Raw genomic sequence first — 72,089 nt, 5'->3', positions numbered from 1 at the left:
AGACTTGCATAGCTGATCACCCAGCCAAAGGAGGATTTGACATTAGAACTATGGTTATATTCTTCTTTGTTATTTATCAATAATAGATGACTATCATTATGGTTCCACTCTCATTGTCCTTTGTAATGATTGATGTTGAGTTATATCTTTTCTGACTGATATATAATTGCATCTATTGGATTTTATGCTTGTATTTGCGTTGTTCTTTGCATGTGCAGGTGTCCAATCACGGAGATCATGGGGATCGTGACCAACCGAAGCAAAGCAATGAGAGAGAAGTCTCTTCTACGAATATTAGCGTTGGAATCCAAGTAGGTTCTCATCATCCACCTTTAATTTGCAATTAGGAACTTGTGTGATAGCATTGCTTGATTGTTGCTAGACTCAGTCTAGGCTAGTAGGGATCGCCTCTGTCCGCAGAGGGGATTTACCTCCACAACAATTTGGCGACTCCGCTGGGGAGTTAGCTTGTTGTTCGATTTGTAAACTTTAGACGGAGCCTGAAGTATGGCCAGATAGCCTTCGAAACGCTATTGCTTTGCATTAGCGAAGTAGATCAACGCCGCTTCAGTCAATCTCCGGTTTTGTTTACGAACTAAACAACTTAGAGTTTGTCTTGTCTCTTTGTTTTCTCTTGTTTTGATTGCTTAGATAGCTTTCTGGGTTGGATGCTCTGTTGTCTCTTGCTGCCTGGTCTGTCTAGATACTGTCGACCAAGCCTTGGACTGCTTTTTTTTATTTTTAAGCTAGCAAACTTGATTGGCGCTCTTTTTTGCATGACAGTCGCGCCAATTGGCGCCACTTTCCAGTGTACAGCCCGCGCCAATCCTCAATTAGCGCTAGTTTTCCGCCTGACAGTCGCGCCAGGCCTGTGAACTTTTCCAGTTTGCTTGTTTGTAGCCTTCCAAGCTTGGGTTTTGTGTCTAGCTACACCTTTTTCAATCACTTGAGTGTGTCAGAGTCTTGTTTGACAGGTTTTGAGTTTTTTTTGGCAAATTATTAATTTGATTTCCTTTGATCATTACTTGGAGGTTTGTCTCAGTCTTTTCACAATTTTGAATCTTTTTTCTTTTGTTTTTGCAAAATTGTGTATGAGTGTTAATCACCTTTGAGTGTTTTTAGTTTATGATCTTTGGAACTCACACCCGTTTTTCTTGATTTGCACTTGATTGGTTCTTAGATTACATTAGAATCATTGTGTGTTTGAGAATTCTCTTGCATAGATCACACTTGCATAATTAGAATTCTCATTTTCAGGATATGAATGAAAAGTGTGCATAGATTACATTTGCATACTTTGGGTGTTTGCCATTTTCCACCAATTTCACATTTTAGCCCTAGGGCATCTAGTGGCTTTGTGCATCGAGCCTTCCTTAGGAGTTTTGGTCTTCTATTGGTCCAGTCAACTTTTTGGTTACTCTCTTGCACTTGTTCAGTGATTGTTAAACTTTTTATTGCGTTATTCGAGTGATTCTCTTCTTTTCGCTTGGATTTCGGTTGGCTTCATTTTGGGCTTAGATTGCATGGCCCATTGAGGTCTTCGACATCTTCTCTTGGTTCTGAAGGACTGCCTTGGTATTTACGGACTTGATTGTATTTTCATTGAGTGAAATTTGTCTTTTTACTCTTTGTTATTGTTTCTCAAAATTTGTTTAGTGCATTTTGCCATCAAAAAGGAAACAAACAATCTCTTTTGCTTTGCATTAGTTAATGGAAAATAAAGCTTTTCATTGTTATTAGCGATTAGTAACTTTAGAGAAAAGTTTTGTTAATTTCCATTAGCTGCATTAGAGTTATTATTGATTTTTTTATGGTCATTTTTGTTTGTGTGAAAGCTCTCAACCCTCTCGTAGTTAGCATTCATTGAACAAAAATGATATATTTTGGCATATACCTTGCATTTAGGGAATTGTGAGAGATTACATACGGTAGGACCTGGAAATCGAAACCTAATCAAAGATCAACCGTAAAATGAACTGAATGAACTTAAAAATGCATTGAAACATAACGCTCACTGTTTAGAGGTCTAGGCTAGAGACATGCTCCGGCGTCGTTAAACCTAGTCACTTTTGTTTCACTTAAGGTTGGGTGATTCCTCCTTCCGTGATGCAACAAGTGGTCTAGCACGGACTTGAGCTCCCACGTACCGTCGAGTATATGGGGAGACCCCACTAGGTTATCATCATTTATCCACAGGAAGCCGTGTCTGCCGCCTTACAAGCTGTAACGCACCGAACACAACATTCGGGAAGATTGACTGCCGTACGAGAAGTCCTTGGTTTTCATATGACTGCCAAGGTGTATATGCAGTTTTACGGATTTGTTTGGTAAACCCTTTGCCTAGTTTCTCCAGAGCAGTCACTTTTGATCCTTTTCAGACTCCTTAAAAGAAAAGGCTCACTCGAGCACTTGTCACTTCGGGCTCACAAAACATTCGAAGGCGACTAGATTCACCTTTTTGTCCTTTTCTCGACTCTTAAAACATGAAAAGGTCAAGTTCAGTTCCTTTGTCTTAAAATTTATTCGGCCGCGTTCACATTTACTCGGTTAAATCTTGTTTGCGTTAGCTTGAGTAGGCTTCTTTTCATTTTCGATGGCAACTTTTCTGGGGTTCACCAACCCAGGGATCCCCTCTGATGGGAACCCTGGTCATTTCGCTCCTTTTGGAAATGTTGGTGCTCCTTATATGGCGACGTTGTCCCTCCCAGGGTTAACTGTTGGGTTGCCGGTTTGGTTGTTCTCAACCTCTTTGGTCCCTGTCGTCTCACCGTCTAGTCAATCCGTCCCTCCACCTGAACAACATCATGTTGATTCTAAGGTGGATCTCTCCCCTTCTACGCCCACTTCTACGTCCTCATCTTCTACTTCACCTAGTGAAAGTCTAGATTCGAGTAACCAGGTGGCTAAGAAGAAGAAGAAGAAGATGAAGAAGAAGAAGGCTCCTAAGGGAGAGGTTACAAGTGCAGCTACCCCCTCGAGTACACCTGAAGTCGGGCCCCCTTCCGCTCCTCCACGGAAGGTCAAGTTTCCTTGTCGATTATGCAAGGAGGACCATCTTCTTCGCGATTGTCCTGGCATTCCCAGGGTACTAGAAGTATGGTCTCACGATCCGGCCCGCCCCTCATCATCCTCTGAAGCTCACGGCGATGCTACCTTATCAGTTGGGAATGGTAAGGGAAAAGGGAAGATTCGAATCCCCTGTAGACTTTGTGAAGGCAATCATCCCCTTCACCTTTGTCCACTCATGGATAAAGCCTCCGTTGTCTTGGAAAGTCTTACAGCTCCTTCACCCCAACTTCCCGTTGGTTATCAACGTCTCTCTGTAGCCGCAGATCGTTCCCCTGCTGACAAAGAGATTGATTCATATTCTTCTCTTGTCCAGCCTCCTCTTCCCGAACCTGGCTGTGCCCAACCTGTTCCAGACCAACCATTGGTCAGAAAGAGTGTCGACTCGAGTTCACCACCCGTCAATCACTCTGTTTCGGAAGAGCATCACTCCCATGTTCTTCTCGTCTCCTCAGATTCTCCTGAGTCTGGAAATGACTCTCCTATCCCAGCTACTCCGGAGAGTCCTGCTTCAGTTCCTTTAGAGTAGGGGGGCAATCATATGATTCCCCCACCAAGTAGTTCAGTCGTTTCCTTCGACAGGAGTCATTTGACTACCTCCCGCCTTCCATCCCATGTGCCTTTCTGGGTCACGGTACGTGCCTATAATAAGGCGCTACCTAGAACTGTGTTGGATGAGGGAGCATCGGTTAGTCTTATGCCTGCCACTACTTGGTAAGCCTTGGGTTCCCCGCAGCTTGGGCCAGTCACTCAGAATCTGTTGGCCTTCGACGGAGGAGCCTGTCCATCTCTAGGAGTTCTCCTGAAGTTCCCTATTACTTTGGGAGGCAAAACCGTCTATATAGATGTCTTGGTTACCCAAGGTGTTTTATACTTTAGTCTTCTCCTTGGTCGTGACTATGTTTACGCCATGGGGGCCCTCGTTTCTTCGCTTTTCCGTGTGGTTTGCTTTCCGCACGATGGAAGAATAGTGATGATAGATCAATTATCATTCGTCTGTCCCCAGGTGCCCCCTGCGCAGTTGTCATCCCCTCCTAGTTTTCATCCACCAGTTGCATCTGCCCCACCATAGATCAACTACGTGGCCACCTATCCCGTGCCTGGATCCAGTGATGCCGCCGTCGTGCCTAGTGTCCTGGAGGCATTGGGCCCTGACTTCCAAGATGTTGGCCTTCCATCAGGAGTGGCATTCTTGGGAGCCTCAACTTCCTATTCATTATGGTGAAGTTCCAGTGGAGCATAGTTCCTTTCCGGTGTCAAGCTCCTTAAAAAATGAAACTAGGTTTGGTTGGAGCATAGTTCCTTTCCGTTGTCAAGCTCCTTAAAAAATGAAACTAGGCTTGGTCGGAGCATAGTTCCTAATCTTGTGTCAAGCTCGTTAAAAAATGAAACGAGGGTTATGAGGATAGTTCTTTTACTGTGTCAACCTCATTAAAAAATGAAACAACTCCCTTTCCAAATCGAGTCTTTTGATTAAGATCTCGTAAAATACAAGTCGAGTCTTTCATCAATCTCGAAAGTGAACCTTCATTCCATCCACCTTGTTGAATGCAATGAAGCTTGGGGGGCATGTACCTCGATTTGCGTTATTATGTTGGGGGCATGCGAACTATAACAAGCATATTTTTTCGTTTCAAGCTTGTGTAAACATGAAACTAAATCCAAGCAAAGTTCTCCATGGTTCAAGCTTGTGTAAAAATGAACCCATACTCGATTTACATCTCGTGATTGCCATTTTTATCCGCTGAATTCTGCTAGATGAGCCTTGGTTGTTTTCATTCCATCGCCACCATCTCTTTGGCCGATCATATGCTTTCACTTGGTTGTTTTTCCTTTCCTGAGGAACCGCAGCGATGAGTGGTTTTATTAGCCAGCCTCTTGACCATTACATGTTTTGAGCAGTTCCACCATTGCCAGAACCAGTTGCTACCCTTTATACCACTCGTTCCTCTAGGATGAGTCACCTTTAAGCTCTTTTCTGACTCGTAAAATATGAAAAGATTGCCAAGTATTTTCCCTTTTTGACTTGTTAAAGAGAATAAAAATGGAGGTCTACTTTTAGCTCTTTTCTGACCGTCTAAATATGAAAAGATTACCGAGTTATTCCTCTTGACTCGTTAAACGTAAATAAGAGGCGGTCGTCTTTAAACCCTTTTCTGACCGTGTAAAGACGAAAAGATCGTCGGACCCTTGTCGTTTCAGGTTCGTTAACGGTTACGAAGCGACGTGGTTTCGATCGCTTTTTTACTTATTCAGGTCGGAATCACTACTCATGAAAAGTACTCCTCGATCGTAATGATCGGGCGATTCTTTCGAGCATTGTTTTATACTTTTTCGGGCTCGAGAGACACAACTTTAGGAAAAAATGACCCCCCTAGAGTTTACTTTTCTGCTGTCTTTTCAAACTCTCTAAACATGAAAAGGTGTCGAGTTCTTCCTTTGTCAGACTCGTTAAAACCTAATGACATCGGATTCCGTCGAAATGACGCTCACAAGCATATGCTATCCCCGTCAAGCTTGTTGATAAAAATAACTGGGGTACTCGCCAGCAATGGTGGGGAAAATGGAACCACAATTATTGTCGTGTCGGCAGTATGTCGCTCTTGAACATGGCACTTGTCTGCATTCGTGTCTGGGTGGGGACATCTCATCTTGTTTTTACACTTGCCTCCATGGGTTTGGGTGATCCTATTTGACCTCTCATCTGCTCATTGCCTCGTCACCATGACCTTTGATCCGTTGATTTCAAATACTGCCAAGTCCACTGCCGTGCCACCGATATGTTCAAGAGAAGTTGACCTCTGCAGAATTACAACCCCCCTCTGATACCTCACATAATTCTGATTCACCACAACATTCTTCCTCTGTCTCGTGTCAATGATGTGGGAAACACTATGGCCCACCTTTGATCAAGGTCACTTCCTGTCGACTTCAGCTCATTATCCAGGAAGCTGATCTAGAGACTCCCTTCCGGTGCCTTGGAGCCTGCATGCCTCAATGGCAGGTTCTTCGTGTTCGATGCGAGGTTTTCATCATTGGCCTCCGATCGAATGATTCTACAGGTGTTCGACACCAGCTCACTCATTCGTACACCGTAGATTGTACCTATAGTACCTTGAGGACCATTGTCATTATTGGTGGTACCTCTCGCGTCTGTTAACAGTTTTCACTATTGGCTAGTAATCAGACGATGTTCATGCATGTTCGACTCCAAATCATGTATTCACATGCTTGGACTTGTACTTTGTTCGGGTCGAGATGGAGCGCAAGACCCTACTTTTGTTTGTTGGAATCCAGGCTGCGATTTGTGGCTTATTATGATCATTACATGACTCATTCACTAGATGGCTGCGACCATGCCTGAGTCTATTTATCGATCCTCACTGGATGGCTGCGCCCATACCTGGGATCTAGATTATTATGTGCTCTGTTATGGATGGTTGCGCCCATACCACATATATCATGTACTTGAGCTATCAGTTGTACTTCTTTACGCAGGTTCTCCGGCAGCTGTGTTTTCAGTTACGCATGTTCTTGTAAATCATTTCACCCCTCTCTCTCCCTCGGGCCTCATGCTTTAGGGGGCATCTGTTACACAGCAATTTGTCAGCGTTTGTCACCATCCCTATTACCCCTCACCCATACACTGGAGGACTCATTCTGGGACCTGTGAGAAGTGACATGACCTGAAATCACTTGCATCATATTCCTCTAAGTATGAGCTTCATATGCCCTGAAGACATCTCCTACAGAATACCCATGAAAACAGCTCTTTTTGCATTAGCGCGGGTCCACAGTGTACTGCCCGCGCTAATGAGGGAAATCCTCTAAAAAGGGAGCGCCATTGGCGCTCTGTCTCAGAGTCGCACTCGCGCCAACCGAATTCAGTAAAGTTTTTAACAAACAAGCTTCCAAAGGTTCTCCTTAACCCATTCACCAACTGAACCTATGTTGAGCCAGGATGGTTTGGCTTCGAATCTCCATAGAAGGGAAGTGGTTTGCCACCTTTCATGGAAGTTTCTAAGTGATAAAGCCAATCCCATGAATAATGTGGTTGATCCTATCTCTTTCCTCTCTATCTATAAAAGCTTATCTCTATGCCTTGAGCAAGCTAGTTCCAGCATAGTGATAGAGAATTCCAAGAGTTCAAGAGTTTGAAGCTGCAAGAGCCTTCCTTGCACCCATAAGGCCAAATCTAAGTGAGGAGACTCTTGTCACCAAGGAGAGAGAGGCTTGTTCCCCATCCCAACAAGCTTTGCAAGACTTGTGTAGCTAATCACCCAGCCAAAGGAGGATTTGACGTCAGAACTATGGTTGTATTCTTCTTTGTTATTTATCAATAATAGATGACTATCATTATGTTTCCACTCTCATTGTCCTTTGTAATGATTGATGTTGAGTTATATCTTTTCTGACTGATATATAATTGCATCTATTGGATTTTATGCTTGTATTTGCGTTGTTCTTTGCATGTGCAGGTGTCCAATCACAGAGATCGTGGGGATCGTGACCGGCCGAAGCAAAGGAACGAGAGCGACGTCTCTTCTACGAATATTAGCGTTGGAATCCAAGTAGGTTCTCATCATCCACCTTGAATTTGCAATTAGGAACTTGCGTGATAGCATTGTTTGATTGTTGCTAGACCCGGTCTGGGCTAGTAGGGATCGCCTCTGTCCGCAGAGGGGATTTACCTCCACAACACCACACATCCATAAAGCATCTACAAGGATTTCTTGAGTTGACAGGGTATTATCGCAAGTTTGTTAATAATTATGGGAGAATAGCAACACCTCTAACAACATTATTGAATAAAGATGCATTTTCATGGACTCCAGAAGCAACAAAGGCCTTTGAACATCTTAAAGAGGCAATGTGCCAAGCAATAGTCTTAGATACACCAGACTTCACAAAAACCTTTATTGTGGAATGTGATGCTTCAGGAAATGGAATTGGTGCTATTTTAATGCAAGAAGAAAGACCCATTTCTTTCGAAAGTCATCCAATCAAAGGAAAGTATTTACACAAAGATATTTATGAAAGGAAATGTTGGCAATACTACATGCACTTAAGAAATGGTGACCCTACCTAATGGGAAGACACTTCAAGGTAAAAACAGACCATGATAGTCTTAAATACTTTTTAAAACAAATATTATCTTTAGAAGAGCAGCAAAAATGGGTCACAAAGATGTTGGGTTATGACTTTGAAATCATATACAAAAAATGGAAGAAAAATTTTGTGGCAGATGCACTCTCAAGAAAGGATGAGGATGTGGAAGCATTTCTTTGCACCATTTATATTATCCAACCATATTGGATAAACGAAGCAAGGGATGAATGGAAGAATGACAAAGAAGTGTGGGCACTCATTCAAATGTTACAACAAGATCTCAGTACATCTGATACATTTAGCTGGAAAAATGATTTGTTATGGTATAAAGATCGGTTATACCTATCTAAGAATTCCCAACTAAAACAAAAGATTCTTAGGGAATTGCACACCTCTCCCTTAGGAAGGCACTCAGGATTTCTAAAAACTTACCATAGGGTTAAGAAGGAATAGTTTTGGGATGGCCTTAAATTAGATATTCAAAAGTTTGTGGCAAAATTTTTGGTTTGCCAACAAAATAAAGTTGAAACAATGAATATCCCGAGTCTATTACAACCTTTACCCATTCCAAGCCAACATCGGGAGGAGGTTTCAATGGATTTTATCACAGGTTTGGAAAGATTGTTATCATGGTGGTAGTTGATAGACTTACCAAGTATGCAGACTTTTTTGCATTATCTCATCCATTTAAAGCGAGTACAGTTTCTACTACATTTATGGAAACAATTCAAATGCTACATGGAAACCCAAAGATTATTGTAAGCGACAGAGATCCCATTTTCACTGGAAATTTTTGGACATAACTATTTTCTTGTCTTGGTACTCAATCAACTCATAGCTCATCGTATCATCCTCAATTTGATAGGAAAACTGAGATAGTAAACAAATGTTTGGAAGGATATCTTCATTGCTTTGTATCTGATAAATAGACACAATGGGTCAAATGGTTGCCTATGGTTGAATGGTGGTATAACACTTCCTTCCATACTGCAAAAAAAATGACCTCATTTATGGAACTTTATGGATATCATCCACCATCCATCACATCATATTTAACAGAAAATTCTAAGGTTCAAGTAATGGACGATCACATCGAGCATCAACACCAAGTTCTCCAACTCTTAAAGGATAACCTCACCTTGGCACAAAATAGAATGAAACAGTAGGTAGATCAACATCGCAATGAAAGAATTTTTTATCTAGGTGATTGGGTATTCCTATGGCTACAACCATATAAATAAATGTCCCTCAAGCAAGCTAAGAAGGATAATAAATTATCACCAAATTATTATGGTCCGTACAAGGTGTTGCAAAAGATAGGTACTATGGCATACAAATTGGAGCTTTCTATAGCTTCCCAAGTGCACCTAGTTTTCCATGTTTCATTCTTAAAGAAGGTTATAGGTGACAAGCTCCCAGTTTAAACAATATTGCCAGAACTTGATGAGGAAGGAAAAATCATATTGGAACCTGAAGCAGTTAAAGAAACAAGAACTCGACAGCTACGAAATCGATCAATTTCAGAGTATCTCATCAAGTGGAAGAACTTACCCATTGAAGATTCCACATGGGAGGATGAGAATTTTATACAGAAGCATCCAGAACTACTCAAGCATTGAGACAACACTTTTTTGAAGGAGAGGGGTGGGTTAGGTGTTAGGTCCCTATAATACTACTGATTCCCCCATTACTATTGTCATTGTATCTCTTATTGTTATTATTGTGCCCCTATTGTCCCCATATTGTTATTAGTTTGCCCCATATAAACCCACTATTGTTATTGTTTGGCCCTTATGTTATTACTGTTAGGTCGGCTTGATTATATTGTGACCCCTTAGACTCCTATATATAGAAGGGAGGTTTAGTCATTTCTATCATCCAAGAATTATTCATTTGTGTAATGTAAAGGAGGTTTCCCTCTCGAAGAGTCTGAATTCTAAGGTTTTGATCTATCTTTTTGTGAGTTGGCTTCCTAACATTTGGTATCAAAGCTTTGGATTCTAGGGTTTCACTACTTCAAACAAGTCATCGTGGCATTTTCACTATAACATTTTTTCTGCAATGTTTCAAAAGCTAAAGAAAAAACCCATTTGAGCCGAAATTGTTCTGAACTTCAAGTTCTAATTTCAAAGCTTTTCTCGCTATATTTTCGGAGATATGATCTGAGGAAATTAGGGTTTATGCAAACTCCTGAATTACATTCCAAACAAGTGACCTGGGGAAAATTATTATAACTTTTGTTCTGAGCGTTAGATTGAAATTTCGTAAGAAGTTTCAAAAAGAGCACATCCTGTAGTTTTATGTATATCAATTTTAGGTACTAAGGTTGAAAAAGTGACACGTGGCACTTCATACAATTTAGCTCTACTGAACTAGTCTATAATCATGTTACGGTGGGAGATTTGGCATAACACTTCCTTGGAGATTCCAATCTTGATCAGACTTGTGGGGTTAGAAAAAGGACTCAAAGGTCTACTGCAGGATGCAATTTGAGATATTCAAGATCCACTGTTACAGAGATATAATAGATTCAATATCAAGCTCTTACAAAGTGAAAAAAAGGTGTGTAGTTGTTTTAAAATTTTCCATAAGATTGGTTTGAAAAATTAGTTTGAAGGAATTCAAAGTGAATAGTGAAGAATTATTAACATTAATTGATGCCCTGAAGAAAGAAAATGGAAACACCTAGTAAGAAACCTGAAATCTCTAGCATGACTCGTGAAGAAGAGGAAGAAATGCAACATGATATATCAAAATTACAAGACCAAGTACAAAAAATTTCACTCTCACAAAAGGTAACTGAAGCCAAGATGAATGGCGTGGAAGCTAATATGAATGGCATGCAAGTTAAGATCGATGGCATGGATGCTAAGATGAATGGCATGGACGCTAAGATAGAATAATTGAAGATAAATTTGAATAAGTTGCTACAAGAAATGGTTACTCATGGTGAAAGGGTAGTAAAGGAAACTCGTGATGAGAACAAAAGAAATGTTAATCATGATTTCATAGACTCTAATGTTGGATTGAAGACCCACCATGTTCCAAAAGTTGATATGAGGAAGTTTGATGGCAAGGATCCTGGAACATGGATACTACAGATGGAGCAATTTTTCGATCTCCATAATGTGCAAACACACACAAAAGGTATGTTGTAATGGAAATGCAGCTACTTAAGCAAATGAACAATCAAACTATGAATCTATGCTAACATACATGTACAATAAAGAGGAGCCTTGGCTGCTAGGGTTGGGCCCTAACCCAAGAGCTTCAGCCCTCTGAACTAACTCAGTGCTAGCTGAAAACAAAACTCATTCTTATTATCAAAACAATGGATTACATCAAAAACTATCACAAGTCTTGCAACTCAAAAATAGAGTAGAGTTTTACAATCAAAAATACAAATCATATTGAGGTGCTAGGCCTCTCTACTTATACATCTACAATCTCCAACAAATTCCCTAAAATTAGGGAGGTTCGGCTCCCAAACTTGAGATAAACTGGTGCTTTGTCTTTCACTTGCTCAGTTTCCTTCTAGTCCTCATGATTTGGCTGTTTGCACTCCGAGCAATGGAGGAATATTCAAATGGAGGGTAGTAAATGAGGATGATTTACCTCCTATAATTCCTCTCCCTTGTCCCATTCGAGTTTTGACCAAGGTCTTTGCCAAAATTCCTTTCTTTTATCCTTTAATCCTGCATTAAATGCACATTAGACCACAAAGCAAAATATCCAACTCTAACGCATCTCATAAACAAAATATAACCAGAAGTATGCAATAAGTTGTGAGAATAGTTGGTTTGTCTAAGCTAGGAGGTGAATTAAGGCCCATATAATTACCCAATGATGAGGTTCATCACTAGAACTTGCTGTAACTTCCAGAATCCATCAAGCACATGATGGAAAGACTAATAGACAAAAAATCAACTCGAGGACTAGGCCTAACCATCCCCAACCACAACTTCCATTTTGTTAAACACTTGGCATCAATGCAATTTACAGGTCTAGGATACAAGACATAGTATGAATGACTAAAAACTCTTATGAAACATGACAAGAAGGATCACCACCTTCTCCCTTGAATTGTTATGACATCAATTAGGTCTTGCATCTATCATTTAATCATTACAAGTAAATACATGAAGTAACCATGAGATGAACCAAGCAATTAACCATACTTATAACCAGCATAAAACCATGGAAATAACAGTGAGATAACAACCATTAAATCCACATAGAAACAAGTACAAAAGCAACAGAACTTAACTTTCATTAACCATAGGAAAATCTAACCAGGTTCATGACTTTCACGTACCACCCGACTGTAGACATGGTTGAACCAAATATTTCTTTCACCCAGTCACCCCCGTGCCATATTCCAAGCATGAATGTGGGATCTCATGGATAAACCAATCCAAAAATAACCAAGGGAATCTAGAGCTTAAACCACCTCCATCCTCATCAAACCACGATCACACCAAAATTGGTTCTCTGATCACAAAACCTAACCGAACTTGGAATGCCATCTGGAATCCATCACTATCCTTGAGGAATTTTATGCCTCCTTGTCTCTTAGGCTTTACCAAAATACAATCCTGGATCACTAGGCCCTAAACTGAGACTCCTCCATCAGGCTTTACTGTGTATCCTTCCAAAACCAGTCAAGGGAATCCTAGGCCTTTGGGAATGAACCTTAAGACCACCTCCTCCCCGGATCCTGAAATCCATTCGGAAATTCCAAGCTCAAAACTGAGATAAACATCCCAACACAGCATGGCATCTGAAAAATGCAATATTAGGCTAGAAACCGTTGTCATAACCTGACAAAACCATGCCATCAACAACAAGAGAAGCATACACCAACATGAAAATCCATGCATGTAAAAACCAGCTAGAAATCACACATGCAATATTTTACCTACAAGTTTTTCTGCTGAAGCTACTTGAGCTTGCTTTTCCTTGTTTGATCCTTGTTATACTTCCTTTCCTTTCCTTGTCCTTCCCTTTCTTGCTTTTCCTTTCCTTGCTCCAAAACCTGAGCAAAAGCTTGGGCCAAAAGCTTGCCAACTGATCTTCATAAGCCTTTTTTTATCAATGAGGCATCTATTTTCTTCATTTTCCATTATTTTCCTTCAATTTCCTCCTCACATGCAACCTGTGACCTTTCACCTCAATTTTCTCCTAATTTCATTTATTTTCATAAATAAATGTGCCAAAAATTCCCCTTTTCCTTTTAATGCCTTTGCCTTAACCTTTGCCAATTTCCTTAACCATAAACACATCTAGTGATGCCCACTAGGTTATATTTTCCCAACATTTAGCTTGGAATAAGTGTCCCTTACCCGTGGTCTTATTTTTCCTTTATTAAATTTTATTACATGGACTTTTCACCAGGGATGTTACAGTCATGACCTCTTTAGCAAGATAGGAGGAGAACTCAACCAACCAACAATATTACAAAGCCATCCTTTGCCCCACATAGAATAAAATTTCTCCTTTTCATCTAAGTGGAATCAACAAGACCCAAAAGATCTATCTGTGATCTGCTCCTCCATCCATGCCCCCAAACCATCTGAATACACAGATGATTTATGTATCCCATAGGGGAGCAATGACTAGAGAGCACCCCTGACACCATATTCTTCCCCCAACCATTTCCATAAATGAAACTAATATTGGCTCCTTCATTCAACTATGTATGGTGGTTGCATGTGTTCATCATCTCTAGTTGTTTTCTTGTCAAAATTATGTAGGCCATACCTGCAATCAAAACCCTAGATTTCCTATTGAGCTTCATTCCCACCTCTAAATTAATTTTATCCATTTTGGCACCCATGCTTGCAGACTTGATAAATGTCCTTATTTTTTTAGTTTTCATAGTCATACCAATATTAAGTAAAATCCGTTGAGGATTATTAGTTTCTTACCACGTTTATAGGGAATCCTCACCATAAAAATAATACCATTGGCATAAATAAGAAGGATGATGACTATACTAGTGAGAGTTGGGCTAATACAACTAGCATCTTCTAAACAATATTCTAACTTATCAATGTATATGCCAAAGAGGGTATGGGATAGGGGAAAACCTTGATTGACTTATATATTACTATTATTTTCTTCCAATCAACCCTTATTGTTCCTAAAATTGAAAATAACATTCTCATATAAACTTATTGTGACAACTCTCAACTTAGAAAGAAATTTTAGCTATTCTAACATATTCCAACGGTTAGTCCTAGGAACTATGTTAAAAGGTTTTCTAAAATCATAAAAAAATAAAGGATAATAGTTTTATTATTTCAGCAAAAGTCCTCCACAACAATCCCAAGCATAATAAGATGGTGCACAATTATATGATATCCTCTAAAGCTAGTTTGGCTTTAGCTATCTTTCTATGGATTTCAAGCCATATGTTAATTTTATTTCCCAAATACTTTTTCATAACTTGGCTTAGATGGGGATAATAATAATGGTTGTATAATTAGAGGTATTGCTTCTATCCCTACCTTTAAAGATAGAAGCACTAAGGCTTTGAGTCATGGATTTTGGGAAGCTCTAATTGATTGTTAATTTGAAGAGCTTGTGTATGTGAGGGACAAGGATAGGCCTTTCAATTTTTAAAATTTTAGCTTAGTGGCCTTCGATGTCCTTAGCCTTCACTCTTGCAAGTTGTTTAACTCCAAACTTTATGTCTCCTATAGAAAACATTGCATCGTCTGTAGAAATGTTTAGAATGTTATTCACGACAATAGGGGATTCATACATAGTTTAGAGAAATAATATTATTTTCTTTTATTTTACAAGTCACAATTTGTCTCCACAATCTTTTAGGATCTATCTTAGGTGTAAAATCTTCTCTTGTTTTCTATTTATGTAGTGCCTTTTTTTCCATTTTAATAAGAACCATGTATCTATTTATCATATCGAATCAAAGGACTTATTAAAGACATTTTACACATGTTTTCAAACCTGGGGTTTTTGCTTATTTTTATTTTTACATAATTTTTTTATTAGCATAATAATCCAATTTTAAGGACAATGATTTGACTGCAAAATTTTACGATAGTTCACAGTCTACAAAGGTGTACATATTCTACCCCAATATAGATTTGAACCTATAACTTCTTATGAGGAATCCCATTCGCTTAACCATTAGGCACACATATTCATAATAAAATTAATAATCTAATTTTAAGGTTACGGTTAAACCAAAAGTCAAATTGGAGTATGATATCCCGTTGTTTATGGGACAAGGGATTCCCTCCACATAGTAATTTGACTATTAAAATTTATAGAGGTGTACATACTCAATCCCCCAAAGACAAATGCAAGTGAATCAAAATAGAAAGGAAATAATAAGGATTTATTAACCATGCCTAAATTTGACAATAATATCATGACCTTTTGTACTATGTAATGTGTTTTAATCTTGGAATAATATTTTTAGGTTCTTTACTCTACTAAATTTTAAGGTGTATGTCATGTTTATTTCTTTGCTATTCATGCAAATAGAAATTTAAACCTTTTAATTTTTTTTTATTATATATATATATATATATATATATAATCATAGATTTCTTATTTTCTTTTGTGGATTGATTTTTTCAATGAAAAATCATGTTTAGAATTTTGATGATAAAGACCAAGTGCCATAGAGGAAGGAGGAGATTTTAAGTTGTCCTACTTCAATGTTAATTATTATTTTTTGGAAAACCGTTTTTTTTTGTAATTGTTAGGTGTTTATGGAATAACAGGATGAATACGGTTGAGTGCAAGATTGTCAAATATCTAAGAAATTAAAACCTGAACCACTCTATGGCAGATGCTAAAACATTAAAACTTGAACATACAAATAAAAACTAGAAATATTGGGAGGGAGGTTTAGAACAAAAGAAAAAACAATAAAAGTTTTCGGTAGAAGCCTCCCTTAAAGAAATGTCTAAGTATAACTATTTAATTTTTTCAATTCTATTAAAGGTTTTCATCCATTAAATTTATTAAAGGTTTTATTAAAGTTATAGACAAAGAAATATGTATTATTTGTTCAGGGGTAGGAATTGGATTTATTAATGAGAAAATAGGAGCTTTTCATTAACAATCAATGTTTATTTTTCATAAGAAATCACATTAAATGATCTTAGGGATAATGTAGACATAAGAGTATTGACACTCACTAGATATTGACATCAATAAAAGCAAATAATGATTGTTATAGTCTCATTAATATTGTAAATTTTATGGATCTCGTGATTGATGTCCGCATAAGTGGATCAAAGCTTAACCTTTTTAACATTATTAAGAGCAAAAAATCATTGTTGTAGTCTCATCAAACTCTTACTTTTTAGGGGTAGAAAGTGTAGGAGGTTAATTTTTCACCCAAAAGGAAATAAAGAACCACAATTGCATAGAGAATTGTCAAAGAAACTACTAACGAGGAATAAATGTTGGTAGGAATACATGGTCTAAAGTTCTTCCAACAATCACTTCAAATAAAACATTATTCAGTGATTATTCCAAGCTTTAATCGTCAATGCACTCCAAATCAGGGGGAAAATCTCTTCTCCATCTCTCGTTATAATTATACATTGAATCAAATTTTATGAAAATAAATTTGAATATGCTTCTTACCTACACATTCTCAAAAACAATAACTCACAAGTGGATCAAATGGAAAATGATGGGAGGACACATTCATTTTCATAGATTAAATCCCATGAACTGCAAAAAGTGGTTAAAAGTCTTGGTTTCAAGACACATTGCCAAAGGTTTTAGGGATTTGGATAGCCTCACCCACCCTCTTCACATTAAGAAATGGTAGGGAATTTAACATTTCCTTCCTACACCACTTTGGAAATCCCTACCACCACACACAATAAATCACTTTTGACATCGTCTCTCACCCTTATGAATCATTCCATGCATTTTAAATATAGCTTTTTTCTCAAGCCAATTAGTACCTAGGGATACATTATCCTAGCCCAGGGATCAAATCCCTTGCACTTCTTTATGAAAATAATATCATTCAGTACCTTACCATTTATAAATCTAAACCTCCACTTTCTAAAATATGGTGTAATTGAGCTAAATCTGGGGTTTATAGTTTCATTTGGAATTTATTATTCACTATTACTACATGACATTCACTCAGAAGTATAGTTGAAAACAATAAAATCGTCATGGCTTATGTATGTTGTCAAAGATTTGTTGTAAAGGATGTAAAGGCTTTGCACAAGGCCTTCAACGATGCAAATGAAAATTATAAAGGGCCTGCTCTATAATGTCTCATTCACTCTCATGGCACATGGAAATAGAGCCACTTTGAATACCCTAACAATAATAGGTAGCAAAGACACTCTAGTTGACTTACACGAAATTTAGGTCCACGTCCACAATCTTGACACCAAGTCAAACACAAATGTGACTTTGTACAACCTTTGCAAAATTAATGAAGTGTTAGAAGCCTCCTTGGATGTAATGGAGGTGTTGATTGTGTGGTCCTCTACTTTGTTGACTTTCCTCTAGAATTTTTGTCGACCACTTTGACTTGTCTGAATGCATTAGTAGTACCCATGAAGGGTAGTAATTCTCATTTTCAATGTTTATTTTATATATTGTCACTGCATTTTGTCAATTGTATATATCTTGAGTGGTTGTGAGAAAAAAGTTGTTATTGTCTCTACCCAAATTCAAATTCTACTTTATCACATGTATGTTCTTAGTGACCTAAATCTATATATGATATAACCATGGATTGTTGACTTGACCTTATGCTATGAATAATTTAACATTTATATTAGTTACCATAGTACTTGAAATGAGAGGAAGTGCCAAAAAAACTTTACCCCAAAGTATATGATATGGATTGGACGATTGTATTGTTTGTCAACCATCTTAATGCTTTCACAATGGAAAAAGTGGGGGAATAATTAGGGGAGTTTTGAGGTCTAAAATTGGTCTCTTAAGGAAAATAATAAAATAAAATTTATGAATTTTTAAAGATAAAAAGAAAAACTACTTTTTGTTATTGTATTTTAAGCTTATCTTCTTATAGGTTTATTCAATTGTCAAGTGTATACACTGGTTGGATGCAGAATTAAGTTCTACTTCCAACGAGTAACCACGAGTATCTTCTTTTGCCTCCAAATTATTTTCCCCTAGGGATGACATCATCATATTGAATCCTATTGGTCCTTTTAAAGTTAATTTTGTTAGTACATTTTTTCTTTCGAGGCCCATTTTTTACCTCAAAATCCCCTAATGCAACCCAAATAACCATTCTTATCGGTGGGTCATAGTTTGGTGAATTGGGGTTTGAAAGCTTCCAAAAACAATTTTATGCATCAAACAACATTTTTTGGGGGTAAACTTTGTTTCTTAAACATTGCACCCCCTCACGCTATTCTACACACATATACCTTTCTAAAGGCACAATAATCAACTCAATCAATGTTTGTATGAAAAATTTATTAGAAATTGACCTTCTTGTTTTGTCCACCATGATTGTTGAGGATGTCACATCAACCACCATTATTCATAGAAAAGGGGCTAGCCTCATGGTCATGATGAAGAAAGCTCTAGAAGATTCCACATTGTAAATCTAGTTAAGAGTTGAAGGAGTCAAACTTAACTATTAGTAGGTTATCAAGTTGTGTTATAAGGGGTTCCATTCCATTTGAGTGGATTTTATTCCATAGATGAGTAGAGTAGTTGAGAGGGGGTAGAGAGAGGGTTTGTATGTAATAGCAACCCATAGGCCATAGGTGTCACTCCTTGTACTTACATCCTTTTCCATTCAAAGAAAGAGAGGTAGAGTAGGCTCACCTTCCAATGGGGCTTTCTCCCAAAAAAGTTTATGAGGTGATATCTTGTTTTATTCTTATTTGTGTGTGATTGTTCTATTTGTTCTCTATTTTTTACTTAATTATAGTTTGCATGCATACATAACAAACAATAATTAACAATTCCATAAATCTAAAGAAAAATTAATCATCATAATATAGATTTCAAATTTTCGAATATATTTTAATAATTTTTTTGTGATACATTATCCAATAAAATATCCATAACCATTTATGAATCAATATATTATCCAAAAAACTTTAACATTACATGTTACTTCTAAACCAATTTATTAAACATATAAATTTTGAGAAACTGATGATGATGATGATGGTTAACGTCCGCTGAGACCAAACAATGATCTATCGGACCTAAATAAACAAATTATTTATTTTGATTTAAGATTTTATTCCTATGCTCAAAAAGCTTGGAGAGAAGCCTCCCGAGCTCACTATAATTTTGACATTGTAAAAGGCTAGGAAGGTCAGTATTGTAACAAAGATTGTGAAACTAAGATCTAATGTGGTTGTACGTAGGGCACTCTAAGAGGAAGTGGTTTTCATCCTCGATGCTCCTATTCTCACATATATGGCAGATCCTTTCCATACATGGCGTTTCAGGAACTGCCCAACGACCTGTTTCACTATGGACCTCATGAGAATTTGTTCTAACCTTTGTTATATTAATTTTCTTCTTTGAGCTAGTTAAAATAGAGAGATACTTTTGATCTTCTAGGGTGGGGTTGATGACCTTATTATAATAACTTAATTTTCTTTTAGCCGCTAAATCTTTCTCACACCACAATTTTTCTTTGAACTTAGAAGTAACAATATCTTTAATTTTATTTATGTTTTGCAATGCATCATTCTCGTTGATCTCCCAATAGTTTAACCAGGCCCTTGGGTCTTTATGCCACCCTCGATTGAGCCTTAGGTGGTTTTGGCTGGAATTTAAAGCTAGCTTAGGAAGTCTATGATCATCTATGTTATTGAGCTTGTGCTTGTACAACAGAAACCTAAGCATAGCTAGGCTCTCAATAGGGGAAAGACCTGCTTCTATAAGGAGAACTACTAATCATCCATTTTTATATAAATAGACTTAGCGAATGATTAAAGATCATGTTAAAGGGAAAAAATATTCAATAGGTTTATGCACCTTTTGGTACTCTAATCTAGTTATTTCCTTTGACTAATATAAAATATTCGTTTCATCTTGAAAAAGACCTTAGGAACGGAATCCAAGTTTAGGAAATTAGAGAAAGATAACCTATTAAATATAGGTTTCTAAATATAACTTTTTAACTAAAAACATATATTCATCTAATTTTGAAACATATATATTTTAATAATATATAATTTATATTAATTTTAATTTATTAATATTAAAATAAATAAAAATAAATTAATGGTTTAAATATATTAATAAAATATTTTATTTTAAATTAAATTAATCTATATTTAATTTTATTAATAATTATTATTACTATAATATATTTTGATTTACGCCCACGGGGCTTTGGATTGACAGTGAATGGGTGCGCTGTTAAGGCACTCCTTGCGATAGGTCACCGGTTCAAATCCCCCGTAGGTACTTAGGTTAGTCTTAACTAGAAAAAAAAAATATATTTTGATTTACAAACATTATATAATCATATTGCCAAGATAATGTTTAAACCTTTTTTTAACCTGAAATTACTTTAAGAAAACATTTTAGGCTTACTAAAGACAAAGGTCTTGGAGTCTATGAAATCCCTTACTCTCATGGAAAATACTACATAAGCCAAATAGGTAGATCTTTTAAGGTTTGCATCAAAGAGCACGTGGCTAATAATATCCATAACTGGGTATCCAAATCGATCATTGTCGAACACTCTCATAGTACCAAGCGCCTTCTCTGCTTTGGCAAAGCTAGAATTATTGCTTATGTTCCTTTCCACATTGCTCGTCTTATTAGGGAAACCATCGAAATCTAAAAGAACCCTAACAAGTTTAACCAAGAAGATGGATTTAAGCTCAATCAGTCATGGCAACGCGCCATCCACCGTCTCTCATAAATCTTCCTCTTCCCCCTCTTTCCTATTCTTGTGCTTCCTTCCCTTTCGTTTCTGAAAAATTTCCTACATGTTTTTCTTCCCTACTCCCCTTGTTTTCCTTGTTTCCTTTCTGTTTTCTTTCTTCTCCTCCAAACTTTAACCTTGATTAACTAATTATTAATATTATTTAACTAATTAATATGTAATAAATAAATAACTAATAACATTCCACTAATTCTTTAAGATAATAATATTAATTACTACTTTTAACATCATAATAATATTAAATTTAAAATAATAATATTATATTATTTAGAATATTAAACTTAATTATTAATTTTTATATTAATATAAATAAAATTCTATTCTCAAGAATATTAAAATATATTAAAACATTACTCATAATACTTGTCAATTTCAAATAATAATAATAATAATAATAATAATAATTATTATTATTATTATTATTATTGTTATTATTTTATTTAACATTATTACTTATGGGTTATAATATTATTATTATTATTATTATTATTATTATTATTATTTATTAATAATATTTTTCTAAATAATTTAATAATAATATTGGAATAATAAAATTATTATTTATTATATATATTTTTATTTTTTTCAATAATATTTTCCTCATTTATTTAATTTAATTTTTCTTTGTTTAACTGTGTGGAGAGACGCCCCAATCTAGTAAGAAAAAAATGATGTAATATCATAAATAAAAATAACCTTATGTTAAAATAAAAAGTACTTCAAACTAAAATAATAAAAATAAAAATAAAATGTTATTATTATTATTTATATTAATTTTTGTTAGGTAGTTAAGGTAAATTTTAAAGGGGAAATTAAACCAAAAAAATAATAATTATAATTATAATTAATTACAATTAAACAAATCTAGATTTGGATCATAACTACAAATCTAGCAACAAAAACGTATCAAATTTGTTAATGTACGTTTTAAAATGAAAAGATATTTGATCCTTTTTAGTGCCTAATAAATCCGAAATTAAAATAGATTAAATTAATAATTTTTCTAACATCTCTTTTTTTATTTAATTTAACCTTTCTTAATTTTAATTTAATATTTTCTCGTAATGTCATTTTTCTGTCACTCTCTTTATAAATTGATTAAATCTACCTTCCTCTTCGCCTATAATTTATTTCTTGCCTTTAATAAAATATAGAATGTTCACCCCCCACCCCCAAAAATCAAACATTCCAACTTATTATCACACAATTTTTTCAAAAAACTATACTACATTATATTACATAAAAGATAAGACATTATTGATTAGATCACGTTCAAACCAATGAAATAGTATATTAATAAACCCTATAAAGTCCGAGATAGGCATGTTATGTGGATAATGATTAATGAGTAAAATTTTCTCTTATCTCAACTAAACAATTAAGTCTGTAATCTTTTACATGCATAGCCACCCACATGTTATATTTAAGTATGCAAATTTATGTCGCATCGTAATGATCTATAATTTGGACCACATCTTGAAAAGTCGAAGAATTAAATATTTTATTTTGTAAATTATTGTATTAAAAATGTTACAAGATACACGGGAAGAAAATGAAGGCATCGAGTTTCTAAATATTTTATATAGATTTTTTTATTATTATTATTTTTTCCTTTCGTCGTGGAGAGTGTCTATCTACCATGTGTTCTATTTAAAAATAAATAAATAAATTTAAACGAAGAAAAAGGTAATTATATATATATTTAAAAAATATATATATATATTTTTAAAAAAAAATAATTTTTTATTTATATATTTAATTGATTTTTCAAATTTCTCTAAATTTTTTTGACTCGGACATCTCTAATTTCTCTATGTTTAGTTATATATAGACTCATATCTTTTTATCTCCCCATGGTTTTATTTATTTATATATATATATATATTCGAAAAAAAAAATGCCTTTAAATTTTTGTTTATATATTTAAATGAATTTTTCAAATCCTTTTGACTTAATCATCTCTTTATGGTTTAAAGGATTGATAGTGTAAGAAGTCGTAAGGCGTGCGTAATGTTATCTCCTAGCTTTTTACATGTGTTGAATATATTGTTTTTTTTGTAATTTATTTCACATTTGATATCTATTAATAGCAAAAGTTTACAATTTTACAAAATTATCATCACGGATTTATCTCCTTAGGAGCCATGGCACTTCTATGAATTTACATGCCGAAAACTATGTAAAAACTAGGATGCATTAGGGCATAAGTTGGTTGCGACCTGTAGCTAGTCATTAACAAAAACACAAAACACTTAGACCAGTACATGATGAACAACTAGGGAATAACATGAAGAACAACTAGAGAACAATTGTAGGCTAATAGCCTTAGACACAATAGACATGATTGATAGATATAAGAACAAAAAACCAAAACTGAGGTTTCCTTTAGATAATCCAGCTGATCAAAACCTCTAGTTGGACTCCTTAATCCAAAATGATGACCGATGATGAAGCAGTTGAATTAGCTTGAGGGGAGGCTTGTGTTAGTGCATTGATGACACTAGGTCCTTTCAGATTCTCATTGGATTTAGTATATGAGTTGGAGACTATATAGCACTCAATGCTAGAGAACTGAGCCACTATGTCATCCAAATTATATCTAATGTCTCTAAGAATGTGTTTGATGTCTTCCTAGCCTGAAAAAAGTTTATAGTTGTCTACCTGCTTGTCTCTGATGACCATACTCATGAGGGTCTCCATTTGGCGGTGATGAGTGATAGAATGTAGGAAGTGTATCCTTCTCCTACGAAAGTTTCCTGGGTCTGGAGTCCATTTGAGACTATTGCCTCCGATGTCAGAATCTGAGAAATACACTCAATCTCCAAATTCTTTGGCTTCTAGTTGAAGGATTTTTTTGCATAGGCTCCAAAGGTGCAACATTGAAAATATTTGCGACAGAATCCCAATTGAATAATCTCCTATTCCATGAGGAGGATGGCCCCAAAGAACCCCCTTGGTGACACGATATGTGAAGCCTTGGAGCCATAGTGAGAATGTGCCTACAGAACAAATTGAAAGGACTCCCTACACTAAGACTATTGACTATAATGGACGTGTAGAAACATAACTGCGATATAAGATACAAAGGATGTAGTAGGATTTTGTAATAGGTTTTTATGAACTTGACAAAAACCCTATCAAAACTAGATGGAAAGGACTTGGGGTACCAAACTCTGCACACCAAAACCAGAAAAGGAAAGGAGATGCCCACTCGATCCAAATTTTCAGGAGCTGTTGAGGGAAGGAGTGCGACAAGCTCAAAGGAGGGTCCAAACCCAAAGTTGTGTAAGAAAAGGACAAAAAACATTGACCCACGAATGAAATAACCATCGAAATTTGGGACTGGAGAAGGCCCAAGGAGCTACAAACTAGTAATAAGTTTGACCTAGTGAAAGCTTCCTTTAAAAAACACCTCGCAATAAGATATAGAGACTCTGTAAGACCCATATGCAATGTTATAACCAATAGTCTTGACAAGAAAAACCCTCGACAAACAATATGAGAACTTTTATACCACGACACAACATTAACATGACCATACAAACACCTAGATGACCATCACGGTTTGCAATATATCATTTTATCAAATAAACTTTCAACAATACGATATGAGAGAGACCCTAATTCAAAGGTGAAACAAAACAACCAGTAAGCTAAACCTCCCATGCACTACTTAGATAGTTGAGGAGGTATGCCTTTGAGATGAAATTGCTTAAGAGTATTACTATGAAGGAACTGTAGAGAGGGTCATGAGGACACACTCCATAATAGACTTTTCTGCCACCTTGAGGTCTCTTCCATGCAAATATAAAGCTCACGAGACATGAGGGAGATAACACACAAGTCTTGTGCTTGCCAAATGTAGAATATGTGCGAGGATGTCCAATCCACCAGGAGTTGGGCATGCCATCTCCAAGCCGACAGAGAGTAAGGAATGTACCAACATAATACCACACACACTAGTTGATGCACTATGTTGTGGAAATTTATGGTGCATCGAATAACTAAGGGTTAAACCTTAAAACAACCAATGCTCCTACCATGCATGCAATCTATTCCGCCAAATTTTGTGCTCTTCTCCCTTCTCAAGGACCGCCACTTTGGTGGCAAATAAAATTTTATGCATGTTCATAATTAACCTACCCGTCAAAGAAACTTGACGACGACGAATGCTGGCGAGAGATGTCGTCAAAACTATAGTTTTTCCGGGAGACACCCCCATCAGGGATTTGGACACCCACACTTAATTTATCATGCATTATATAAGCTTGGAGCTCCTCAGCTTCCTCTTTCCCTTTCATCTCTAATTAAGCTATATCAATAGCTATGTGGTCTTCCTTGCACCCCCAATTTTCTAGTGCATCAACTACTTGATTCCCTACCTCCCGCATGTGAATTGGGATGACAAAATCAAAGTAGTGGAATAATGCTTTAATATTGTTCACCATTGTTTATAAATTCCAAATATGAATTATTGTATCTGTTTGACGACCACTCAGTAACTTTGAAACTGATTGAATGACCAACTTCAAATCATCGTGAACCTGTATGAGGCAGAAACCTTCTCTCTTAGCTATGCGTAAACCTCTTTCTAATACCTCAAACTATTCCAAGTTGTTTGACGAGAAGTCTCAAAAAATGCATAAACATGTACAGGGAAGAAGCATGCATCTCTGAGAATTCCCCCATAACCTACTAAACCCGAGTTTCCTTTTTAAGCCCCATCAAAACCTAACTCAACAAAGTTTGGAGGAGGATGTCGAAAATTGATTGTACCCTTTATCGTGATAGCTATGGTCTTTACTGGATTAGGTACCTGCATCTGATATGAAAGCTCAAGTATTTTAAATACATTTGTCTCCAGCTCACTTTTTTTATTAACTTCCCAAGAAGGAGTGGATTTAAGAATTGTTTCCCTTATATTTTTAAGTATGAGATTCTATAAGTACGACATTTGTCTAATATGTCCTTTTAATATTCTTGTGTTTATCTCCTTTCATATAATCCACCATGTAAAATCTAGAGCCAAACACTAGGCTGTTGACACCACAAGATTCTTAAACTTGCATTCATAACATTGTTCCATCCACAATGAAGTATTCCTAGAATTTGGTTGTGGGCAGTTAAAAATGTGTTTTATAAAATCCACAATTTTAGTGCAATAGGGAAAGAGAGAAAGAGATGGTCTATAGTTTCCTCTTCCTGTGAGCACAGTGTACAATGATACGAGCCTTCAAAACCTTTCCTTTGTAACCTATCCCAAGTTAAAAAGTGACACCATGCTATCTACCATAAGAAAGTAGAAATATTTGGCCAGCCCGATTCTTTCCATAGTTTCTTCCATATTTTGTTGTTATTATTTGAGTGAACCTCGAGTAAGACTGAATATGCTTCTTTTAGGGTGAATGGACCTATTTCTTTATGACCCCAACTTAGAATATCCTCTTGGTGTTGTGTATGTATCTTCCTGTTCAATAATAATTGTTGAAATACTTCCGAGTTTGGATTCGTATCTTAGGAGGACCAATCTTCCTTTTCCTTCCATTGTCTCCATTCTGACTCCTGCTAAGACTGTTTCCAATAGTTTACAACCTTTAGAGCACCTTTTGAATGTGTAATTTGTTTAATTTTAGAAAAATGATCGTTTTCTTGCAATGGTGGAAACTATTGCCATGATTCCTCCAAAAAATATGCACATTTTCCTTCTTTTACCTCCTAGAAAGCATGTTTGTGAACAATAGTTTTGCATTCCTACGCCCAGTTCCAAATACTGGAACCCTTGATAGAACCATAAAACCTTAATCTATATTTTTGTGTCGAATGAGGCATATATTTTCAGGCCCAAATTTATTTCCATATTTGAGAACCACCTTTGATCTAGAGCCACTAGATCTTCATGGCGTAGGTTTGAATGAAAATCAAAGGGTCACAGAAGCTTAGCCCTCCTAGTTGTTTAGATGTAATAAATTTACTCTAACCCAACAAAACCCATTTTCTAGATTAAGAATGTCCATGCAATAGAAGATTTGTCCATATGGATCGCAATTGCTGAGAGACTACGATTGGGATTGGAATTACTGTGAGTTCATAATTTGGTAGGGCTTGTACTATCACTTTGAATAAAACCACTCAACTAGGGAAATTTAAAGTTCTAAATGCCCAATTCCTTATTTTATGTATAGTCTTCTCAAGAATACTTACCCATGATGATGCTCGGTTGTGATAAAAGGCCAAGGGTACTCCTCGATACTTGGATGGGGGATGCCCCTTACTAAATCCCAGTGTTCCAAGTAACATGTCTTGTACATTTTTTGGGAAATTTAAAATGAAAACATTTGAATTACTTTTGTTAACCGTCATCCCAGAGGCGTCCATTAATATTTGTAATAGAGTATCTACCTTTTTTTCCTCTCTCCATGACATTAGAGAAAATAAGAGGAAATCATCTATGAATTTTTTATGTGAGATGGGAAAGTCCTTACAATATAAATGAAGTCCATGAAGAAAACCTGATTCAGTCGCCTTGGAGAACAATTGACCCAAAACCTCCATTACAAGGGTGAATAGGAAGGGTGATAAAGGGTCTCCCCTGTCTTAGTCCTCTTGAAGGTTGGAAAGTGAAAGATGATGAACCATTTATTAGTATAGAGATAAAATCATATAAAACCAAAGACTTGACCCATAGTAACCACTTCTCTAAGAAACCAAAATCTTGCAAAACATAGTATAAGTACGTCTAGCTGAGCCTATCATAAGCCTTTGATAGATCTAGTTTTGGAATCATTCCTGGACATTTGGTTTGTTTGAAAGAGTGAATTACTTTGTGTACTACAATAATGACAATTTTTTTCTTTCTTTCCTTCACAAAACCTGATTGATTTGGGGATAATAATTGAAAGAGTGGTTTGAGTCTACTAATGATCACTGAAGAAATAATTTTATACAACACGTTGCATAGAGAAATTGGATGAAATCCTTTTAGATTATCAAATCGACCTAGTTTAGGTGCTAATGAGAAAAAAGTTACATTTAATGTTGGGAATGTATTTCATGTCTGTCATGATTCTTCCACTAACTCGTGAATTTTTTCCCCTAAGAAATCCCACAAGCCTAACAAAAATTTGTTGTGAAACCATTTGGATCTAGGTCCTTGTTTTTTAGCAAATTTTGTTGGGAAAAATACTGAGATGGGGAGGGGGGGGGGGGGGGGGGGGGGGGGGTGGGGTGGGGGAAGGGGGGTGAATCAATATTTTCAAATCAATAACTTTTTACATTTCATATTTTGATTTATACACATGACTTTATTGAAAGGAACCCACATTTGTACGTGATTGTTCTTAATACAACCAGCGTACATCTCGTAAACTTATGATTCAGTTAATTCATCATTTGTTTGTCTTCAGCCAGTGCATCAATACTTTATTAAACATTAGATAGACAGTAACCAGGTGATGTAAGAACAAAATATACCATCACACATGAACGCCAGGATTTAAGGTGGAAACCCAATGTGGGAAAAACATACATGTTGTTGTTGTCTATGTCTTCCTTTTAATATAAAGAAAAATCTTTTTACAATCTTGTATTGGTTCATACTCATACCAGTACGTAGGCACCCACCTATAGAAGGCTACAACCTTCACTCGTTCTCCAACTCCTACTGGAAGGGTGCTCCAACCCCCTGATCTGATTACCAACTACTACTGGCAGGAATCTTTGACTTCCTCACTAAAGGCTCCAACCCTCAACAACATTAATGGACCATGTTTCATGAATTTTCACACTAGATCCACCTGCTACAACACATCATAACTTGTAGGCCACATTTCATCAAATTTTCAGACTAGACCCATTATCAACACTTAAGCTCAACATCAATAATCAAATTGTAACCCATCACTGTAACACAATCATCAATCTCTGACACAACTGAATCAACCAATCACTGAAAATTCTAACTCAATTGAATCAATCAATCACTAAAACCCAATCATTAATCTCTGAAACAATTGAATCAACCAATCACTAAAACCCAATCATCAATCTCTGACACAACTGAATCAACCAATCACTGAAACCCAATCATGAATCTCTAACACAACTGAATCAACCATTCATTGAAAACCCAATCAACTGAAACTTAATCAAAACTCAACCAATCAACTGGAACAGTCAGATCACTGTAACTAGTACACAAAACTGAACTCATAATAGTGCATTAACACACATAATCAACTGCAGTCCTAATCATTTAAATGCTAAAATGTATACGCTACTTCACTTAAGGCAACCCACATTCATATGTGATTTTTTTTAGAGAAACCCACGTACATATCTTAAAACATTGAAAACTAAAAACTTGACTACTACAATTCTGAAAAGAACACTGAACCATACTCTGATCTACTGCAACACTCTAAACTAATCATAGAACTATGTCTGATCTTCAATCACAATCAACAAGTAATCTTAAAATTCTTCAATCAATCCATAACCACATTCAAGTTCATCATTCAATCATTTCTACTTTAGACATTATCAATTAACCCATAGGACATCATTGATAGATAATAGAGAAGAAACAACATTGTTCAAGTTGATCAGTCATTTAGAAAATCCTTAATTTATATACATGACTTTGAAGAAGCTAACCCGCGTGTATACACGCTTTTCTCGAGACCAACCAGTGAGATATGCAAATTTTGACCTAAAATTGTGCAGCTCTTCAGAACTTTAGAAATACCCAAATCATAATATTCATAGATAAAAACATGCATCAGTACTTAGATCTAATCAATCCATGAGAAGATCATATAATGAAAAGTCATTTTAGGTCTCATGATCGTGATCCATCAATGTATTCATTAGTGCATAATTATTTCAGATCTATTAGATCTTATCCATCATCAAAATCTCAGGTGCATACTTAGTTTAGATCAAGTAAAGCATCAAAAACCCATAACATGAATATTTTCTTTTGATCTAACTCTTTATAATATTTCCATCACTTGCACACCTAACACTTTAATCTTCACCTCTTTATATATTTTATCCCTTATCCAATACCACAGGTCAAAAATACATTAAAAGTTTTTCATTGGTAATCTTTGACAAGATCAATATCCGTTGTCGCGCTCATTACTATAGGCCAATACCATGGTAAGGACATCTGGTATTTAGAATACCATGGTGAAAAAACCATATGCTACTTTTCTTCACTAAACTCACATTCATACACAACTTGGCTTAACAGAACCCAAATATAGTTCTTGAACTTCCAACTTTATCATTCCTCTCAACTGATTCCTCTGAACTGCCATGCATTCTGTCACATTTGTAAACACATCATGTTTACACCTTTAACAAGTATATCTTCATCAATAGACAACTTATCAAGTAGGATTCCATTCATCTAATAGGTTGTCATCAAGGAAAACTCATTAGGTAGGCTGCCATCAAGGACAAAACCTAATTCATAATGCCGACAATTTCCCCGTATCAAACTTCTAATTCTAATGTATAAATCTATGACCCATCATTCTAGTATTATGTTCCACCATTTTGTCATCTCTGAACTGAACTGTGGATTCATCTAGTTGTTGTAGCATTTTTTGGTTTTGATTAGATAGAATATTTGAAAAAATGTTTAGTTAGGATATGGACATAATAATAGTGAATAAAATGTTAGTAAAAGAAAATATTTTGATGATGATGTCCATATCAAATAAAATGTTAGGTTAGTTGCTCTAAAAAATCAAGGCAAAAGAAAATATTAGGTAGAAAGAAAACAAATAAACTCTGAAAGTGAGCAAGTCTAAATGCCACTACTCTATTTCTGCAAAATAATGGTTGTGTGCAGCTTGTTTTTAAATTCCACAACCCATGATAGTCAAATTGTTTAATCTTGACTGCTTCATGCTTTAAATTTGATGTTATAGTTAGAGAATAAAAGATCTGGCCAAACTGTTTAATCTTGGTAGATCAATAGTTAGGTAGAGAACAATAAGGTGCTCATAAGTTTAATCTGAGCCCTGGGATGTTATAAGGGTAGAATTAGATAGTTTGTTTTTGTTAAATAAGAAGAAAGGATAAGGGTTTTCTAGCTTAAATGCACCCATTAAGTGAAGGAAAAAACGATAGAATAAGTAAATGGTAAGTAGAGAAAGGTTGTAGAAATTTAATGGTTGATTGGACAAAATGAATATTTATCATGTTTCTATTTCCAGGAGGCAATTACACAAAGCAAATGAAGGTCTACAACATCAATTAATTAACCTCCCTCATCCTTATTCATTCATATATTTACTAATTTCCCCTTCATACATTCATATTCATTCATTTCCATAAAATCCATTTTCCTATGGTCAAAACCCTTTTTACCTAGGAAAAGTAAAAATTCCATGTAAAAATCCCTTTTTACACAAAAAAAAACCATAAAAGTATCTTTACCCTAAGTATAAATGCTTATATGAAAAGAAAGAACTCATAAAAAGCATTATACTTAGTGTTATTTCTCTTTTCTACTATATTTCATATTAACACTAACATATATTATTAAAACCTTAAGATTTCCCCTCTCTCGTATATATTAGCTCCTTAATAAAATACCCCGAAAACCCTTAGTTTTATTAATAAAACTATGTAATAAACATATCGCATCGCAATATCAGTGGGACCGTAGCCCTTTAAAAATGCATATACCATAGTTTTATTAATAAAACTATGTATTTAAACATATATCGCATCGGCGGGATCGCAGAACCCTTTAAAACATGCATACACCCCCACATTGTGATATGCAATGGGGAGCCCAGACTCGACGCATATATATATATATATATATATATATATATATATATATATATATATATATATCATACCAATTTGCATCATCCCCTCCATCGCAGTCTCGCTTATAACATAACCCTCCCTGTATTGCGATCCCCGACTACGATATCAAAGCTTGGACCTGGCGCATATATATATTACATATTACCGCCACATCGCATCTAGCCTCATTACAATTCCCAACCAAAGCAATAACCTTTCGCTTTTGAGATATCTGATCTTCGATTGCGATAGACATGGACCCAAGCCTTTCCCCTCGCCATACTTGATTGGGATATGCGAATAAAACCCAGATCCAATATCATTATCCGCTAGATTTAATACATTTTCAAGTCCGCATATTGTGTTTTGTAAAGGTTTTCTATGTAAAATCGATTTTTCAATTTAAACGCAGAAATGACCTGAAACTCCATTTTAACTGCTAATCATGTTTTTAACCACAATTAAGCCATTCCTGCCATATTTAATCCCTTCGTACTCTTTCTTTTGTATTGTTCACCTTTGCCCGATAATGCAAAAGAAGACTGTTTTTCCCATTAAACACATAAATGCCATTTTTGCCTTGTTTTCCCTGTTTTACATAGCGCAGCCTCCATTATGCCTCTGTGGCCATTTAAGCCATCATTTTCCCTCCGATACACCCCAGACTCCTTACGATAGCCTTTCAAGCTCAGTAGAGCCATTAAAGACCCTCAGTCACCTTGTTTTTCTTAAAAGTTTTTGTGTTTTGCAAGTAAGAAGACTATTGTTTCAGGCTTATAAATAAAAGCCTGCATAATAGTTTGAAGATAAATATGAAGAGTTTACTATTGAAAAATACAGTAAAAGCCTAAATTCATAGTAAGGGTTAAAAGGAGTGCAGTAAAGGTTACTCAACAAGGTAAAGAATATTCACGAAGTTTAAAAGTAGTATCAGGTAAAAAGGGTTAAATGTAGTAATCTGCCCTCATGAAGAATGCGAACAACCAAGCAGCTTAAGGGGCAAAAATATCATACAAAAGCCAGCACAACCTGAATAAAGGGGACAACAAGAAGCAATTCAAACAGCTATCCCTATCTTCTTGCCATGAAGATCTTTAGTTTCCTAAAAATCTTAATCAGTGTTAGGATCTTTTCTTAAGTTTCATTACTGTATAAATAACTCTTTTCTAGAGTTGTAAATGGTTCAGAGTTGAAGATTCATAGTTCATTGCTTGTAAAGTCTTGACTGTTAATTCTACTTTGAACCTGGAAGCCACCTTTGAAAGAAGCTTTTGTAGACACTTGATGTACTCAGTCTTTCTAGAACCTTAATACAAAGCAGAGGATTCTGAATCTGGTTTTACACATTTTTTTGTTATCCTGTAAGTTTTTCCAGTTTTCAATCATTATGTTATTTCTTCATATGCTTATGACTTATAGAGATATCTAGGTAGGAACAATTAGAGTTTCAATTGATTCCTATAAGCTCCTGAAGTGATCATCTATTAAGAGATTGGATTAATGCAACTGTCTGTGTATCTAATCCCCTCTAATCAATAAATCACCAACATCTTGTGTAAGCTTAAGTATACTGCCTTGAGTCTTTTGAACGTAGTTCAGAAGGTTTTCCTACTTATGATTGTTATGTTTTATAGTCTAGAAACTATGATAATCATATTTTTTGCTATCTTCTACTCACCACTATTTTGATCTATATCATTGTGTAAAGTCTTATAGTAGCCCTCTACTGAGATATTAATATACCCCCAAGGATTAATTACTTCAATTCTACATTTGTCTTCATTCATTGGTCTTCCAAAAGTAAAGCCAAAAACCCCCAAAACAATTATTTTAGATGCTCTGGCATTGGTAGCTTGACCTACTACTATCTCAGAGGTACAACACTAGCTACCATATACTTGTTTTGTTACAAGTGAGTTTCCATCAAGGACAACACATGCATCATAATGCCAACAATCTCCCCCTTTAGACTTGATGGCAAACACTTTGGTGTTTTGTCACCACAACCTATAAATAACATCAAGCCAAGCACCAAGATTTTGAAAACATCACGCTACTCTCCAAACACCAAGCTACTCTCCCCCTTTGACATAAAGGGAAAAGGGTTGGCCAATGTTAAATGAAGACTCCCATATCTGAACTATTGAATATGAATACTCACCATGCTCCGCCTGAGCACATGCTGAATTTTGTGATCATGTTGCACAAAAATTATTACCTTGACATTCTGCAATCTGTTTGAGTCCATTACCACCCATACTTTACTCCTTTGCAAGTCTTAAGCCTTAGTTCTTCATATCAAGCCTTGAAAATAAGAGAAAGCTCTCAAAAGTCTCTAAAACTCTGGTTCCACACTTTCTCTTAGCATTACCTGCAGTCCTGCACCTAATGGTCATGTCTCCTGCACACCTGACTTCTCTGTCTCTGTGTTATGGGTGCGGACCCCTATAAAAGTAAAAAAGGCACAAGTATATTCTTGAAAACTTACTTTGAGTCATTTCTAGAAGCTTCTGGAAGGAATCTTGAGGTGGCAAGTTCGCTTCTCTAAGGTTCATGCATCCCATACCTTAAGGAGCTAACCCATTGATATGAGGAGCTTATCCCTTTGAAGGAGGACTCTATCCCTTCATCGGTGGACCTGTAACCTCCTTCCTTTGCACTATAAAATGAAGCATTGGGCTGGTTACTTGAGAGGTATAAAGCTGAATATTTTTGAGGTGAAATGTTGCTGGAACTTAGTCTTCCTAATTGAGCTTTTGTGAGGAAAGAATACATACCTCTTTGATCTAATTTGGAAGAGTGCGAGGCTTGTCAAAGTAAAGGAGATTCCTGTTTTAGACCTTGGGAAGAGCTTGTACAACATCAAGGCACCAAAGGTTGTAAAGTTCTTCTATTTCAAAGTTAATACAAATAAGTTTATTTTTCTCAATAAGCTGTGTTTTATGGTTTATTTTATGGATTTCTTGATCATCATAATGAACATGATTTATGATATTAGCTATGCAGGTGTTATTTGATGTGTGCTTGTTTGTGATTGCAGGTTCTCAAAAGGAAACTCTTTCGGACAATTGAAGGATGGCTGCTACAAACTAGCGTTGGACTTAAGGTAGGGTCTAAACACCTCTATAGTTTTTATTAATGAATCGAAATATGTTTAGAGAAAGGTAGATTTTCTTGTCTTGCTTGTTGCTAGATATCTTTTGGTACTAGGGAGATCGGCCTTGTTTGCAAGATTGATTTATGCGGCCAACAAATTGGCGACTCCGCTGGGGAACTGAATTTGATTTTTGGTTTTCCTTTTTCTTTGACTTGAAAAACTTGTTCTTGTTTCTGGTTTTTGCTTGATGTGTTTGGGATTGGGTAGTTTTTAGGATCTAGATCTTTTTTTGTTTTTTCGAAGTTTTCAGAGGCCTGCACTTTCTTTTTACAGACAGTGCGGGCATCTCCGCACTTTTCCTTTAGTACACAGAGCGGTACCGCATCTGGTTCTTCCGGAAGCCTGCGGACCCTATGAAATTTTTGAAAACCTAAAAGGTTTTATTCCAGTTAAGTTTAGGTTTTATTTACGACTTTTAGTGTCTAACCAGATCTGCATGTGTTCTGTCAAAAATCTCTTGCAAGTAAGTTCCATTGGTATATTTGTTTTAGATGATTTTCTAGAAGTTTTGCATGCCTGGAGTGGTTTTCACTTGGTCTCTGTAGTGACTCAAAGATTAGAAGCTTAAGAAACCTTAGATTACCCCGGTGTCTTTTTTTCTTCTTGATGAGTCTGACTAGTTTATGAAATCTGCCTTTGGTGAGAAATAGATTTATTTTTCTCTTTGCAAATCTTTGAACGAACTTGGTTATAAGTTTTGAATTTCATTTTTATAAAAGAAAACATTGTTGGATGTTTTTTGATTGATTTGTTATTCTAAACAAATTAATCCTTAGTTTACTGAATAACTAAGTAAAATGTCCTCGAAAAGAATTGAAGCTTTTATATATTAGGTTTTTTCAAGTTTTTAGATCTCAAAATTAGTTTTTGTAGTTTTGAGTGTTTTCTAAAACTTGTAGAATCTCTTTTGAAGGAATCCTTTTTGTCGTTTTTGGGTGTTGAAAGAGAAAGGGATTTTTTGTGAGCTTTAATTAGTAGTCTCGTTTTGAGTTCTTATTGAAAAAGACAAAAGGATTTTCTTTTCATTTCTATGTTGAAAGAAGGATTTGTTTCTTAAAGAATTTCATTTTCAAACTCTTTCTTTTAGCTAGAAATTCATTGAAAGAAAAACGAATTGTTTATCATTTTAGGTGCATTTTTAGTGTTTTTGTAGTCAAGTCTTCACACCATCAAAGTTTCATTTCCATACCTATTGACTTAAAGAACAACCTATAAAGCAACGCTTAATTAAAATTGATCTAGCAATATTTTTTATTTCTAGGGCTTTTATCACCAATATAGCTTAGGCTAGTATCTTGGAGTAGGAAGTAATTAACTCTCCAAGATAGTTAAAACAAACAAGTAGCTATATCTTGCAGTAGGAAATAAATCCAATTGTAATTGATATAATCTGGGAAGCTTCTCTTAAAGGATTCAATCACGATATCATGTCCGAACCTTTGAGACAATCAAGTCTGTTTCATTGGGAAAGATAGAAGAATTGCGCGTATTAAAAATGGTAAACCTCGGATTAACCATTATCGAGGAGCCTGGGGTCACTTGTTGGTAAACCTCAGATTGATCATGTAGAGGAGCCTTCAAGGGGATTGAGCTTTGTTACTCTGCCCTTGTGCGTAGATCGGATCGTAGACTGTTCCCCTAGTTGTATTTTTTGTTGTTGGCAACCTTAGTGGCCATAAACTTAAGATTATTTCCTAAGGTGATGGTGAAGGACGAGTCTCACTGTACCTGGAGCAGATGTCGACTAGACTCACTTGGACTCTCTGGGGGGTTCTCTTCACTCAAGATGTTTATGTGAAGGAACTTGTGCCAGTCTGTTTCATTAAGCAGGTTGTCGGGGTAACTATTCCAACCGCCCTTTCTGTATTAAAATTCTATGACATTGGATTTCATCACCAACTAGTGTTTTTAGTACGGGAAGTTATTGTTTGTGTGTGATTTGAACTCTTAGATTTTTTTAGGTGTGTGATTCATTTGTTTGTTTCTTTAGAGACTTTAGGTGCTTTTATTGAAATTTTCTTTGTTTGTGTGTGATTATTTTCATCCTACACCCAAATATTATTATCCTTGATCAATCATGTCAAGACAGTCATCCATGTTTTCCAAATCACCGGAAACATTTTTATATGGTGGTCTTACTGTTCCTTTGGGGTACCAGTCACTTTTTGGTACTTTTTCAGGAGCAACTCCTCGACCGATTGAACATCATTTATCACTTGGTAATAATGGGATGAAAACGTTGAACGTCGAATAGATATTTATGTTGTCTGGTAGTATTCCAAACCCTCAACCTCAAGGTAGTTAGTTATCGCCTGGGGGGCAACCCCAAGGTAGTCAGTTACCACCTGAGGGGCAAGGTAGTCAGTTACCGCCTGGGGGGCAACCTCAAGGTAGTCAGTTATAGCCTGGGGGGAAACCCCAAGGTAGTCAATTTCTGCTTGGAGGGCTATCTCAACGTTTTCAACCTTCAGGACAGTACATACCCCAAGGTCAACCCCATATTCCTCAGGATGCTTATCAACCCCAGAATCAGTACATGCCTCAGGCTTATCAACCTCAAGGTCAGTACCCAACTCAAGGTTTCCAACTTCCTTCTGGTCAGTCATTTTTACAAGGAGCTAGAAATGTACCTCCTAATTATCAGCCCTATGTTCAACCAAGTTATGGTCCTCCATATGTACAACCTTTTATGGGTCCCGGAATGAATATGGTGTGGGATCTATCTCAAACTCAACAGACTTTGCAACCTAATGTGCAGTTATCTAATCAAACTGGACAACCTTTGGTTTCTGGTCCAACCTAGCAACCTGTCCAACCTACAGTTCAAACCTCTACACTTGGTTTAGTTCAGTAGCCTGGGCCTAGCTCACCTCATACTCCACGTCGAACTGCTACTGCAACTGCTGCATTTTCTGTTCAATCTACCACACCTGTTTCTGGAGTATCTGTAGCTCTAGTTTCTACTATGCCTGCATCAGTGCAAACTCCTCAAGTCTCTGTGCCCCAGTCAGGACCTATGGTTCGAACTTCAGTCCAGATGCCTGCAGGACAAGATGGTCCAAGTACAATTGCCACGATTCAACTATACCAGAGATAGTATCAATCCAGTCCTACTGTACAAAACCCAGTTTATCAGTATCAACCGTACCCTGGCTATACTTATCAACAGCCTCAACAACCCCAGTTTGGTCTTGTTAATCCTATTTTCCTAGGAGGTTATAACATTCTAATGCAAATCCGATTCCAGGTTATCCTAGATATCCTCCTCCTGGAGCTGGTCTCATTATGCAAGGTTTTCACGAACCTAACCGTCAGTTACCATTTATTGCAACTTTGGATTTACCTGATTTGTCGCACCTTACGAATGATCCGATTTATTATCTTCTGTACTAGCCGCCAATGCCTAATAAGTTTCCCAGTGATATCCCAAAATTCGAGGGTAAGTCAAGTGAGGATCCGTCAAATCATGTTATGACTTATCACCTCTGGTGCATCTAATTCCATCATTGATGATTCAATTCGATTACATCTTTTTCAAAGAACTCTTATTGGTCTTGCCGCCAAATGGTACATTGAGTTACCACGAGGCTCTTTTTATAGTTTCAATCAGTTAGCCACTTCTTTTTTAACTCATTTTCAGTTGCCTCTCAAATACGACAATGGCACGGAATTGTTAACTTCACTAAAACAATCCACGTCCACATATATTTTTGATCATATTCATGAGTGGCGATGTAGAAGGCGTTTAGTGAAAGTTTTCATTCCGGATCAAATTTTAGCCGAATGGTTTGTTAAATCATTGTTATCTAAAATCACTAAAGATGTAGCTAAGGCATGAGTTGTCACTAAAGAGCAAGTCATTGCTCAGGCTCAGTACCTTGACCTCGTCTATACGCAGTTAGGTACTTTACATGAAAAAATCCCTAATCTTCCGAAAACTACAGATCCTTCAGGGTCTCATGCCGTTGATGGTATGATTGGTTCAGTTAGTACTAAGAACAAGAAGAAATCTTCAAAGAATTCTTCTCCTACAATAACTTTACCTGATTCCCCGAAAGGAGATTCTTTCACTAAAGTTTCTGCGAATGTCCATGTCGTAGATTCATCTACGACCAAATTCGGTACTAAAGAGAAGGGGAAGAACAAAAACAATCAAAATTCAAAAGATAAAACAAATAAAAATGAATCTATTGATGAAAAACGAAAACCTCTCTATCCTTGTTTCATCTGCGACGATGATCATTTTACTAAAGAATGCCCCTATCAAGCAGAGTTTTCGAAAGTCGTTAAAGATTCTCAAACGCCTGCTATCTTGAAGGATCCTTCTCCTACTCAAGATAGTAAAGTGGTTGCTTCTTCCTCGAATACCTCAGAAGTACCCATTATGATGATGTCTCATGTCAGGATTGTGACACGATCACAAGATTATGGTAGTAACAATCCTGTTGATCGTAAAGAAGCAGAATCTTCTAGTTTAAACACATCAACAAAACCTCCTCCTGGGTCTGCTCCACTACAGATCGAGAAACCCAACCCAGACTTAGTAACCAAATTACCTGCTAAAGGTATATTTCGGAGATCAGCTTTCAATCCACATGCGAGAGCTGCTCAGAATTATAACATTGTTGAAGACTTAGTTGTTGCCCATTTAGCAATGTCGGCTTTGGAAGTGCTGCAATCATGCCCCGCACAACGTAAATTACTATTGTCTGCTATAGGAGCTGTTGATCTTTAGGATTCAAACCTTATAATATTCGATTTATAAAATAGTACACCTCGTGTCCCTCATCAAATGGCTTTCCAGATTCCAGTGTTAGTAAAAAAACAGGCCTTGCTTTCGGACTGTGATTGATGAGCGAGCTTCTACGTGTATTATGTCGATCCAGTGTTGGAGATCTCTTGGTTCTCCTACACTCAATTAGTCTCCGACAATTCTAAAGGCTTTTGATGGCCGAGGGTTCCATCCTGTTGGTATTTTGGAAGATTTACCTATAGGGGTTGAAGGAAAAACTGTAAATCTAGATGTGGAAGTGGTTGATGCCACTCTAGATTACAACCTTCTTTTGGGTCGCAATTGGTCTTATGCTATGACTGTTATTGTTTCATCGGTCTTTCGGCTTATTAAGTTTCCTCAAAATGGGAAGATCGTTACGATAGACCAGCTGAGTTATTTCTCATCCGACCCAGCCTCTACCGATAGTGTTCAGCATGTCGGTAAAACAACTATCCCTTACAAGGATGTTGGGGTAGGTTTGATTAAAGATTCTGGTTTACTAGGAACTTTTTCTGTCCCTCCTCCTAACATATCACCTTTTATTGCAACTTTCATATGATTTCATCAAACACTATTGCTTTTGATGATCCTTGGATCGTACCTTCCGATTCCGAAGTGGATTCATTTGATGGCGCGATGCCTTTGAACACCTTTGAAATTGCATATCAGGCGGTACAGTTGTTTTCTGATTCCTGACCTATCCTGAGGATAGTTTTTTATGTCTCAACCTCGTTAAAAAATGAAACAAGGAGTGTCAAGGATAGTTTTTTCCTGTGTCAACCTCGTTAAAAAATGAAATCAGGTGTCTGGAGCATAGTTCCTTGTCTTGTGTCAAGCTCTTTAAAAATTGAAACAAGGAGTCAGCGAGGATAGTTTCTTCCTGTATCAACCTTGTTAAAAAATGAAACTGGATGTCTCGAGCATAGTTCTTGGTCTTGTGTCAAGCTCATTTAAAAAATGAAACAAGGAGTCATGAGCATAGTTCCTTGTCTTGTGTCAAGCTCGTTAAAAAATGAAACAACTCCCTTTCCAAGTCGAGTCTTTCCAAGATCTCGAAAGTGAACCTTCATTCCATCCACCTCGTTGAATGCAATGAAGCTTGGGGGGCATGTACCTCGTTTTGAGTCATTATGCTGGGGGCATGCGAACTTATAACAAGCATAGTTTTTCATTTCAAGCTTGTGTAAACATGAAACCGAATCCAAGCAAAGTTCTCTATGGTTCAAGCTTGTGTAAAAATGAACCCATACCTGATTTACATCTCGTGATTGCCATCTTTATCTGCTAAATTCTGTTAGATGAGCCTTGGTTGTTTTCATTCCATCGCCACCATCTCTTTGGTTGATCATATGCTTTCACTTGGTTGTTTACCCTTCTTGAGGGACCGTAGCTATGAGTGGTTTTATTAGCCAGCCTCTTAACCATTACATGTTTTGAGCAGTTCCACCAATGCTAGAACCAGTCGCTACCCTTTATACCACTCATTCCTCTAGGATGAGTCCTCTTTAAGCTCTTTTCTTACTCATAAGATATGAAAATATTGCCGAGTTTTTTCCTTTTTAACTCGTTAAATGGAATTTAAAAGGCGGTCCACTTACAGCTCTTTTCTGACCGTATAAACATGAAAAGATCTCCAGACTTTTGTCATTTCAAGTTCGATATTGGTTATAAAACAACGTGTCTTTGATCACTTTTTTACTTTTTCAGATCGAAACCACTAATTATGAAAAGTACTCCTTGATCATAATGGTCAAGCGATTCTCTCAAGTATTATTTTATACTTTTTTCGGGCTTGAGGGACACAAATTTACGAAAAAGGACACCCATGGAGTTTCCTTAAGTTTTTCTTCTGACTCCCTAAAATCGAAAAACACCGAATTTTTCCTATACTGGACTCGTTAAAATTTAACAGTAAAGGACCTGTTCTATTTTAAACAGGAATGAACCACTCCTTCTTAAGGTTCGAATTTTAAAATAAGTTGGACTCATCTGAAGGATGAGCTTATAACCAAGAAAATGTTATCCTCCTCAAGCTTGTCAAAAATAAAGAGGTACTTGCCAGAAATGGTGGGGGAAAAGAGAGAAAAATGAACCTGTTTGTTATACTTTGTGTTTTAGAAAAGCAGTCAACCACTCTTGAACACGGCACTTTTTGTTTACCTAGGTTGGGAAATCCTTTTCCTAATAGTTAATCAAACCATATTGAAAGTCTTTAGCCAGTTTCTGGGTATTAGATTTGGGTCAATTGTCACCAAACCATCTGCAGTGTCATTATGTGTTTAAGAGGTCAGTTCAAATAAACCATTCATTTGCAAAATATCTGTCATCCATTTTGACCATCCATGAGTTATTCCTTATGAAATATATTTCTTCAAAACTTGATCTATGATTTCGTGTTGTGGGATTGCCTACGACAGATCGTTTTCTATTGACTTCAACTCATTATCTAGAAAGATGATCTAGAAATTGTCAGTACCTTGGAATCTGCATGCCCTAATGGCAGGTTTCTCGCCTTCGACGACAGGTTGCATCATTGACCTTCGATCAAAGGATTCTATGACATGTTCAACATCAGCTCATTTATTCACATTTCATGTATTGTACTGAGTACTTTGAGAGCCATTGACACTACTGGTGGTTTCCCTCACACTTGCTAATAGTTCACATCATTGATTGGTAATCAAGTGGTTTCCACCATGTTCGACTTCGACACATTCATTCACATGGATAGAATTGTACTAGTTCGGGAAGCAGAAATCAAGACCTTGGATCTAGTTTCTACCATCTAGGCTGCAAGGAATTTTGTTATTCATTATACAGTGGAATATTCATAAACAGATGGTTGCACCCATACTGTGTCTACATATGTCTATACTCGTGATGTATTACAAAAGCATTCCTGTATCAGAGCAGTTTAGTTAGTTTTCTAGTCAGTTTTGATCTGAGCATGGGAATGCCTACCTCAGCGATGATATGTTCACATATATATATTTTGCATTGAATGTTTTTACAAGTTCCAACTAGGGTGTCCATAGGATGATCCTTGAAATGATAAAGTACTTCACTCTTCATACATGAAAGACTTCATCTTCATCTATTACAAACTTCGCACTTTAGGGGGCAATCTGTTGCACAAAAATTGTCACCTTGACATTCTGCAATCTGTGTGAATCCATTACCACTCATACTTTCCTCCTTTGCAAGTATTAAGCCTCAGTTCTTCATATCAAGCCTTGAAAATAAGAGAAAGCTCTCAAAAGTCTCTAAAACTCTGGTTCTACACTTTCTCTTAGCATTACCTGCAGTCCCGTACCTAATGGTCATGTCTCCTGCACACCTGACCACTTTGTCTCTGTGTTATGGGTGCGGACCACTATAAAAGTCAAAAAGGTGTAAGTATATTCTTAAAAACTCACTTTGAGTCATTTCTAGAAGCTTCTGGAAGGAATCTTGAGGTGGCAAGTTCGCTCCTCTAAGGTTCATGCATCCCATACCTTAAGGAGCTAACCCCTTGATGTGAGGAGCTTATCCCTTTGAAGGAGTACTCTATCCCTTCATAGGTGGACTTGTAACCTCCTTCCTTTGCACTATAAAATGAAGCATTGGGCTAGTTACTTGAGAGGTTGAAAGCTGAATATTTTTGAGGTGAAATGCTGCTGGAACTTAGTCTTTCTAATTGATATTTTGTGAGGAAATAATACATACCTCTTTGATCTCATTTGGAAGAGTGTGAGGCTTGTCAAAGTAAAGGAGATTCCTGTTTCAAACCCTGGGAAGATCTTGTACAACATCAAGGCACCAAAGGTTGTAAAGTTCTTCTATTTGAAAGTTAATACAAATAAGTTTATTTTCTCAATAAGCTGTGTTTTATGGTTTATTTTATGGATTCCTTGATCACCATAATGAACATGATTTATGATATTAGCTATGCAGGTGTTATTTGATGTGTGCTTGTTTGTGATTACAGGTTCTCAAAAGGAAACTCTTTCGGACAGTTGAAGGATGGCTGCTACAAACTAGCGTTGGACTTAAGGTAGGGTCTAAACACCTCTATAGTTTTTATTAATGAATCACAATATGTTTAGAGAAAGGTAGATTTTCTTGTCTTGCTTGTTGCTAGATATCTTTTGATACTAGGGATATCGGCCTTGTCTGCAAGATCGATTTATCTGGCCAATAAATCATGCTCCCCTAAGCACATGCTGAAATCTCTGATGGATGTAAAATGAAGTACATGACTCTATGACTCAATTGAGTATGGCCTTTGTATAACCAAGGACTCATACTTACATCAACCACCCAACCAAGTAAGGATACATATTTGACTCAACCCCCAACCAAGTGGGATTACATATTTGACATGACCTCAAAAGTCCATACATAACTGAATATGACAATTATTACATCATAGGTCTTTACATGACCTTTATATCAAATGATATATATGGTATATATAACAAATACCAAAGTAAGAATCACTGCCTATCTTCAATCTCTTGGTACAGAAGTTTGGGATATTGTGGAAACATGATACACATTTCCTTTAGCAACTCCTACAGATACGGCTGGTAAAATGTAGTATGAAATAACTACAAAGGCTATCAATACCCTATTAGGGAGTCTATCTCAATCAGAATTCGTCATGGTTATGCAGCTCAAAACCGCAAAAGAAAGGGACAAGATCATTCTAAGCTATGAAGGAGATGATCAGGTAAAACGAGCAAAACTTCAAACTCTCATAATTCAGTATGAAAATCTCAGAATGTACAATGATGAAAGCGTGGCTAACTATTTCCTTCGCATAAATGAGATTGTTAATTGTATGAAAAACTTGGGTGAAGAAATAAAAGAAGTTGTTTTCGTTGAAAAAGTTCTAAGATATTTGTCTCCTAAGTTTGATTCAAAAGTTTTTGCCATAGAAGAAAAGCAGAATCTACAGAGCCTTACCATGTCACAGCTGCACGGAATCCTAACTGCTTACGAAACAAGAAAAGGTGGACCATCAGACAGGAGAGAAGCTGCATTCAAAGCCTCAGGAAAAGGAGATTACAATGACTCAGGACATATGTCAGAAGAAGAGGAAGAGTCAAATTTTGTCAAGAACCTTCAACGGGGTTCTGGAAGATTCAGAGGTAAGCTCCCTTTCAAATTTTTTTCTTGTGGAAGAGTCGGTCACTATGCTGCCAAGTGTCCTCATAAAGATAAGCTTGACAAAGTAAGGAACCAGTTAGATGGAACAGAAAACAAAATGTAAGTAAGAAAATTTATTACACACATGAAGACAGTGATGGTCTTTCAAATAGCGATGAAGATGAACAAGGTAATGATTATAGACTTTTGATGGCTTTTGAAGATGATTATTTCTTGGATGCTATAGATAAAGAAAGTCTTTATGAAGAAATTTCTAAACTCAAAATTTGCTTAGAAGAGAAAAATATGGTTATAGATACTCTGACTTCTCAACTTGCTGAAATGGCGAAACACAATGAAAAGTTAGAATGTGAAATTGTGGGGCTTAGAAAGGACATTAAGAAAAAGAAAGCTCTTAATCTCAGATTTGCTAAAGGATCTGAAACTTTAGATGAAATTATCAAAGTGCAGCATTCTCCTCTAATCAAGACAGGTCTTGGGTATACCAAAGAAACATCTCAAGCACAGAAGCCATCTACTTCCAAAAGTTATCTTGAAGCTGCAAGGAGAAGTGAACAAGTTAACAATCCTCAGCAAAAGCATAATGCTAATCACCACGTAAGTTAGGGACAATTTACCTCAAGAATGAAAAAAGACTACCAAGTAAATCAAGGGCAATCTACTTCAAGGATGAACAGAAGCTACAACCAACCACAGGTAAATCATTCTCAATTTGCCTCAAGAATGGATAGAAACTACAATCATTTGGTTGGTAGATTTGATAATCACAGGAGCTTCTTCAGTGGCCAATGTTTTGGTCACAAATTAGCTCAATGTGTTGCCTACAAGACAATCATGACTAGAGAAGCTCAAAAACAAAGGAGTATGACTGGGACCATGAATAGGACCTACAATGACTTTGCTGCTCTTGAGAATGAAGTAGAATGTTCTATTTGTAACAATTTCGGTCATGAAGATTCTGAATGCAGGAGCAGGTTTTGGCAAACAACTCAAAAGGAGCAAGTTTCTTTAGTTCCCAAAACATGGAAAAAGAAAGAATTACAACCAGAAAGATGTGGGATAGCCTTATATAAAGAAGGACAGGAAAATCAGTGGTACATCGATAGTGGATGCTCAAAACATATGATAGGTGATAAAGATAAACTTCGGTCATATAGTGCCTTAGAAAAGGAAAAGAAGGTCTCATTTGGAAATGACATCCCTGCACTCATAAAAGGTAAAGGTTCTGTTCTTTTGAAAGAAAAGGTCAAGGCTGGAAATGTTATGTATGTTGATGGCTTGAAGCATAATTTATTAAGTGTCAGTCAAATGTGTGATCAAGGAAATGAAGTAATATTTCGATCAAATGGATGCACTGTTCGTGAGCTTGATACAAGAAAAGCAGTGATCAAAGGCATAAGAACTCCAAATAATTTATATATACTCAAGGGAGGACAACAACAATGCTATCTAAGCAAGAATGATGAACACCTGCTATGGCACAGAAGATTGGGGCATCTAAGCTTCTCACAGATAAGGAAAGCATGCAAATATCAGGCAATTCATGATCTACCTGACATCAGAATTCCAGAGAATACAATATGCAAATCATGTCAATTTGGTAAGCAAACCAGAACTAATTTCCCTGAGAAGGAAGGATCAGCTCGCAGGCCACTTGAACTTGTCCATATTGATGTATGTGGTCCATCTAGGAAAAGATCACCTCGAGGAGAAGAATATTTTATGATATTCATTGACGACTTTTCCAGGATGTGTTGGATAGGACTTATGAAGCATAAAGATGAAGCTTTCGAAAAATTCAAATCATTCAAAGCCTTGGTAGAGAACGAATCAGATCGCAGAATCAAATGCCTCAGGTCTAATCGAGGAGGAGAATTTACCTCGAATGAATTTTTCGATTTTTGTGAAGAACATGGAATAAGAAGGGAATTCTCTACTGCTAGGAATCCTCATCAAAATGGAGTAGTGGAAAGGATGAACAGAATGCTTCAACAAATGGCTCGTGCTATGCTTGATGAGTCTGGAACTCCCGCAACCTTCTGGGGTGAAGCCACATTTGCTGCAGTTACTATTATCAACAAGACAAATGTCCAGGTAAACAACACTCAAACTCCTCATGAACTTTGGTATGGTAAGACTCCCACGGTAAAATACTTCAAAATTTTTGGAAGCAAATGCTACATCAAGAAGACTGATGAAAATCTTGGCAAGTTTGAACCTAGAGCAGATGAAGGCATTCTCCTTGATTACTCTCCCCACAGCAAAGCATATAAATGTTACAATAAAAGACTTGGAAAAATTGTTGAAAGTATTGATGTAGTGGTTGATGAAGAAGGAAACACTCCTAGGCAGGTAAAATCTGAAGATTTCGAAGATGATGAGGACTATCCATCAAAATCAAATCAGATTCATGATGAAGAAGAAACCCATGATGCACCAGAATAACAGATAAGGATAGAAGAAAAGACTCCATCCAGGTACGTTCAGAAGAATCATCCAAAATCTCAAATTTTGGGGCAAAAAGAGGCAGGTGTACAAACAAGAAGAACCATCTCAGAAGCTTCAAGCTATCTAGCATTGCTCTCCTCCACTAAACCACAAAATGTAAGAGATGCATGAAAAGATGAATGCTGGGTAAAAGCCATGGAGGAAGAACTTGAGCAGATCGAAAAGAATAACACTTGGGAGTTGGTTCCTAGACCAAAAGATAAGAATGTGTTAAGTTATGGTATGTTCTATGCTTATAACAATTTACTTCTTTTTCTTATTATATTCCACTGATTAGCAATCACATTTACATAAAGTAAAGTGCAGATAGAACATTAAACAATCGACAGAAAACAAGCCAAGACAAGAGACACAAGATGTGGCGGCTAGCCAGGGACAAACCCCACAATGTGTGGGGAAACCCTTTGATCAAATATTCTTTTATCTTCAATAATTCAGCAGAGAGAAATTGTACAATAAATCTGATTCATATCAGCAGTAGCAAACCCTAGATTAGTAGCATCAGCATTAGCGGCTTCATTATCAAACTAGGGCAGACCATATCTCACAAACCGACAGTCGGATTGACTTCATTCCACCACCAAAAGTTTCGGCTTCCAGAGGAGGTTCAGATGAACCTACAGTGCAGTTCAGATGAGGAGATCTTCTAGGCCACGCAAGTCAATCTTTACTTTTGCAGTTGCAGCTTCAGTTTCAGTAGTTTCTGGCTTCAAACTAGGGCAGTCGATATCTTGCAAACCATTCATCGGATTGACTTCATTCCACCACCAAAAGTTGCGGCTTTCAAAGGAGGTTCAGATGAACCTACAGCACAGTTCCAAAGAGGAGATCTTCTAGGCCACGCAAGTCAATCTTTACTTCTGCAGTTGCAGCTTCAAATTCAACAACTTCCGGCTTCACATGTGTGAAAGAGAGAGAGACCCATTTCAGCGCAGTAGAGAAGAGACTCATATCTGCGCAGTAGAGAGAGAGAGATGTGATGAGATGAGTGAGTCCAAATGAGGAAAAGTCCTCTTATATTTATACACAACGTTGGTGGGTGAATAGATGCGACTGTTGGGCTTCTGAGCCTACATGAGTTGTAGGTCGGCTTGATAATAATTCCATAATCAAAATAAATTCATATCTCCATGAATACTTATTGGAATTGGATGATCTTTATATCAATCCTACACCTCTCGACGAGAGGAATCTAATAAAAATATTATTAGCCATGAATAAGATGACCCACATGAATTTTTTCCCTAGTTGCCAATTTTAACAGAATGTCATAGGAACAAAATGGATATTCAAAACTAAGCTTAATGAAAATGGAGATATGATTAGAAACAAGGCCAGACTTGTTTGCAAAGGGTATGCTCAATAGGAAGGAATAGACTTTGAAGAAACTTTTGCACTAGTTGCCTGACTAGAGGCCACAAGGATGTTCCTTGCCCTTTCTAGCTTTTAGAAGTTCAAAGTATTTCAAATGGACGTGAAGTCTGCTTTCTTGAATGGAGATTTGGATGAAGAAGTATATATTGAACAACCAGATGGGTTTATTCTTGGAAATGATCCAAAACTTGTATGCAGACTCAAAAAGGCTCTCTATGGCATTAAATAGGCTCCAAGGGCGTGGTATTATCGGTTGGATAAGTACCTCCATCAACAAGGTTTTATAAAAGGATCAACTGATAGCAATCTATATATAAAAATTGACAATGATAAGTTGCTAATACTTGTTGTGTATGTTGATGATATCATCTTTGGTAGCAATAAAGAAGACATGAGTCAAAATTTTGCCCTGGTGATGCAGAAAGAGTTTGAAATGTCCATGCTTGGTGAGCTCACATATTTTCTTGGTTTACAAGTCAAACAAAACAAAGACGGCATTTTTCTATCACAAACCAAGTATCTCAAGCAAATCTTGAAGAAATATGGGATGGAGGATTCGAAACTAGTATGTACCCCTATGGTGACAGGATGCAGCCTCAGTGCAAATGATGAATCGATAGCAGTACATCAACCAACCTATAGATCCATGATTGGTAGTCTGCTCTATCTAATAGGTACCCGACCAGACATTATGCATGCAGTGGGAATAGTTGGAAAATCATCTTCAGGCAGTCAAGAGACTTTTCAAGTATCTTCAAGGAACTCAAAACTATGGCTTATGGTATCCTAGAGGTACAGATCTCACACTTCATGCATATACAAATGTAGATTGGGCAGGAAGTGTGGATGACAGAAAAAGCACTAGTGGTGGTGCATTCTTCATGGGTCCTAGATTAGTATCTTGGTTCAGCAAGAAACAAAGTTCTATTGCATTATCTACAGCTGAAGCAGAATATGTAGCTGCTGCATCTTGCTTCACTCAACTCCTTTGGATGATGCAAACAATGCATGATATGCAAATCACTTGTACTCCACCTATCTCCATTTTCTGTGATAATACAAGTGCAATCAGTATTTCAAAGAATCCTGTCATGCATTCAAATACTAAGCACATACCGATCAAGTATCATTTTCTCCGAGAACAAGTGCTTGAACAAAAGGTAAAATTGGAGTATGTTCCCTCTAAGGAACAAGTTGTTGATATTCTCACCAAACCACTGCCTAGGGAGACCTTTGAATACCTCAGACAAAAGCTGGGGGTAGTTGATGCATCATCTTTTTGTTGAATCTTGTCTGTTTCAAAGATTGTTGGTTGTACGCGAGTTTCATATGGGGTATACGCGTACATACCCTGGTTTATGTGGGTACAGTTGTGTATATGTTCACTTGAAGAAAAGCAAGGATGAGAAGAGTCCGATATGTGTCTGTCAGAGACCATCTGGCACAGGTTCAGGGGGAGCATATATTCTTCTAATAATGCATTTTTGGTATTATCATAGAAGATATTGGTTCAATTCTTCAATTGTTTTGATTTTATGAGGAGCAAGTGCAGAAGGAGAACATGGATATTGATCTTAATAATGATTGACAGATGCTGCTGATATTTTGTCTCTATATTTCTTTTGTCAAGGTCATGTAATGGCCTATCTTGGTTTCCCCACTATGCCTAGGATGGATAATGTAATATGCTTATTATATCATGTATCCCCACTTGGTTGGGAGTCGTATGTATGAGTATTTGGTGATAGGAAGGTCAGTTATGATGTATAAAGTCAGATTTCTTTTGTAGAACATCTTCTTGCAGATCTTTCCTATATGTCAGGGGGAGCTTGGACAGCAGAGCAGAGATTTCAGCATGTACTCAGGAGAAGCATAACCCTTTGCCCTTGATGTCAAAGGGGGGGAAAAGACTTTGAGTGACTTTGGGTTTCCATCAAGTCCAAAGGGGGAGATTGTTGGCATTATGACACAGGTTTGGCTTGATGACATAAGTGTTGTCCTTGATGGAAACTCACTCAAATAGTAGATCACAATTTAGGCTCTCAGAATGGTAGAAAATGAGACATCCGCAGGTTCCTTTTCACAAAGTTGCGTACATACGCAAGTGCACCGAACAAAAGGTGCGTACATATACGCAGGTGTACCGAAAAAAGTGCGTACGTACAGTACACACACTTTCATGCAGAGAAAAGCGCGCACACGTGGGAAATTTTATGGTTGGTCCATGGTATTTAGTCCAACATTTTGAACCTATTGTTTTGGTCCGTGGTTTTACATCTAAAGTATTGAACCCAGGTATTGGGTCCCTAGTATTGGATCTCTATGGTTTTGGACCATGGTTTGAGTAAGGCCTAGAATATTAAAAGGGAAGGATATCATTTGACTTTGGGTGACAGATGTGTTGAATATCTTGAGAAGAGAAAGATCTGAAATACTGGGGATTGGATGGTGAGTTATAGTTGGACCTGAATCAAGGAGGAACCTGAGCATTACAAGATGGTTAAGATCTACTGATGGGTCGAGATCTCCTTGGCGCATGATCAGATCTATAAATATGATAATCTGGGTATAATTGAAGTCTGATTAAGAAAAAGGATAAATTATCTATACCCGTAGGTCCAACATAGTGGAAGCGCATATACCCGCAAGTTTGACACAGCGGAGGCGCAGATATACGCGGGTTTGACATAGCGCAGGCGCATATTTCGCAGGATCGACACAGCAGAGGCGCGGACACCCGCAGGTTTGACACAGCGGAGGCGCAGATACCCACAAGTTAAGCAAGTGAATATTGCGTATACACGTAGGTTCGCTTTGACATATTTGTGGATGTATGCAGGCTTCTATTGGTGAAGTACTGAGCTTTTCTTGAAATATGTTTTAGCTGCTTATGTTTATTACTGCAGTGTTCTAAGTTCTAAATTAGTGTCTGGTTACTTGTACTGTGTTCTGAGAAGTTATTGGTTGATTCAGTATTTGTACAAGGAAGTTGGTTGATTGCAGATCTACTTGATGTTTGATTGATATTCATGGATCCAGTCTGAAAATTTATGAAACGTGGTCCCTGGAAGAAAAGAGAAGGTTGAAGCCTTCTGTAGATCAGCACCTACGTACTAGTACCTCAGCTAGTACAAGAGCTAAGGGGGTTGTAGCTCCCTTCCAGGAGAGTCTGGAGAATGAGAGAAGGTTGTAGCCTTCTGTAGGTTGAATCCTGCGTGCTGGTATAAGACTGCACTAGTACAGAATCATTGTAAAACAAAGTTTCCAAATGAAAGAAGATAGAGACATATTGCAGCAGGTGGTTTTCACCCCACATTGGGTTTCCACCTTCTATCTTGTGTTCTTTTGTGTGACTGTCTGCTCTACTTTTCTGTTCTTGCTTACTGTTATATGGTTTTGACACATAGACTAATGATCAACATCTGAAGAATAAATTAAATTATAAGTCTGGAAGGTATACGCAAGTTTCATTAGTCAGATCTGCAAATCTTTGTATAAATTGAAAAAGAGTTTGATAATACTGATTCAATCCCCCCCCCCCTCTCAATATTATTTTCAACAGGATATCGAGTAAAATACTGAGGATATTGTGGATGGCTCCCATAAGATCTTTGCCAACCTTGTTGCCAAGATTGGTTTTTGGGTTGAGATGGCCAATGTTGCCAAGGAAAGGGTGTGTTCCAATCACTTTGAGGTGGATGTGCATCAGCTTGAAATTGTGAATTAGGCTCTTGCATAATATCAGGCTAAATAGGCTGCCATGGTCCTCTTGGAGCTACATAACATTGCTGCATTGGAAATTGACTTGCTCCATTGTCCTCTTGGTGAACTTCCTTCAACCTTGGTAATGAGGAGCAGCATTTAACATCATGTAATTCTGCATGAACAACACAAACATCTTCTTTTTTCTCATTTTGTATTCTTAACATTTTTATGTGTTCGGTTAGACTACTAAGATTTATTTTTTTTAAGTCATCAAACAAATTTCCAAGTTTAGCTTGACTTACCGATCTTGATGTTGATTTACCTACTCTTTCCCTTCCTCTTGATATGTGTTTGCATGTTTCACAAATTTCTTCAAATGATAATTGGTATACATCACCTCTACTCATGAGATCAAGGAGATCAATCCACTCATCCCTAATTGTTCTAAGTAAGAGGGTTTTTAGTGTGTCAGATCCTAAATGATGTAGTTTTTCCCTCTTAACATTATACATGAACCTCTCTATTAGATCCTCTAGACTCTCATCTTATTTTTTATTCATTCTAAAGATTTCTTCTTTAAGATCATGATATTTATATTTTTCTAGAAATATATTTTGCATATCATTCCATGATCTTATTGAATTAGTCCCTAAACTCATGAACCATTTAAGAGCTCTATCCTTCAATGTTGCCAGAAACAATCTCAGTTTTTGAGTTTTTAATAAGTAACCATAAGATCTACAAATAATTTCAAATTCAAAGAGAAAGGTTTCTGAATCCTCTGACCTTAGACCATGAAATTTTGGAAGAAAATATGGAGGGATGTTCTTCATGTGCACACTACCATCAGTATCTTGAATGGGAAATCCAAGAGGATCTTCCTCATTGTCATCATCTCCATCCATTTCTTCTACATTCTTTTCCATTTTTTTCTTCTACCTACAAAAGTGAATGGTGATGTGGTTCTTACTGCACCACGTGATCAAATGTGGGGGTGGGTTGGTGATTTGAAATGGGGGTTTTATAACTTGTTATGCTTACAAGAACCTCCCACTCAGTTTAAAAAATAAATGATCTAGCTTATATATGACATTTGTGGAATTAAATACTTGAAGCAGGTGTATGTTTTCTTTTAACTGTTTAAGTGATTTAAGTCCATTTTTTTATGTTGATATTAAATGCATATAATAGCCATATAATGCAGCAAATAAACAACCACACATAATAGCAAATTTAATCTAGGAGTTCACCCGAATATCGTGGGCTACATCTCCTTGAGCTTTTGTCATCTTGACTCTGCTCTTTGGGATTATGGTAAATTTTCTTTTACAAGTTCCACACTTAACTCCAAAGGTTACTGAACTGAACCAATGGGCTTAGAATACCATCTATATCCCTGTCATGGTTGTCATCACTCTGCAAACAGATCTAAGCTCCCTTAGACTTGATTCCTTCAATAAGTGCTCTGAGCTACCCTGAGCTTCTTGATGACACTAACTCCTTCAGAATTCTCCACTGTGACTGAAACCTTATCTTCTATCTCTAGCACATATCAGACACCGAAAATAAACTAATCATTTGCTCAAAATGAGCATTGCATCCCCAAACTCGACCTTCCTCCATGGTTGGCACTAGGCTACCTTAAACTTCCCTTTAGAAGTCTTCAAATGCTTCTGCAAATCCTTGTAATGGATTTAGAAGGCTCATTATTACAATCAAGAATGGTTGTTGGTTCGCTGAGAACGAGTATTGGTAGCTCCTACAACTGCCTCCAACTCCTGGTGGCCCTGAGCTCCAAAATCTCCCAGGATGAAAATATCCATGAAGATGACTTCTTCAGCTTCTCTGTGCTATTCCATTGGCTTCATCGGTCTCCAATTAGCCTAGCTATCCTCTTGTTTCACTCTCTTTGCTCCCTCTGGCTCTAGATGAAAACTGCTTCTCGAGTGCACTTAATCAATATCCCCTAGGGATACTCCACCAAATTTGGTGAGCTGCACCTAATTCTAGTTAAACATAGCATATCTACCCTTTTTAACCACTCTGCCAAGCTAAACCATCGGAGGTGACTGTTACAATTAATTTTGGGTGTGCATATGAGGCGATGTAATCCTGGCAGTTAGGGATAATCCCGGTGGTTAGGAATCTCCACCGCCGATCTCTCCCACTCGATCCAACGACTATCGCGTCGTCTGCTCACCAACTAACCTAGACGATCTCCACTGTTGATGTGACCTATCCAATCAAATGGCTATCATGTAATCTCACGTGAAATCTTGCACGACTGATATCAGGTCGAGAGCGCGCGAGAAAAGCAGTTTTCTTGTGCTACGTGTTGCCCGCTAAGGGTAATCACGTAGAATTCAGAAATACCATTTACCGGGTTTTTCCCATGCAAGATACCATTTACTATCTTTTCGAATACTTCCCACATTCTTAATTCACACTTTTAATAAAGGTGCTTAAGGAAAGGTTTAGCGCTTAAAACCAAATTAATCTTGGTCAAATGTCCATAATTTGCAGTTTACTCGATTTTTTAAAATTGCGATAACTCCTTCATACAGTGTCAGTTTTTCGAACCATTTGTGGTGCTGGAATCAGAAAGACGAGATCTATCCTATCACTTAGGTTTGGCACTCCTTCAAACACTTTGAAAATTTGAGCTATCATTAAGGTCTTGGATCAATATCTGATCCCTCCTCCCCATTAGGAATCTTTTGGACCCCAAAATACTGATATACTAATCTGTACAGTAGATGAGAGTACAACACCCTCTTCTTTTAGCCTTCATACACTTGCCTTGCATGGCTAGTGCATTTGAACCAAAACTCAAAGGTAGTTGACACTTCCCTTCCTGGATGCGCTTGTCCTCTTGTTAAGAACTATCTTCCTTGAACTCATTCAAAATCTCCGTTGAGAAGTTTATAGAAGATAGCTGAACATCGCTTCCTTGATCATCGACCCAATGTGTCTCAAACAAACGTGAGATTACATCACAAATATATGCATATTACAGTTAAGTATGCATATGTACCAATGAAAGTATGTTTTACTGTGTCAAGAAGTCAAAACACTTCTTACCAAGCCACTTCTATGGCGACTTTTTCTGCTGCAAATCTTATTCTGACATCTTGTCAAAAACAACATAATTCACAAAAAACAACAACTTGATGACATAAATTCACATCATGTGAATCATCATGATGTCTCTTACATCTTGTGTGCAAATGTTTAACTAAATCACAAGCCAAAAAAGACATACCTTTTCAAACAACTGACTCTTCAAGTCAAGCATGTACAAAAAGAACTTGATGATTATTTTTCAAAGTAGAAAGAATTCTACCTCTTGTGAAACACTTCAACATTATCTCCCTTTTTCAATCTTGGAGACAAAATCAACTTTTCCAAGTCAATATGACATTGCATGCATGTTTAAACAAAGCAATCGACCATCAAGTCAATTACACATACATGTTCAAATACAATGAAATCGTGAACATTCCTTTGTTCATACATACCATTCTCATGTATGTATTCCATTCTTAAACTTTCTCTCAAGCACAACCATAAGTGAAAGATCCTCAATCATATGAAAATGTACTGACGAAGTTGAAATGAATATAATTTTGCTGCAATAAAGCGAGTCTCATACTCAAATTTTTCATTCACCTTTCTGGTAAAATCTTGCAACTTGCATTCCATTGGCAAACAAATGTATCAAATCAAAAGACATGCAACTTTAATTAGATAAGAACTCTAACCATTTCTTACCAATCCACACCAAAGGCACTTCCTTTAACTGCACATCGACATCAACATGTGAATCCTTGTGAAACACATCAATTATGGAAACTTCCTTTCCATTCTTGTCATTCTCTCTTTCCACTTTCTTCAAATTTCGTGGAAGCATTGTTGGATTCAAAATCCAACACTTTTCAGCAACATGTCCTTGCTTATGACAATAAGTGCAACACATGTTCATCCTCTTTGCCTCATAATTTGCTTTGTCCAATGGACCTTTGGCTTGCCTCCTTTTCTTCAAAATTTTCCTGTATGTGGCCATTTTCTTCCAACATCTAGAAACACTATGGTTAACCAAACCACAAAAGGAACATGCAATTTTTTCCAATGCTTATGTGGAAATTTACCATGCTTTACATAATCAAAAGAAATGTGATTGAAATCAGATTTATACCTTCTTTTTTCACCTTTGTTGCCTTCATGAGAAGGTGAATCAAATGAAGAAATGGCTCCCTTAAGAACACCATCAATCTCTTCAATGATTTCGGAACTCCCTTGTTCGAGTGCATGCTTATGAACACATTATTCTTGCAAAGTATGTTTCAAACAATTGCATTCCCTATGAATACAATCTTTACAAACTTGAGGTAGAGAACCTAAAATGAAACTCCTTCTAGGAACTGTTTGAATTGCCTTCATGGTTGCTTTGGAGCTTTCTCCATAAGATTGTCCATAGCCAAGACCCAAATACTTAGGCCTTTCCTCAACCTTATTGGCTCAACTATGCCTTGTCCATGTTTGCCCAATCCTTTTCCTTCATAGCCCATTTTCGACATCAACTTGGACCTTATGCCTCTTGTATGTTTTTCAAAAGAACCAACATAAACATTCTTAGAGGAAATTGAAGAAAAACTAGGAATTTTCTGCCTCTTCTTCAAACTGATGCTTGACTAAGGCTTCTTTGGCAACAAGGAGCTATGTCTCCAACTCATGCATCCCTTCTAGGTTCATATTTTGCAATATGAAGTTGGCTCTCCATTTCCTTTAATTTGTCAAAAATCAATTGCTTCTCTTCCTTCATGGAATTCAACTTCTCTCGAAGTTTTGTGCTCTTCCTTTCATCTTCATACATTTGTTTCACCATATCCATCATGATGAACAGGTCTCACTTCATGTCTTCATCAAATAATCTTGTGAAGGAGTAGGTTTTTGAAAACTCAGTTGTAGAAGTTGTCATTATAAAAATGAACAAAAGAACTTCAACAAAATTCACAAAGCTTTCAAAATCTATTGACAAATTTCTGAACTAAATGGTTGTAGAGTCAAACTCTTATTCAAGTAGCCTTTTGCAAATGAATCCTCTTGTGCTCCAAGGGTTGCCTTGAGGTCCTTAGGGTAGGGAGAATTCCTTCGGCCCTTCTTCCTTCTTGTCCTTTCCTGGACTTATCTATTAGTAGCTTTCCCTTCATGTTCGCAAACTCAAACAGTAGTCAGTTTACAAACAGTCAAACAGTCAAATTCTTTATACTATTTAAACACTTTTCAAGTCAAACAAGCAACCTATTGTTCTGTCAATCAAGCAACTTGCTCTGTCAATCAAGAAACCATGCTCTTTCAATCAAGAAACTCACTCTGATACCACCTGATCTGAAATGGGTGTTTGATAACTTGTTATTCTTATAAGAACCTCCCACTTAGTTTAACAAATAAATGATCTAGCATATATATGACATTTGTGGAATTAAATACTTGAAGCAGGTGTATGTTTTATTTTAACTGTTTAAGTGCTTTAAGTCCATTTTTTTATGCTGATATTAAACATATATAACAGCCATATAATGCAGCAAACAAACAACCACACATAACAGCAAATTTAATCTAGGATCTCACCTGAATATCGTGGGCTACATCTCCTTGAGATTTTGTCATCTTGACTCTGCTCTTTGGGATTATGGTAAAGTTTCTTTTACAAGTTCCACACTTAACTCCAAAGGTTACTGAACTAAACCAATGGGCTTAGAATACCATCTATATCCCTGTCATGGTTTTCATCACTCTGAAAACATATCTAAGCTCCCTTAGACTTAGTTCCTTCAATCAGTGCTCTAAGCTACCCTAAACTTCTTGATGGCACTAACTCCTTTAGAATTCTCCACTATCACAAAAACCTTATCTTCTATCTCCAGCACATATCAGACACCAAAAATAGACTGATCATTTGCTCAAACTGAGCACTGCATCCCCAAACTAGGCCTTCCTCCACGGTTGGCACTAGGCTGCCTTAAACTTCCCTTTAGAAGTATTCAAATGCTTCTAAAACTCCTTGCAATGGATTCAAAAGGCTCATTACATTCAAGAATGAATGTTGGTTCTCTGAGAACGAGTACTGATAGCTCCTACAACTGCCTCCAACTCCTGGTGGCCCTGAGCTCCAAAATCTCCTTGGATGAAAATATTCATGAAGATGACTTCTTCAACTTCTCTGGACTATTCCATTGGCTTCAGCAAGCTCCAATTATCCTAGCTAGCCTCTTGTTTCACTCTCTCTACTCCCTCTGGCTCTGGATGAAAACTGCTCCTAGAGTGCATTTAATTAATATCCCCTAGGGATACTCCACCAAATTTGGTGAACTGCACCTAATTCCAGTTAAACATAGAATATCCACCCTTTTTAGTCGCTCTGCCAAGCTAAACCATTAGAGGTGACTGTTACAATTAATGTTGGGTGCGCATATGAGGCGGTATAATCCCAGCAGTTAGGGATAATCCCGGTGGTTAGGGAATCTCCACAGTCGATCTATCCCGCTCGATCCAATGGTTATCGCGTCATCCGCTCACCAACTAACCTAAACGATCTCCACCATCGATGTGACTAGTCCAATCAAATGTCTGTCATGCAATCTTGCGTGAAATCTTGCACGACCGATATCAGGTCGAGAACGCGCGAGAAAAGCAGTTTTCTCATGCTACGTGTCACCCGCTAAGGGTAATTGCGTAGAATTCAGAAATACCATTTGCCAGGTTCTGCCCATGTAAAATACTATTTACCGTCTTTCTGAATATTGCCCCTGTGCTTAATTCACACTTTTAAGAAAGGCGCTTAAGGAAAGGTTTAGCACTTAAAACCAAATTAATCTTGGTCAAATGTCCATAATTTGCAGTTTACTAGACTTTTTCAAATTGCGATAACTCCTTCATATGGTGTCGGTTTTTCGAACCATTTGCGGCGCCATAATTCGAAAGACGAGATCTATCCAGTTGCTCAGGTTCAACAATCCTTCGAACACTTGAAATTTGAGCTATCATTAAGGTCCTAGATCAATATCTGATCAGTTGGTGTTGGAGATTTTTTGGTTTTCTTTTTTATGATTGAAAGAAAAATATAATGCAATGCAGTTCTCTACTTTTGAAATTAAATATTTTTGCACAAAGTAAAAAGAAATGAATCAACTAGGGAAGAAAACAATGCATACTTTGACACCTCTAATTATCAACCCGGGGTTTGTACAAACTTAAGAGGTATCGGAACTATATGTGCGGCATACAATGTGTCCATCCTTTGTTGTCATGATGTAATGGAGTGCATGTATTGAAGCCAAATCTTAAAAAAATTGTAGAAAATGAAATGTTCAAAATGGAACCCTAACCTATTGCAAGAAAGAAAGTACAAGGAAAGAAACATATTCTAATTGCATAAAGATCATGAACTAAATGTAAAAGAAACCTAGCTTAACCCTATTTATCACATGTTATGATTTAAACTAACTGAGCATGAAATATAATCTAGAGAGTACTAACTATTGTGTGCATGTGTAAATATAATATAACTCATTTTTTAAATATTTTTGCTTTATGAATGCAAATGCTAATCTTTCCTTGATCTTTGATAGGAGAGACAAGTGTGGAGCAAGAGGGTTAAAATGGTCTTGATGGCATGGAGGTCATGTAGAGGCCTAATCCCAACTTCAATGATGATTTTTATCAATTCAAGCTCAAAACAAGCTTTCCTACAGGATGCTACAGTGATTTCCTATAGGATGCTACAATGATTTCCTACAGGATCCCCTAATTTACTACAGGATGTTATAGATTTACTATACGAAATTATAATTCATCGAATGACCAAGAAAATCAAATCCAAATTGGATGGGACAAATTTTTTTATTAACTAGGATGTCTTAGGTCCCCATTCCAAGTGGAATCACTCAAAAATACCTCTGTTAACCCATGCTAAAAAATAGAAAAATATTACTAGTCGAAAATCTAGAATTTCGAGATCTAGTGAGCTATTAAATCTAAAGAAATTCCTAACCTAATCAAGTGAAAATGCAGTGGGGTAATTTTTGTTATGAACTAGAATTTTTTTTGATCTAATGCAAGTGGAACCAACTCGATTGAAGCTCGTTAGTATCCTCTAAAAAATAGTAGAAATATATTGTTATTTGCCACAAAGGAGTTCCAGAAATCTAGAGTTAGGAATAAGAAGAGTAATCCAAGCAGCGCAATGATTACTATGAACTTCCAAAGCTTTTCCAAAGATGAAATAATGTTTTGATCCTGCAAAAGAACTTACATTAACCATTTAACTCAATTCTACAACAAGAAATCATTAGTACTAATTGCAAAAGTAGAAAGAAATAAAAACAAGAGATGCATGTGAATAAGAAGTCAAAAGAAGGAAATAAAATGATACAAAAGGGCTTTGAGGCTCCTGCGATGGCCAAGCCCAAGGAAACTCAGAGACATATGGAGGAGAACAAGATTTAGAAGCTGAACATGACACCAATCTTCATTATTTTCATCAATACAATTACATCCCTGTAAGAAAATACAATGGAACTGCAGAAATACGAGTTCTCTCCACAAGAACACTAATGAAAATATCTCTAGAGGCAAATTTGACTTGTTAATTATACAAAATGATTAGGAATCATTCCTCATGAAAGGAGGAAGCTTTCCCAGCCAAAATCCATTGATTAGTGGATCTAGTCTCCAATACTAGGAATCTGCATTAAATGGCAGGGAACATATTCCTAGATTTTCTCAATCATTGGAGTTCTACAATATGTGGCATAATTCCATAATATCTTGTTGATTTATTATTTATTATTGATTCTCCTGTAGTAGGGAACAAGTCCCTAAATTATCTCCTACTCCAAATCTTCATAATCTACCCAATATTCTCATAATATTTGACAAAAATAAATAATATTAGGCACAAATATGCAATTATTCATAAACCTTTCTAATTTAGAGGCCCATCACATATAGGTATCCGGTATCACCATTTACGAGACTATCTACAGAGGCGAATAATGTTGCTATAATACATTCTGACAAAGGAACAAGATGTTGACATTTTGACAAAGGCTTTGTCAAGAGGGAAGTTTGAGTTCCACGAGTGTAGGGTAGGGGTGGTTGATAATCCCTTTTTTGTTGAGAGGGAGTGATGAGAAGTGCAGCAAGAAAGTCTTAATTTGATTTTTCCTTAGTCAAATTAGGAAAATTTGATTTTTTGTTGAAAATACAACAAGAAAATCCTGATTTATTTTTTCCCTTGAATTAAATTAGGAACAAAATTGTAATTCCACATCACATGACAACTTGTATTAGTTAACTAAGTTAATTTGACTTAGTTGGCTCAACTAATTCGAGTTGAGGGTCTAACTTGAGTCATATAGAGTGTCTCCTACATTATAGGAGCCCTAGTTGAGTTTAATTTGAGTTGTAATTAATTAATTTAGTTTAACTGAGTTAAAGTCAGTTAAACTAGTTCCAACTCATGGAGGTACTACAATGAGGTGTTGATTCATGTGTTCAACCAGTTAACTAATGATGCAGTCATAACTAACTCATGCATGTCAAATATGAGAGTTATCCAGTTGAGATTTGAGTTCAAGGACAGTGTACTACTAGTTGTATAATCATCTAAATTTTATAGTGGTGCATGTAGTCAAAGGAATGCCTATGAGGATTGCACAATTTCAATTGAGGAATTTCCCTAATTAATAGGGGCTAATTCCCAAGGAAACATTGCAAGGAAATATGGACTTGGGTAAGCCAAATTTTGGTTAATTATTGGCTTGGGCTTGTCTAGGAAATAATGAGACAGACAGATATAGTGCAGAGGTTGCTCGGGCTTGAGAAAAGCATTGTAATCTTCTCATATTTTCTGATTAAGGAAACATACAGATAGCAGGGGTTTTTAGCCATGGCTTTCCTGAGGAAATCATTCTGTAATGTGTTGATTGAATTCTTTCTCTTGTATTCTTTGTGATTTTGCGATCGTTTAATTTTTTATGCTAATGAGTAGAGTAGATTAAAGTCTATCGTTTTAGTAAATTACAATTAGCAGTTTGAATCTACAAGCAATTTCTACATGGTATGGGAACAGAAATCACTCTATAAGAGGAGAATATGAGTTTGTCTTTTGTGTTGGGTGTGGAGCCTAATTATATTCCTTGTTTAGGGGTATCACCGCATTAGACCTGAATTCGTAATGAGGTGACAACACCACCCATTTGTTCGTAGCCAGGGGGGCGATGGAAATTTTTATGAGCCCCCCCATGGCGGGGGTTCGGGGGCGGCACCCCTGAAGCTAAAAATAGATGTAAAATTACCTTGTAAAATATTGTAATTTTGTAGTCAATATAGGTCGTTCATTAGGCAGATGATCTGACGGTATAAGATATGCTTAATTTAGGGTTTTTTTCCCTAGAAGGCAACCCCTTGATATATATCAGGGAATTGTATTGTGGTTGAATATATGTGTATTATGAGCGAGAAAGGGAGAGGAGAATGTGTGAGAGTGAAGAGGAAATTACAGAGGATCGACTATAGGTTGTATCTCTTCATTTTGTTGGATAATATAAAAGGTAGGACTGGTTGTTTCTCCGTGGACATAACCCAAATTGGGTGAACCACGTATATCTGTGTGTCTCTCTTATTTTATGAATTTTCTATGTTTTTGTTTATGCAATGTTTTATGTCTTCAAGTCTCTATAATATATAAGTTTCTAACATCTTGTAGGTGAAATCAAATTTGCAGTATCATTCTTCAGAGTGAGTTTAATGTCATTCTGCGGATTGAAACTCAAAGATGCCCTTGAAGGTAGTTCAAACTATATTTCTTGGAAGAACAGAATGGAGGTATTGTTGGAAGACAACAGGCTTAATGAATTCATAGAAAAAGATATTACTAAGCCTCCAGCAACTGATTCTCAAGATCTGGAAGAATGGAGAAAATGTGTTGCAAAGGCAAGAAGGATTATCCTAGAAGGTGTTCGATATCATATTTTCTCGAACCTCCATGGTAAGGAGAATCCATATGCAATGTGGAAGGCCTTAATAGACCTATTTCAAAATAGCAGTGACCACAAGAAGCTGGCACTAAAGTACAAGCTCATAAAAATCAAGATGGAGAAGGGTGACACAATAACAAAGTACTTGACCAAGTTCACCCAATTTCGGGATGAACTTGGAAGTTTTGGTGTTACAGTTGCTGAAGATGATCTAGTCATCCTAACATTTCTAGGCCTTCCCAAGAGCTAGTACAACTACCAAGATTCAGTAAATGGGAGGGAGAAGCTACCAATGTGGGATCATATGTGGTCCGACTTGGTGGAAGAAGAGATTTGGAGGAACACCAGAGATGGATCCTCATCCAAGCATGATGATAAGGAGAACTGTGCCTTAGCTGGCAAGGAAAATAAAGGGAAAGGTAATTCAACCCATTCCAAATTAGATTCTAGTAAGGGTGGTAAGAAGAAGGAAATGTTGAAGATTAAATGTTCTCACTATCATGAGATGGGACACTATGCCACGAAGTGTCCACACAAGAAGGTCACAAGAATCCCTTAGGAGGATCGGCGGGTGAAGATCTTGCTTCATAATTCGAGTTGGATTTAATCCTCATCACTTGCATGGTGACATCGATGATGGGTAGTGTGTGGTATCTGTATAGTGGAGCCTTATTTCATATGACTGGAAACAAATAATTATTTAGTGACTTGGAGGAGAAGGACCTCCATATGCACATCGAAAAGGGAGATGATGGAAGATATAGTGCAAACGGCATCGGTACTGTTACTTTTCAGAGGGAGTTTGGTTCTCCTCTCACATTAAAAGATGTCATGTATGTTGTGGATTTAAAGAAGAATTTGGTTTCAATTGCTATGTTGGAGGACCATGGCTATGATGTGATAGTTAGCAAAGGAAAGGATTTACTTCATCACATATCCTTAGGACAAGTGAAATGGATCGGGGTTTGGGTGAAGATCCTCTACAAATTCGATGTAGAAGACTGTGTTACTTTGAGCACAAAAGTAGAGAAGGTGCAGAGTTGAGACATCGGTGAGTTGTGGCATAGAATATTGGATCACTTGCACCATAGATATTTGAATATCATGTAGCAGATTTCTACAGGACTTCCCAAGGGTGCACTAGAGCAGAGAGGTACATGCAAAGGGTGTACATTGGGGACGTACACCAAAACACCTTACATGAAAAGGATAGTTGAGCGCAAGCGATCCTTGAAAGTTACTCAAATGTGTGTGGACCATTCCTAATAGCCTCCACGACCAAGAATAGGTATTATGTAGTATTTGTAGATGATTTCTCATGTAAGTACTGGATTTTCTTCATGCAGAAGAAAGATGAGACATTCTCTAAATTTTGTGAATTTAAAGAACTTGTTGAGAAAGCCACTGGAAGGAAAGTGAATTCTCTCAGGAGCGATAACGGTGGATAACATGCGCCGCATGAATTCAATAACTTATGTGCATCAGAAGGCATTCAACAGGAGTTAATAGCACCCCATAACCCACAACAAAATGGGGTGGTTGAAAGGAAGAACATAAGTATTGTGGGAGGTTTATGGGCGATGTTACATGATCAGGGCTGATTTGAATGGGAAAATTAGTTTTGTTGTGCTAAATTCCTTTTTAGAATATGTAAAAATGCTTAAGGATTGATGAGGTTAATTTCAAGTTTAAACATGAGTTTTTGAGTGTTTTTATGTAAATTTCATGTACAAATGACTGAACAACAACATATAAATGAACATCACCAAATAGTATCATAGCTGATGGATTTCACCCCACCTGGGCTACATCTCCTTGGTCCAGCTTCAAATGGCTTAGTCCTCTCTATTATGCTCAAAAGTGTGAATACATCGGTTTAAAATTCTCAGATAGCTCTGAAACCTATTCCAATGGCTCCCAAATGCCCAAAAATTTCTGTCTAGCCTCTTTCTGCTCCTGATTTGGTCAAAAAATCAAGAAGTTATGGCTTCCCCAAGTCTTTCTGCTAATCGCACTGCAATTTCCCCAAAATCCGGCACCATCCTACAAATTCGCCCCAAATTGTGCTAATGGGGCAATGATTTCGCTGATTTCTGGGGAAAATTATCGGGTGTGTTAAATGGCTTATAAGGCCTTAATTCCGAAATTTCCCATCATGTGGGGGGCCACACGCCTGGGGCTAAGGCCAACAGCTTGTGCCCGTTGACCATGCCCTCCACTCCATTTGCTGGTGGTCACATTGGGGTGGCACATCCAAGGGTTGGCCCCTATGGCTGGCCCTTTCCCCGGATTGGTGCAAACATCAACGTTAAATAAACATTGAACATCATATATATTAAGAACTATGGTATGGTGTATTGGTAGGAGGCTTGGTCTTGATGCTTGGAGGTCGCAGGTTCGACCCCCGCCGTTGTTGCCCGGACTCTTAACCAAAATTTTGGTGGCCCTCGGGCTGCCATTTGGCAGCCCCTGGCTGGGCCACGTGGCAGCCTGTGGTTGGCCACCTTCCAACCAATCAAAATCCGCTAAATATGAACCAATCACACCGTCCCACTTGGCACCACACCATTCGTCCGAGCTGCACAGTCACATTCACAGTTACCCTGCCACATAGGCATGCCCAATCAACGCCACATCATCTATACGGATTGTTGACTAGGTTGTCTGCATTTCTTTTTCTTTTAATTTGCCTCTTTAGGAAAATGAATAGAACATGTTTTTGGAGCATACGATGTCTATTTTGCGTGAAACAAGTTGTGAAAGATTCAGGATGACGAGCACTATGCGGTCATTCAAGTTCCACACTGATCTAACAACTTTGAATTTTGAGCCATTTTTTGAGCACCTGATCAAGGGCCTACCATTGCACTTGGGAGATGAAGCATGCCACACAACTATATATGTGCATAATAAGAATCATCATTAGATTATTTGGATAAGCACACCAGAAGAAGCTTTTTTAGGTAAGAAACCGGATGTGGCACACTTCAGGATCTTTGGTTCATTAGTTTATCGTCATGTTACCAAGGATGCAAGGAAAAATCTAGAAACAACAACTAAGTTGGGCATATTTGTGGGGTACATTAATACACCTCACAACTATCGGGTGTACCTATCATCTCACAAGATGATAGTGGTTCATAGAGATGTGAATTTTGATGAAGACAAGGCCATGAGATGTCCCCTCGAGAGGGGGGCTTCGGTTGCATGGAGATGAGGAGATTTTAGCTTCAAAGGAAGAACCTCAGGATGATGTGGAGCAGCCACATGTAGAGGAGCAGAGAGTGGAAGCACCCACTCATGCGAAGACTTCTCGATATGGAAGGAAGCGCACGAGAGAGATTGAAACATTGATGCATGATGCCAGTGAGAATGTGGGAGCACCCGCATCATAGCAAAGGCAGAGGAGGTCACCAGATTGGTACATTGGCTACATGGATCTCATGAGCAAGAGTGTACGGATTGAGCCATCCTCATTTGAGGAACCAGTGCGTCAACCATTATGGGCTTATTCCATGGTTGAGGAGTATGACTCCATTATCAGAAATAATGTTTGGGAAGTGGTCCCAAGAGCAGCAGGAGAGTAAGTGGTGATTTCCAAATGGATTTACAAGGTCAAGAAAGTAGCAGATGGGAGTGTGGACAAACACAACGCCAGATTTGTAGCCAAAGGGTTCTCTTAGGTGGAAGGAATTGATTATGAGGAGACATTTTCTCCATTAAAAAGGTTATTGGGATTGGGTCCCCTGAGTCAATTTTGGGGTAAAAACCCAAGTTTTGATGTAAAAAGATGTAAAGTCTCCACGAATTGTGGATGTGGAGCGCGTATCTAGTCAAGAGTAAAAAAGGGTTTTTACCCTCGCTTATGTAAACTTGAGTCAGTTTTTGAGATCTACCCATGGTCCATGGACCATGGGATTGTATAAATAGGTGTGTCTTAGAGAATCTAAGGCAGATCTATGTCTTTGTGTATGGGTACGACGGAAGGAATCTAGCGTAGAGAAGTAAGTCTTAGAGGGGAAAAGGCTCCCCAGGTGAGTGCGCAGAGGCCTAAAGTAGTGTCAACAGCTGAGTGTGCGGACCCCTGTAGCTGAGTGCACGGGGAATTTTTGAGTCTGTAAAATTATACTGAAGATAAATAAAGAAGATTGTTGTAGAAATTCTTTTGTTTTATCTCTTTACATATGTTATTTATGATTGTGATATATGCTATAATGAATGATGTTTTGTGAGATAATGATGTATTGATGCGCGAATTTACTTGATCTGTCTTATTAATTGAACGCAATTAATGTCAAGTGATTACGCGAAGATCATAATACTTTTTGTTGTGTTTATTGAGCACTTGGGTAGATCTGAGTAAATGCTGATCTAAGGATAATCTATGGTGCACGTAAGTAGATAATTCATCTATTCAAGGTCCGCAAAAGACGGTCATAGACCTTTGTGAAGGTCTAAAGGCCGTTCGGAGGGAATTGCAACACCAAGCCCTAAAGGATTATAGATTTGTAGGGAGGCAGATCTAGGGCATAAAAAGACATCACATTGATCTCTGGATGCGGAAACTTGGTTCCAGCATCCCCCCATACTGCTTTGGGTGAGACTTCAGTCTGCACTACGTGGGTTGATGCCGAAAGGGCCAGTAGTGTAGGGTTTTTTTTGGTGCAACTAACTCTGAACCTGGGTCAGGACCCACTAAGCCAAAAAATGGTTCTGTTATCAGGACCAAGATCTACTTAAGGAGATGGGTGATGTCGCATCACGAGAATCTGACCAAAAAGGAAATTGAGAAGTGCTGGATAGGAAGATTCACGAATTCGCGACATAGGAGAATAGAAACCCATGCCTGACAAAAGAATAGTGGTTGGACAGATATTTGTACATAGAAATACACAAAATTTTCTTTTGCACCTTCTCAATCGAGTTATACGAGTGGATAGATAAATTGGAAGACAACCAAGGAAGGTGGAAGCTCGATGATCCAATAGTGTGGATTCCAGAATTAGTTTGGAGGTTGGAAGCTTATGAAGATAATATCGCATGCACTGTTAACCATTGGCTCGATCGAGTCATAGGAGGATTTGTAATAGAGTTCGTGGTTGGTACCTCAATCAACTATAGTGATGCAGAGTGACGCTTCTTCAAAGTACTGCGAGGTAAGTATCTAAGATCTTTGAATACCTGGATCAAGATGTTTTTGTGTGAAAAAATGGTTATGCCATTGCTTTGATGTTCGGAGCTACGTGAAGTGGAAATCTTTTCAAAGATCAAGGGAAAACAGGTCCTGAATATAACCCATTTATTGGGCCTCCTTTGAGCGACGACGAGGGAACATTATAGGCTTCACCGCGGAGTGTTGTACAACTGATAAGGCAGTGTTTTCCATGAACTCATCATCCATCCATGCCACCTCCACCTTCACCTCCACAACATACAACTTCACCCACATCGCCACCACCACCACTGTCGTTCAACATGTTGAATACAATGAAGTTTCTAGTTTTCAAGGGTATAGGGAGTGAGGATGAGGATCAATTTTAGCTTGTTACGGAGGCTATGTGAACATCACAACAAGTTACAGATGATAATATGAAAAGGTGCAGTTGGTTAATGCTCTGCAGGATCGTGCACTAACATGATCTGTCAAGTACTACACTAATAATCCTTTGGCATCGTTCGCAGACACTAAGGCCACTTTGAACAAGGAATTTGGCAAGCCTAAGTCTGACTCACAATCAGTAGTTGGATTCAAGCAAATTACGATGAAGGTCATTGAAATGCCCAGGGAGTTAGATCAAAGATTAAAGTGTGTGATCCATGAAGCTAATATGCAGCTCACTAATAGTCAGCATCGTGAGTGGTTTATAGCCTCGCTTCTGCCCCACCTGAGGATCGCTTTATCACAACAAAAGATAGGAACTTAGGCAGAAGCCCTCAAAAACGTGATGAGATTACATGAAACACCTATTCAATACGCGTCTTTAGGAGTTCAACAAATTCGCTGGCAATTGCAAAACCTCTTCTTGGAACTGCAGAGCTTGAAAAAAGAAAAGGAGGCTACGCTAGAGCTGCCTGAGGAAGTTTGGTGCCTCAAGTGTAAGATCCAGGGGCATGACAAAGATCACTGCCCTTTCTTCATGAATTATATCATGAGGGGGGGACTAATGCCCCTGAGGTAGGAAGCTCCAGCAGTACCAAGTACGAGGCCCACGCTACGGTGTGCTATTTGTTAGGTGGCTGGTAAACATGTAACTAATAATTGTCATTTGCTGCAAAAGTTCGTTCAAACACCACAACAATAGTTTTGCAATTTCTACAAATATGTGGGCCACAATGAGCGTCACTAATATAGCTACGAATTGATGATGGAAAGAGAGCCTACCTATCGAGTGCAAGCAGACACTCAGCCTCCAGATCAGGGCATTGGGGGAGCGCACGAAGGATATCAGGGGCGTGGATGAGGCCGAGGAGGAGGAGGACTTGGTAGAGGTTGTGGACAAGTCATTTGCTATAATTGTGAGATGCCATGGCACTATGCACAGGAGTGTCTGAATCAGACACGCTCATCCTGTCAATACTACACTCAATTTGACCATACGATAGAAGAATTCCCAATGCTGATAGCCAAGATGCAAGAGAAGAAGGCACAGCCTCAGCACCCTACACAGAACTTGCAAATGATGAGGGCTGAGCCCCGTGAGGAGGATCCAAACGTGAATATAGTGCTGAGAAGCAGAGTAACAATTGGGGACGACAAAGGAAAACAGCCTGAAGAGAATGGATGGGTCTGCAAGGCCCTAGAAAAAGAAGTTGGATTTGACCTAGAATGCGTGAAGGAGACATTTATGGAGCAAAGAAAAGCTTCGCTGAGGCATCTACCTCAGGAGACAAACTACCAGAAACAAGTGCACCTAAAGAAGTTGATCCATCTATACTTACCGCATTCCTGAAAACTTGCATGAAACTATTGCATGATAGAAATGATGTGAAGGGGCTATAGCAGTTGATAAACAAGTGTGATGGTAAGGGAAATACTCCTGATGGACATCGCGTAGTCAAAAATATTGGCAAACATAAGGCAAGAACTAGGCATGAAATGAGGCTCACTGCGTAGATAGGAGACTATAAGATGGACCAGGTTATTTTGGATCTAGGATCTGATGTGAACGTGTTGCCTAAACAGACATGGGAGAGGGTGGGGAGACTTGCACTGCAGTGGTCTCTAATTCAACTAAGGATCGCGAACCAGAAGAAGATTATCCCTATGGGACGACTACATGGGGTCACCATAGATATAGAAGGTGTGAGCGTGCTGCCTGATTTTGAAGTGATAGAAGTTGTTGATGACAACAATCCATACCCCATGCTCCTTGGAATTAATTGGGCCATTGATATGAATGGAGTCATCATCTTAAAGAAGTAGACAATGTCATTTGAAAGGAAATCGCTTTGCATTGTAGTACCATTGGACCCTGCGGAAAGACCGCACTATACTGAACTGGTCTATGACTACGAGGAAAGTGATGATGATTTGGATCAAATCTACAAAATAACAGCGCGAGACCAAGACTAGGTTAATCCTATGGCTGATGGATGGATTGCATGGGATGCGAAAGTTCTTGTACCTCAGATTCAAATGAAGAGTTGGAACACTGGCAAAACCGGTTGCATGAAGTATATACTGTGCGCCGCAACATGATGACCAAATTGATGTGTTGTGTGCCATCGGAGGTAAGAAATTTACCTTATTATGATGGCTTAACTGATGTAGATAAGTTTTTGGATGCTTGAAAGAGAAGTCTTGGAGGATCATCACTTTCAAGCGTTGGATTTGGCACTACGCGCTACGCCCGCAAGATGGTGGGGTACGCACAAGGACAACTTTGATGAATGGTGCGATTATAGGAGGCTGATGAGGTTGCAATTTGGTCACCCAAAAGTTTGGATGACTGAGAAATATGATGGGAGAAATGATCCACACGATCATTTACCAAAATGGACTAAATTCTACGGCACAGAGCCGCAGCCAGAGTGGGTGCACTTATTCTGTCATACTTTAGATATAATCCCTATGAATTGGTACCTGGAAACAGAGCTCCGCCATGGCACCACAGAGTGGGATATATTAAGGGAAGGTTTCTTAATGACCTTAAGTTTTGAAGACATGTTCAAAATCATTGATGAAGCTCTGCAGGAGGTTAAGGCGATGATCCTCAAAATTCCGCAGGATCCTTTGGAATTAGTTCAACTAGATTGGAGAACCCGGCTGCGCCATGCGTTGGAATGCTATAATGTGACTACGAAGGGGGAGGATGAAGATCCAAGAAATATTAATATCCCAGAGGTTGAAGGCCAATGCGAGGTCGAAGGTCCAGAGATAGAAAATCCAGAAATGATCGCGCCATTGAAAACTACGAAAGTGAACATTGGTACTGAAGCAAATCCAAAATTTGT

The sequence above is a fragment of the Pinus tabuliformis genome, chromosome 3_2 (genome assembly GCF_031772625.1).
Source record: "Pinus tabuliformis cultivar Carrire ecotype Pingquan chromosome 3_2, CPIR1, whole genome shotgun sequence".
Taxonomy (NCBI): domain Eukaryota; kingdom Viridiplantae; phylum Streptophyta; class Pinopsida; order Pinales; family Pinaceae; genus Pinus; species Pinus tabuliformis.
This window is presented reverse-complemented; position numbering follows the sequence as displayed.